Source organism: Vigna unguiculata, chromosome 11 (genome assembly GCF_037176805.1).
Source record: "Vigna unguiculata cultivar grain cowpea cultivar isolate G323 ecotype 2 chromosome 11, ASM3717680v1, whole genome shotgun sequence".
Taxonomy (NCBI): domain Eukaryota; kingdom Viridiplantae; phylum Streptophyta; class Magnoliopsida; order Fabales; family Fabaceae; genus Vigna; species Vigna unguiculata.
The window spans coordinates 14,062,100-14,134,188 of NC_140802.1; the positions used below are offsets into that span (position 1 = coordinate 14,062,100).

At 32.7% G+C, this 72,089-nt stretch overlaps 3 long non-coding RNA genes and 1 pseudogene across 7 annotated transcripts; all 4 read left to right on the forward strand.

The window, feature by feature from the left end:
• The first annotated feature begins 844 nt into the window (after positions 1-844).
• LOC146881534 (uncharacterized) lies at positions 845-2,679 on the forward strand. The gene is made up of 2 exons (XR_014986210.1): positions 845-1,006; positions 2,439-2,679. It is a non-coding gene; the product is annotated as an uncharacterized LOC146881534 (long non-coding RNA).
• A 6,461-nt stretch (positions 2,680-9,140) lies between these two features.
• Positions 9,141-11,886, forward strand: LOC146881535 (uncharacterized). Its single transcript, XR_014986273.1, has 2 exons — positions 9,141-9,312; positions 11,643-11,886. It is a non-coding gene; the product is annotated as an uncharacterized LOC146881535 (long non-coding RNA).
• A 1,203-nt stretch (positions 11,887-13,089) lies between these two features.
• On the forward strand, positions 13,090-18,375 carry LOC114170455 (uncharacterized). 4 transcript variants are annotated; one of them, XR_014986205.1, is made up of 6 exons: positions 13,092-13,380; positions 13,497-13,825; positions 14,965-15,036; positions 15,138-15,238; positions 15,322-15,452; positions 18,357-18,375. It is a non-coding gene; the product is annotated as an uncharacterized LOC114170455 (long non-coding RNA). The 4 variants fall into 4 exon arrangements; XR_014986204.1 differs by lacking the exon at positions 18,357-18,375 and adding an exon at positions 16,144-16,697; XR_003601066.2 differs by lacking the exon at positions 18,357-18,375 and having other exon boundaries at positions 13,090-13,380; positions 15,118-15,238; positions 15,322-15,704.
• Positions 18,376-63,858: 45,483 nt separating this feature from the next.
• Positions 63,859-69,549, forward strand: LOC146881536 (uncharacterized; annotated as a pseudogene). Its single transcript, XR_014986602.1, has 9 exons — positions 63,859-67,113; positions 67,191-67,442; positions 67,518-68,120; positions 68,171-68,490; positions 68,577-68,745; positions 68,813-68,917; positions 68,990-69,065; positions 69,149-69,244; positions 69,321-69,549. The product of XR_014986602.1 is annotated as an uncharacterized LOC146881536 (transcript).
• The last annotated feature ends 2,540 nt before the right edge of the window (positions 69,550-72,089 follow it).

Consider the following 72,089-nt stretch of genomic DNA (forward strand, 5'->3'; position numbering starts at 1 on the left):
ATTTATCTGACGTTTCAAGTGCATTTCATGATAGTATTTGAATTGTTTACACCGTTTGACACAATTTCGCTTTAATGTTAACTCAAATATTATCATAAAATGCGTTTAAAATATCAAATAAACTTAACAAAATTTGGTAAAAAAATGACTAAATCCACGCATTTCTAAAGATGAAAGACTAAATTGGTATAAAGTTTTGAAGAGGGACTAATTCCAAAATTTACTAGAACTTGAGGGACAAAAAACATATTTAATCCAAGAAATTTGCTAGAGAAAGCTTGGGGAAGGTTTTTCTACAAATGTGATTTTGAAAACATAACCTCGTGACTTCAAAGTTAGCGTCATCTACAACAAAATTTAAAACGACAAAGAAACCAAGTTTTTATACGCGTGTTGCAATAATAGAATGGGTAATAAATGAAAGTTAAAAACGAAATGGACAGGTGTCATAAATTTAAGTAAGGGTACTTAGGTATGTTTGGACACATGACAACCATTTAAGTACGGTCATTGTTGTAATTTTACTTATACATTCTATTTCTATATTTATAATAGATTACAAATGTCAAGTAACTATCTGAAGTTGAATGGTAAAGATTATACATCAAATATATGTTTTCAAAAGTAAACTTTTAGTTTTGTTGTATTGAGTTAAACTATTTTTTTCTTTGTGCTAAATTGTTACGTTTTTATTAAATCATTGCAGGAACATTTATTGCATGGTTATAGTTTGTAACAACCTAGAAATAGTATTTTAGAATTGGTATTATGTTTAAAATAATGGAACCAATCATTTTAATAATAAAATACTTAAATATAAATAGAAATTTCATAAATGAGTTTCATTACATAAAGCATCTCATCTCTCTAAAAACTTGTTCTCTAGAGCTCTCTTTTGTCTCTCTACAATATCTGATTGTGTGGTCATCTCTTTGAAGATTGGAGACTGCCCATGTGATCCTTGTAGTGAGATCTTCAAGTTCATCCAATCAATTTCTCAAATTGAGTAAGTTGATTTGCAGCTCTTCCTTTGTAAAATTTTGTTAATCTTTGCATGCATTATTTCTCATTGAGGTCGCATGTGCTCCTTTAGTTTTTTGTTTGATTCTCTATTGATCAATGGTCATTAGGATATGATCTGATCATTTTTCTAGTATTTCTATGTATAGATAGAGTACCTTGTGGCTTAGGAAATGTTTGGTGTTTTTAGAGTCGGTTGAGCAATTTCACTAGGTAAGGGAAGCTAATTGTACTATTTTTAAGTTAAAAATATGTTGAAATCACTAACTTATGATTTTAATATGAATTGCCTGAATGATTAAACTGTATGATGGGTTTTACTTGTTGAATTGGGAGTAAGATCTTCAAATGTTGCATAATTTAGGTTATATGATGAAGTCTTGAAATGGTGTATGATATGAAATGCTAATGTAATAACTTAAGTTGATGAATGTTATAAATTGTAATTGACATGTAATTGACATGTACTAGTAGACTTCTTAAACTGGACTGAAAATGCAAGATTTTGCAAAATCATAATATGTATAATTATGTAGACTTACTGGTCGAGGGTGAACTCGCTCAATGAATCCAAACTCAAAGGCTCACTAATTTAGGAGTCTTTGAGCGAATCCAAAGTTAGGGACTTACTGACTTAGGAGTTGTTGGTCGAGTATCTACTTTCTCAACGAACCCAAAGTTAGAGAGCTTATGACTTTGTAGTCGATGGTTGAGAACACCCTCGTCGCGCGAATTTTGGAAAAAATTTCATCCTTGAGTTCTAGTGATTCACTCACTAGGCAAGCCATATGGTCATTGGACGAGTGAACATTTGTGAACTTTTCAGCTAGCGAGAAGATAGTTTCACTAAACGAGTGTATCAGAGTCTAGTAGTTATTCTATGATTAATTTTGGTGTTTTGTGGCTAATGTAAACTATTATTTATGAAATGATTTGTTTGTACAATAAAGTAAAGGTATATTTTGAGTTGTCATAAGGTATTTCCCAGGGAGGAATTCCCATCGGTAATGTGTTTCACTAAGGTGTGCCTTGATAGTAAATACCGTTCCATTTTGTGAGGCTATGTTGAACTCTACTATCTATTCGTACTCACGTAGAGGAGAATGGTTAGGTGGTAAGAGTAGCAGGAGGTCTTGTCATAAGGATGGTTCCATTATTCTTATGACTATGAAAAATGATTAACCATGTGTGGTAGCTCGGTAGAGCATGTTATATCACCATAGGTGCATGACTTCACTAGTTTGACACAAGTGCACATATTCGAATAATATTGAGTTTAGAAGAGTTGGTTTATAATATGACATGTTGTGTGGTGTTGTTATATTTTGAATTTGGAAATTTATGCATATGGACTTTTTATAAAGCATTTGTATTATTTTATTTAACTAGTTTACTTTGTTTATTTCTTGTTTGTCTAGTGTTATCTTCTTTTCTTTTGCTATGATCACCAATGTAGTGTGAGTAGGGAATGATGCATGCCTTGATGAATCAGTGGATGTGAAAAGTCTTCAGCATGAGGCTGAAGTTAGCTGAATAAGAGATGTGTATAGTTTTGATAGAAACTCTTATGGTTCAACCCTTAAGTTTCTTCTTATGTTTGTATAGTTAAATCCCTTTTGGATGACTGTATAAATATACTATATAAATTTGTGGACCTAACTAATTATCTTATTAATTATTGAATTCTTTATTTAGTAGTTTTCACTATTAAATGGGATCTTACATAATTCGTGTTATTTATGATGTATTTTTCTACATCACTACTTTCTCTAACAAATAAGAACATCCAATAAAAATAAAACACAACAAAACTTACCTTTTCTTTTGCATAACAAAGTTAAAAAAAAAATCATATAATATTGTGAAGTAAAGATATATATATATATATATATATATATATATATATATATATATATATATGTGTGTGTGTGTGTGTGTGTGTGTGTGTGTTTTAAATAATAATATATAGTTAAATAATTCTATTGGTCCCCATTTTTGTAGAAAAATCTTAACTCTGTCTCTTGTTTTTGTCTTAATTTGTTTCCTATTTTAGTAAATTTGTTACGATCAGGTCCCTTTCGTTAATAATGTAATAATAGGGTTAACTTATGTGTCACATGTTAGCTTGTGATTTTTTTGATTTTTTAAATTTTTTAAATCTTTTTAAATTTTTAAAAAAATAAAAGATTGTAATGTGTCAAATTTAGATCATGCCTCGTGGCAGTGGTAGTGTGACGTGGCAATGTAAGTGGCATGTGTCATTGTTGATGTAAAAAAACTCGATTTAATCCTTGTATCTATTATGGTGTCTTAATTCAATCAATTTTTTTTTAACTGGAGCAATTTCATCTATTCCAAATTCAGACCAAATTTAACTTTTATATAAATGTTACAATGATATTTTTAATCAAATTAAGTTTATTTAAATTTATATTTTGCATTGAACTTTATTTAAATTTTGTTTTAAATATTATATATCAATAATTTATAAACAAAATGTTTGAGTTGGTTTAGAAATAACAACTTTATAAATTCAAATATAAAGTTTTAAAATTGTTTTATAATAATTTAAAATAAATATATTTATTTATACTTTTATTTAACAATTTATAACATCTTAAATTGTTATAAAATTATTTTTAAAATAATATATTTAACAATTTGTAACATTTTAAATTGTTATAAAATTGTTTTTAAATTTTACATTTCAATTTATAAAGTTGTTATTTTTAAACCAACTTTAACATTTGTCCAGAAATTATTGATATATAAATATTTGAAACAAAATTTAAGTAATGTTCAATGTAAAGTATAAATTTAAATAAACTTAATCTTGGTAAAAATATCACTGTAACATTTACATAGTTAAATTTGGTTTATAAATGGATAGGGATGAAATTGCTCCGGTTTAAAAAAAAATAGGACCAAATTGAGACAAAATAACAAATATAGAGATTTAAATTGAGATTTAAGGTACATAATGTAAGGCCCACTTAATTCTTTTTCCCTTTTTCTGCCCTAACCAAAAAGGGCTGCCCTAGTGTAATGGGCCTAAGGGCTGGCCCAGGGGATAAAACCAAACCCTAATCTGTCCTAACAGAATTACTCTCGCTCAATCGCAGAACGTAGCCGTCTTCCTCCACTGATCTAGAGAGCTTTGCTAGGGTTTACGCAATCTCGATCAAACCAAACCCGGTTTCGTTTCTACTTTCCAAGTAAGTATTTTGTTAGCTAATGACTAATCTTTCCTAGCTGCGGTTCAATTATTCCAGTTAGGGTTTTCGTAGTAACCTTACTCTGTTTCATGTTCCATCGTGTTTCAGTCTTGGGGCTACTTGTAGAGCTGTGGTGTTTACGTCTACGTATTGAAGTTTCTGTTAGCTTTTCCAGCTAAGGGAAGCTAGACCTTACCATATCTCTTTCGGTGGAATATGCCTGTTTGATGAGTATGTGATGGTGGGACGGTCTGTGTGTGTACTTAATCGGTTGAAAATGCTTGTTGGACTGTGTGGATGCATATGTGTGGTTGTCGCTCGAAGGAACAATGGCGGGCACTGGTTTTCTCGCCCAGGCGAGCTTGCCTCGCCCAGGCGAGTTTAGTAGAGGCTCGCCCAGGACCTGCTGCTCGATCTCGCTTAGACGAGAGGTTTTTATTTTTCAGCGAGAAGTGGTCTCGCCTAGGCGAGAAGGGACTCGCCTGAGCGAGACCTCGGAGAGTCCGCTCTTTCCCTTTTCGCGATCTCGCCTAGGCGAGAGGGGTTTCGCCTGAGCGAGAGGGCCCCCTCACCTGAGCGAGCCCTGCTTGCTTGAGCGAGGCAGTGGGTAGGGTTGGATGTTATTATTGAATGGTGCACTGATGTGTGATTGCTTGTTGATTTAAATGCTTTACTTTGTGTGTCGAGGGATGATGCCATGATTTATATGTGAGTTCGAGATGGAAATGGTATGTTGCTTTATTGGGTATGAATTGGAAGGCATGAGTTGCATGAATTGTTGCTTATGCATGATGTTAATATTATGGAAATTATTGTTTGGTGGGTGGGACATGTATAAAGTATGAGTAGGGTATAATTCCATGACTCTTGTAGTGAGAGATCTTGGTGGCGCCTCATTTGTTGGACGTAATTCCATGGGCCCTCTCAAGGGGAGTTTCATGGTGGTGCCTCGACGAAAGGACGTAATTCCACGGGGGGTCGTGGTGGTGCCTCAAGGTCAGGACATAATTCCACGTAGGCCACATGGTGGTGCCTCTTGTAAGGGTGTATTTCCGCGAAGGCCTCGCGGTGATGCCTCACTGTTAGGACATAATTCCACTGCCACGTGGTGGTGCCTCGATATGCGTATCTGGATAGTCAAGTCTTGGAGTCTTATATATTTTGATAGTTTGGTATAATGCTTATTATTTATGCTTGGCCTTGAAATTATTTGTGAACTGTTGTAAAATGGGATTCCTTTACACTAGCTTACCCTTTGCTTGCTTGTATGTTGTGTGTGGTCTTCTCTATTGTGATGATCATCAACCTTGTTGGTGTGAGCAGATGTGAGAACCCCTGGCAGTGGTAATGTCGAAAGGGATGCTGCAGCTTGATGGTTTGGACAGGGTCGAGCCCACTGTGGGGGCCCACAACTGGAAGATTTTATGTTATTTATGCTCTTATTGTGGAACAAGGCCTCGTGCTTTTTAGTTATTTATTTATTTCAGTACATGTCTGGTTGGGCCATGTGGGGCCCTTTTGTTGTAATCTGGGTATGTCCAATGTATTGTATACTTTCATACCTAATGAGGTTTTAATTATCGAGGTTATTCAGTTTTTGGGTTGTTACACATAATTGTAAAAAAATAACTCAGGAGAATTAATTGTTATTTTTGATACTAATGAAGCGAACTGTTATTACAATGTGCCACAAAGCGATCATTAATTAAGATTTATTTTAAGAAAATTTGTTTATGTGTGAATTGAATTAACGGCTCATAAGTTTGGATGCAAATAAAATTACTGTTAGTAAGCAAAACCGATGAAAAAACATTAAAGAAAATAGTATTGTTATAATTGAATAGGAGATGCGTTTTGATAGAAATTAATGGTTCACTCTTAAGTTTTTTCTTCTTATGTTTGCATAATTAAATTCCTTTTGGATATAAATATATTATGTAAATTTGTCGATTTATCAGATTATGTTATTATTTATTAAATTTTTTCTTTAATAGTTTTCACTATTAGTGGAAAATATTTCGTGTTATCTGTGAAATATTTTTTCTAAATCACTACATTCTATAACGTCTCATTTAATTATTACGCGAAATTAAAGGAAACATCACACAAAATAGTATTGTAGCGTAGTCCTGGGGTCCTTAACACAACCCCTACAACCTGGGCACACCACGATGCCAACGGAACCCAAAATACAAGTCTAGCAAAGAGAAAAGAGTAGCAAGGCGTAAAACAATACATGGGCCATAGCCCTAACGAAAACCATGAAGAAAAGAAATATAAAGTCCAACCCAGATGACTAAGTAGCAGAATCGCCATTTCCTTGCTGACCGCAGGAACCTCGCCCATCTGCTCCCATCAATTAAATTGATGATCATCGCAAGAAACAATAGCCATATACAAGACAACCATACAACAAACAGGGTAAGCTAGAGCCAACAATACTCTCATCATACAGTCAAATATATTTTCACCATTCAATATCCATACAATAACCAAGCATGTTATGACTTTCAATCGATACACTACGACTCGACTCGACTCATCCGGATATGTATAACTTGGTCGGATTCGGCAGATGCTCGCGCTTGTAGTGGATACCTCTGCTCACCCCCGAGCTGCTCACCCCTGAACTATGTGTTACAAGTGTTTCAATGAATCAATTTCCCTTACTACAAGGTTAGCCCTTAATGAATTTCAGGCCTCCTGCTACTCTCACCACAGGAGTCAGTCCGCTCTAAGTGAGACTAACTGACTCCTTAGAGCGTCAGGATGCAACCTTACCTTGAATCCTTACCTAGTTATACAGATGGGACACCACCATAGACACCCACTAACAGGGGCCATGGAATTACGTCCTGACCACTAAAGCGCGACCCTGAAAGTCTCACCTAGAGACCCCAAGGAATTATGCACTGACACAGACAAAAATATGATCATACAGTCAAATACTATTCACCATGCAAGGATACATTCATTATGTCAACCTTTAAAGCCGTTACCTTTCACATTTCCAGGTCCAACCCATTCCAACTCATCATAATCCATTCATGTACATAGAATCCAGCTCATCTCATTATCATGCCACTTTAATAACACCAATCTCATTTAGTTCACATGCCAATACTCATACCAAACCCATCATTTATAATTCATGAATCATGCTACGTATACATCATACTCCATTATATACATGTCCCTCATCATAACATCCATACCCAAACCAAAACAGATCATCCAAAAATAAACAAACGTCCAAATACAGCACTGTCTCCCCCAACACCTCACTCAGGCTTAGGGGTCTCACTCAGGCGAGTCCCCCTCCGCCTAGGCGAGGGCTCAAAACAAGAACAGGAAGCAACATGGGATCTCGCTTAGGCGAGACCCCTCTCGCCTAGGTGAGTTGTCTGCTCGCTCAAAATTAAAGAGTTGGTCGCCTGGGCGACCTTTGGCGAAAAAGGCTTGGGCGAGCCTCCGCCAGACTCGCTTAGGCGAGTCCGACTCGGCTAGGCGAGATTATCAGTCCTCGCCATAGCCTCACCTGCAACAGATGCATCATTCAACCCAACCATAAAAACGATTATTCCATACATTGAAGAACAGGCTCAATTTGACCTGCAAAAGCATCTTACATACCAAGAACAACGATTATTCCATACAAACGATTCGCAAGCTCAAGAACAGGCATAAAACACAACTTAGACTCGTATCCTAACTTCCCGTACCTGGAAAAAGGGTTAATAGAACCTTGACAGCACGACCACGGACGCAACAGCTCTAAGGATGGATTATGGGCTGAAATAGGGGTGGAACAGAACCAGACAAATGACGTTAACAGAGGCTTTCAACCGAAATCACGAAAAGATGGTAAAAAGGAAACCAGTACGGCTAGAAGAGATACTTACATGGAGCACGAGTTCTCTTATCTCAATGTGACAGTGGAAACAAAACCCTAGCGGAGGGGGTTGATGGTTGCACTTTAAGTTCTCTGAAATGAAATGAAAATGTGACTTAGGACAACTGAGAAGGGTTTTATCTACTAGGTCAGCCCTTAGGCCCACTTACAAGGATAGCCCTTTAGTTTAGGGCAGGACAAAAAAAGGAATAATATTAACGGGCCTTACACATTCTTTAACAATTAAACACAACAAAAGTTATTTTTTCTTTTGCTAAACAAAGTTTAAAAAACTCATAATATTATAAAGTAAAGATATAAACTTCAAATAATCATATATAAATAATTTTATATAAATTTTTATTATTAAATATTAAACATTATTAGAATAATATTCGTACATTGTGCATATATAAATTGCGAATATACAGACTAATTATAAGTATATACAACGATTTTTTTTTTTGTTTTAATTTATCTTTAGATTTTAATATTTTTTCAGAGACTTTAAAATTTAATTTATTCTGATTGATTGTGAAAGTTTAGTTCTTTTAATAAAATATTTTCAATTTTGCTAAAGTTAAGTTATGTATCTTAACATATAATAAAATTACTTTAAACTAGCAAGCTTTAAAAGATTAATTAAAATAAATTAAAATTATACAAACATTGAAAAAAAAATCAGGAGAGTTAATTGTTCTTTCTCATGGAAACTAATGAAGCGAACTTTTATTATAACTATCAAAACGATCATTAACTAAGATTTATTTTAAGAAGAATTGTTTATGTGCCAATTGAATTAACAGCTCATCAGTTTCGATGCAAATAAAATTATCGTTAGTAAGCAATACCGATGAAAAAACGTTAAAGAAAAAATCTTAATTGGATTTTTCATTCTACTAGTAACTCAGTACCACGTGAACGTTTTCCTCCCTCTCTCTCCTACTAGAATCCTTCAAATGTCTCTTTGTCTTCATACTTCATACTAATTGTAACTTGTATAATTACTTTTTTTTACCTTGGTAAGCAAATGTTGAAAAATAGTGAGTGGTGGTGACATTAGAGGTTGTCTTTCAAAACCGAAGAAAATGTGAAGAATCTTTACGGTGGAGCTAGAGGATAGATGTCCTATGGTTGAAACTCCTTCAAAACCCCTTGGCCCTTGCCGATGATCTCATCTCTCCGGTACAATTTTCTCTCTTTCTAACTTTACTTAATGTTAAATAATGTTTTATCTAATATTGTTGTTTGAGATGGGTTTGTGAGATGAAACGAGCATAAAAGAACAACTATTTTTTCTTGATTTAAAGAAAAATATGTCTTTTCATTTCATTTTTCTTATGTCGGTATATTAAAATATTGTGTCTTTTTCTATTGGGTTTGTAAGATTTGATACTTGTCATTATGTGCTAGAAGAATTTCCTTGATTGCTAGAAATCAAGCTTTGATGAATCGATTATTTATGTTGCGTTGGCTATGAAGCCTTTACAATTGTAGGGTTTTGTTTACTACAATTGCAAAGAACAATGTTTGATCCTTGCAATCGGTTTAGTCTACCCAAGATTGTAAATTGTGGTTATGTAGTGATGAATTTGTTGGTATCCTTGATATTGTGTAAAATTGTGAACAAGTACGGTTGATGGGACTACAAGTATGATATGGAGATCTGAAAAACCCAAACATTGCAGCTGAAATTGTGATTGCAAACTTATTTTTCTAAAATCTGTGGATCCATCATTGGGAATGAGCAAAAAATTGACCTTTTGGATGTTAAAATCATCCCTTAATTTTTCACCCAATCTTTCTATGATGGACCAAACGGGTTATTAACCTAGAGTCACATAAGATTGGACCTTGACGGCTGCCTTCAAATTTCTAATTTGAATATTGCGTCATTCCAAATGAAATCTGAATGACAGGGTTATTGATTTAAAAACCCAATGATACGTTACACCTTGCATTTAATGTCTAAATCTATATCAAAGGATTTTATTGAGTAAGATTGTTGCTAATCTAACAATCCTCTAGTTTCTTGGAAAATAGATTGATCTTATTCTACTAAATAAGTTGGAGAACCTAAAGTATTTTGAGGTCTGTTCAATGGCAACCAAAGCTTCTTCAATCTAATCGAGTGATCATATAGGACAGTTGATGGTTATATTTCTCATTAAGTTGGCAAAGTTTACTTAATAGGTATTTAAATTGCAGAAATATAAAAAATAGAAATTAAACAATGAAATCACTAATGTTGTTTGATTGAAAATACGAAATACAGAAGGATAGAAATATCCAACTGCCCAGAGCCAAGCTCCTAAGAAGCAACCACAAGGTCCTCCTCCAAAATGATCATCCCCCGAATCCTACCTCCATGATTCTTTTTAACTGCCACTATCCCTCCTACTTCTCTCTCTCTTCTAACTAACTTATTCTTCCCAATGTGTCACGACATTCTTCCTAAGTCTTTTCCTGTCATATATCCTGCCCCACCTATTCTTTCCATTCTCTTCTCTGATTAAGGGCTCCCTAAACCCAATCGCATTTGGGTTTGTATCATTACTCTTATATGTAGAACTCAGAACATCATCAGTGGCAGTATCATATATTCATCTCTTAAGTTATCTTGTCCAAACTCCTTGTGGAAGTATGATATTCTCATTAATATTTCTATTGCAACTTCTACCATTATTGAAAATGAGAACTTTGGCTAATCTGGTGAGAAAAAAAAAGGCTTATATCCTACAATTGTCTCCTTGGAGAGTGGGGATTACCTACGATATAATAACTCATGGGGTTATCTGTTCTTACAATGAAGGATACCTATATTGGCAACAAATCATATTGGGAAATACTGGTTTGCTGCATGAGTTGCCCTTCTGATTGTTGATGACATGACTATCTCATTGCTTCTTTTAGTGAAAATTAGACTAATACCTAATGTGGTTTCTTGAGAGTTTACATGATACCCTGCCAAGAGGTAATTGCCTGATAGGGTTTCACAAGGTTGTTTCACATAGGAAAGAGAGAGATTAAGCTAAAACTTTATGTTTCTAAGAGAACATAGATGCTTTACTTATATTGAGAACATGGAATCAATACAACAGACAATGATGACTTGATGTCCTCCAATAAAAAACATATGACGCAGGAAAAAATGAAATTGTTTCTAATAATGCATATATAAATTAGAGACTTTGTATTAGAATGCATCTGCTCCTTATTTCTATAATTATAAAACATAATATTTGTTTCTCATCCATCTTATTATGGTGTTTATTTTTCAATATTATCATGTACTATATGAGTAGCTATTTTAATTAAAATATAAGTATTTAGATGACATATAAACTGTAAAGGGGAAATGGAAAAATTAACCCTTTCTGCTTCTAAGTTCTAATTGAATGCATAATCTTTGTCTTCTATCTAGGTTTTGCTTAGTTTCTACCAGTACGTTACTGTAATTGTTGTGCTGGATTAAATTACTTCACATCTTAATATCTGGTTCCTATTCTTCTCAGGCATTTTATTGGCAATGAGGAAAAGCACATCTCTTCAATAATGTGTGAGTATTTTTTCAATTGTAATCCATTTGTGTTTAGAAGTAATGGTTGCAATATATAGTAACATAACAATCTTGTGAGTTATGTTATTTAATGTTTTCAAAATACTAGTTAAGACTTTCATTAAAGCATAGTTTGATACTACTGGGAGTCTGAAACTTATAATGGTCATATTTTGCTAAATTAAACTTCTTGACAAAATTATCTATTTTGCATTTGGGAATGCTTATTGTTGGAGTATTAGATAATGTTATCAAACTCGAGGATTGTAAAGGAATGAGAAAGAAAATAAAAACTCGTAATTTGAGATTGTAAGCCGACTTGTAAGAGTTATGAATAGATAAAAAATTAAATTTATAAATAGTATATCATTAAAACTAATATAAATGATAAAAATAACTCATCAATGATTCATCATAAAATATGTTCATAACAATTAAAATAGGTTAATAACAATTAAAATAGGTTAATAAGAGTGTTTTTCCAGAAAAAGGTAGATTTGACTGTCAAGGTTGTCAAGCTCAAGAGTTTATGTAAATTCGTGAGAGCTCTGCAAATTAGGATTGTAAATTCGAATTGTAAACTCGTAAGAGTTTATTTCATATACAAAAAAATCAAAAATATTTATAAATAACATAATAATTTAATAATGTATGGTGTTAAAAATAATTTTTTATATTTTTTTATCTGTATTATTGTTATTATTATTATTAATTTATGATATTATTATATATTACTTTTAGATATTTTTCTAATATTATTACACTTTAATTACTACTTTATGTAATGTTTTATAAGAAAAAAAATCTTAGTAATAAGAGATGAAAAAATTCCTAAATTCCTAATATGATCCAACCCATAAGCCCAACATAATAGGAGAGGGAAAAAAAATCCCTAATATGACCCAACCCGTAGATGCTTTGTGATAGAACCCTCTGTGCAGAACGACAACGATCTTCTTCAATTTTTCACACGTGATGAAGTGATGATCAAAACACGAACAAGCAATGAGCTACGAGTTTCGAGCAACTACCAACCTTACACTGAGCTTTCTTCACTTTCGCACACCAAACAATTAAGATGGCTACCGTTTTGGGGTTTACAAATCTTTTCATTCAAACTCGTTGACTCAGTGCAAGCTCGCAAGTTTGAACCAATCCATTGATTTCACTACTAATTCTACTGAGTTTAGACAAAAAACAAGTTTACAACAAGTTTACAACGAGTTAAGTCGAAAGTCGAAAGAGCTATATAAAAATACAGACTCAAACAAGTTAACTTACTAGTTTGATAACCATTTTAAAACTTCCATCTATTATTAAAATGACCCGGTCAATATTTTATTAAGTAAAAAGGTCCGGCCCAACTCAAAACCTCCTTTTTTTTTTTATTAGGTTAACTTTCGCACCTCACAAGCAGAAGACTCACTATACACACACAACTTCAGTAGTCTTTGCAATCAACACCCTCTTTGTCGTGTCACTGTCCTCGTCTTCGACGCTCGTCGCTGTCCTCGTCAAGGACGCTTGTCGCTGTCCTCGTCAAGGACGCTTGTCGCCGTCCTTGCAGTGACCCTCCCCTGCAACTCTGTTCTTCTACTTGTTTTCTCACTGAATTTGTTCTGCTCTCTTTTTTCCCTCCTCACGTCAAACCCTAACATCGCAAAACGATGGAAGATCGACTTGGTGATAGATAGGTTTTCTTCTTCTCCTTCAAATTCCTTGTTCATTTCTTCAATTTCCCCATCTCCAATTTGACCGAGAAAATAATTTTTCCTCTACTCCTACTCATTTTTTATTCACGACGACCTAGCCATTTCCGACAAGTTTCTCGCTCTCGCTCAACCTTCATGCATCACCAGATTCGTCGCCGAATTGACTTCTCGCTGGCAAAGGTCGGTACGTGGCGCCGGAAACCCCTGACTTCCCAGCCATCTCAAGGGAAGGCACGAAGCTACGAAGTCGCCTCGCCGAAGAGGTCACTGTTGTTGGCGTCAGCAAATCAAAACTCCAGCAGCGGTCTCAACGAGAACTGCCCCGCGTCAGCCGCCGACCGTCCCCGAAGACGGCAATGTCCTCTGTTCGTTTCTCAGTGTCAAACCCTCACTGTCACCGGTGTCGGCGATCTGAGCTTGTTCTCTAGTAAGTTTGATTTTCTTCGAGCCTTTTCCCTTGTTCTATATTTTGGTTCATTCATTTCCCCCATTAATGAATTCATGTCTTCAAGAGAGAAAATATCTTGCTCTCGTTTCTCACCCATTTGGCTGGTGGTTTCAATTTTGAATACATTTTGGTCGTTGATGGAAGTTCGAGTTTATAATTTATTTTGGGAGAGATGATTTTGTTTGGCTTCAACGGGTATTGAGGATAAAACTAAAGTTCAACCGGAAGTTTGAAAAATTATTGAATGATTTGATTATTTGTTTTAATGATCATTTTGATTCTTGTTTCGTGAATTCATTGAAGTTTGGTACGAGCTGCTACTTTAATCTGATTCGATATTAGTGAATGGTCTCCATAAATCAGTGAATTATTAATCAACCCTTCATCATGTTTTTGCACATGTTTTCTGCTGAATCAAGTGAATTAAGTGGTATATATAAACATAACGAGATTGAATAACTAATTAGACTGAAATGATCTATATTTACCAAAGTGTGGATAAAGTTAAAATAATATTTTTCAAACATATACTTTTAAAAAAAAAGCGTTTTTAATTATATGGTATGAGCATAGATATGATATCCTTTTTTGAATGTGAATTTGTTTCATTGGTTAGGGGAATCCATTTTTGAATGTGAATTTAAGATAGGTTTAATTTCTTGTAATTTCCCTCTTCTCTCACATTACGAATTTATCATTCTCCTTAATGAAATCCATCATTTAAATGAGTTATACAAATGAAATCTATGATGTTATCTTGCTGTCAATCTTTGTGTGTTTCATTTTCCCATGACAATGGCTTGCGAGGTAAAAAGGTGTGATATTCACTTTGTCCAGACATATGCCAGTTAATTGGATTGTGGTATTTGTAAGTTATCACACTGATAATAATATTTTTCAAATATTTAACGTACTTTTTTATTTTTTTCATTCAATGTTTTATCAATTATTAAATTAGTAACGCGATTAACTTGTTTTACGAGACAGTATTGTAGCTCAATTTTCGGTGTCATAAGCCGACATCTATGTAATATTTTTCTGTTATTGCAAAATCTTTTGTTCATACTCATAAACATTATATATTTGCTCACTAGTCCTCTCTGTATTTTTGCTTGCAGACTGAGAAGCTTAGTGACATACGGTGTCAGCCTGAGTCACAGCTTAAGTTTATTACTTAGGCCTGTCTTCAAGTAATTTATTGTTTTTTTAGTGTTTTTGGGGTGAAATAGATGGCTTCCTTCCTAGTAATTGTTTCATGTTTTCAGATATAGTAATTGTTTCATGTTTTCAGATAATCGAGTCTAGAAAAGTACTGCAATGGACATACACATATGGGTTCTACTTACCCGAGCATAAACATGGGAAAAAAACAGTTCTTTGAGTACTTGCAAGGTTCTATTTTTCAACTTGAATTTAATTATAAATGTTTGTTCTGATTCCTCCGTAAAAAATACTCAACTATAATTTATTTTCAGGTGAAGCAGAATCTGGTATGGAGAGACTTCATCAATGTGTGGAAAAGGAACTTCTTCCATTCCTATGTCTGATGAGCCCATCTAATCTAGAGAGTTCAATGATTTTCGCACTAAACTAGCTGGATTGACGGGTATATATTACATATGTTTTGTTAAGTATTTGCCTAGACGGGGTAGAAGAGTTATTTAAATATGACCTGTAATGACTATGTGGTAAAAGAGTAATTTAAAGCTGACCTATAATGACTAGGCAAGCTACATATGCAATATTTTTATTTTGTTTTATTTCCTATAACTTAAGTTACCTACGAAGTTATCTAAGAAATACTTCGCAGGTTACTTATGAAAATCTTCATAGATAATTCAAATGCGTTTCCCACAAATGCATATTTTGTAGGTAAGTTACTCAGTAGCGGTTTATTTACAATTTTTTTTTCGTAGATAATTATAGATAACATCAGATTACTTACAAAACTCACTACCTACGAATTTTTGGCATAGATTATAACCATATTTCTTGTAGTCAAAACAAAGACATAGTTTGATATTGGTATTATATATATATATATATATATATATATATATATATATATATTGTGATATTGTTTGTAACAATATCTTCTATTTACTAAATTTATGTTTGGTTGCCATATATACTTGTATCACTTTTTATTGTAAATATATTCATCTTATGTGTATTATAGACACAAAGGAGATCCCTGTACAATTTTTTTCTATATTTAACACGATATCTCAAGCTTAAAGGTTTTGTTTTTTTGGCATACCCTTCCACTACAATCACTATCGGGCCATCCACACTAGAGGAAAAAAAGATATCAAAATTGGAAGAGGTAGTTAATGACATCAAGGAGGAAGAGAGAGAAAAAAAATCCTAAAATACCAAAGAGTTCCAATGTTGGCGTAGGTGATCGTTGTCAGAGAAGATTGGTGTTGATCCACCACACGTAGGGTGAAGCAAGAGGACGCTTAATTTTAAATGACGTGTGAAGGAGTGTGGTTTCTTCAATGGATGTGATTCTTACTGTGTGGAGATCACCTGGCTAAGATGATAAAAATGGTGTGGTCCTCGATCAGAATTATCACTGGAATCGATGACGGTGATGGCTGACAATGGTCACAACGACAACGATTGCGGTGGCAAGGGCAACAAAAAAATGCCAAAAAAGCTCTAAATGCAATGTTAAATATAGAGAAAAATTATTTAGGGTTAATTTCTCTTCTGTCTACATATAGTGTGTTAAGAAGTCGACTTTAAACCTAACCTAACCTTACAAAATTGGCTTGTAAAGTAAGATTTGCACTCACATATGTACTATAAATTTGTTTTATCTATAGTTGATGTGAGACTTCCCACATATCCTAAGGTATGTAGATATCGAGTGTGAGACTAAACATTAATGGATGGACAGAAAATTAAACAATATGTCCAATAAATCTTGACAAGATATGATCTAACAATGGCTTTGGTACCATCACATTTAGATAATCTTAAGTAGTCTATTTAGCTTCCTTCTCAACTTTTTTGAGCCAGGGTAACCATAAAAAAAGGTCTCCCTATCCTCCTCAATTACATAAACATGAATTTTAATAGTTGGATGCTCTAGTGTTAGCAACATTCTCTATTTTCCAGAAGTAGTGGAGCATAAACTCTCAACTTGGCATTTTGTTCTTGCTACCACCTGAACAACACAACTGAATATAGCCATCAACTTCAAATGAGTGAGGACACTTATTAAAGTAACAAGTGTTAAATGATCATGATGGTTAACTAAAATTTTCTGGTTTCAGGGAAGCTAAAATAAGGCATTCTTTATGAGTTAAAGATCACCTTTTATGAAACAACTTTTGGCGTTCTATAATGAGTTGATCTTCGTTTTGTATATATCGGAGTTTTGTAGTAAGTGTAAAAACACCATGTTACATTCCAACATATAACTTAAGATGTATATTCGTAATCGTAACCCATTTTTCAATGCTTAGAAGGTGAAAGTGACTCTTTTGAACATCTTTCTCAAAAGTTATTCTAGAGATGAATTCAATAGTCTGAGAAATACATAAATTCTCTCTTGGTAAAGATGAAAGTTAGAGTTATAAAAGAAGTGACTACTTAAGTTCATCTTTTAGGTATAAAGGTATGACATTTGGTTAGGTATCCATACCATCACAAAGAAAGATAAACCATTGCTCTTAGGCAATCTCATTCTGGTAGAGGATCTTGCATGCCAAATTAATGTAAGTTTCTTCCTTGATTTCTTTGAATATAGGAAATTTTTCAGAATTCTCATGAAGTTAGGAATTGTACAGTTATTTTATTTTCTCAAGCTTATTTATGAGCATCTTATCTTTATGTCAGTGTTGAAATTTAAAAGAAACTTGATACGGGTTCAAGTCATCACCATTTTTTCTTTAGACAAGGCAAATAAGGAACAATTTTTTTTTTTTAAAACAACATTTACTTCCTCATTGTATATGTTTACCAAAACATAACAAAGTTGAACTACATCCATAATAACATCAAGGGAAAGACCTTTTGTATTTTCTAGAAAAGATGTTTGACAGAAAATCTGACATCCTAATCAATAACAGTGTAGAATGTAGTTCCTACTGCTGGGAAATGTAGAATGCGATTAACACTAATGCATTCAACGACTAAAATTCATGCTTATGTAATTGGTAAGAATGGGGAGACTTTTAGTATTTCAAGCAAAAATATTGACAGATATGCTAACTTCGTGATGTGTGCCATCAATTATTCTAAGATAAATGACCATACTCCAAATAATATATTTTGTTTCATTCTTAACTTTTTAGCGCTAGGATAACCATAAAACAGTCTCCCCATTATTACCAATTACATAAGCATGGATTCTAGTCGTTGAATGCATTAGTGTTAATCGCATTTAATATTTCACAGTAGTAGGAGCTAAATTCTACACTGTTATTGATTAGCATGTAAGATTTTCTGTCAACATATTTTCTAAAAAATACTAAAAGTCTTCCCCTTGTTGTTGCAGAGAAGATGCAGTTCAACTTTGTTATGTTTCGGTAAACATATACAATGAGGAAGTAAATATTTTAAAAAAAAATTGTTCCTTATTTGTCTTGTATAAAGACAAAGATGTTGATGACTTGAGCCCTTATCAAGTTTCTTTTAACTTTCAATCCGCACACAGAGACAAGATATCCATAAGAAGATGGCTAGTTAATTTTTAGCTTCATGAAGATTCTAGTAAATTTCCTATGTTTCGAGAAATGAAGAAAGAAACTTACATTAATATGGAATGCAAGATTCTTTACCATACTGAGACTGCGAAAGATTGTTGGTTTATCTTTGCTTGTGAATGTACTAATATCCAACCAAATGTCATACATTCAAATCTAGAAGGTAAACATAAGCGGTCACTTTCTTTACAACTTGAACCTTTGCCTTTTCTAAGAGAGATTTTATGCACCTTCCTAATTGTAGGATCCATTCATAAAATAGCTATTGAGAAAGGTGTTCTAAAGCGTCAATTTCACCTTCTGAATATTGGTAAATGAGTCAAGGCATGTTTTTATCCTTAAAACTTTGATATATACAATGAAAATCAACTCATTGTAGAACGTCAAATTCCAAGGAAGCAAAAACAAGGCAATGCTTCTGAGTTAAGGATAACCTTTTATGAAAGAACTTTTTGCGTTCTATAATGAGTTCATCTTCGTTTTGTTTATATCGAAGTTTTGTAGTAAGGGTAAAAACACCATGTTACATTCCAACATATAACTGAAGATGTATATTCGTAATCGTAACCCATTTTTCAATGCTTAAAAGGTGAAAGTGACTCTTTTGAACATCTTTCTCAAAAGTTATTCTAGAGATGAATCGAATAGTCTGAGAAATACATAAATTCTCTCTTGGTAAAGATGAAAGTTAAAGTTATAAAAGAAGTGACTACTTATGTTCATCTTTTAGGTATAAAGGTATGACATTTGGTTAGGTATCCATACCATCACAAAGAAAGATAAACCATTGCTCTTAGGCAGTCTCATTCTGGTAGAGGATCTTGCATGCCAAATTAATGTAAGTTTCTTCCTTGATTTCTTTGAATATAGGAAATTTTTCAGAATTCTCATGAAGTTAGGAATTGTACAGTTATTTTCTCAAGCTTATTTATGAGCATCTTATCTTTATGTCAGTGTTGAAATTTAGAAGAAACTTGATACGGGTTCAAGTCATCACCATTTTTTCTTTAGACAAGGCAAATAAGGAACAATTTTTTTTTTAAAACAACATTTACTTCCTCATTGTATATGTTTACCAAAACATAACAAAGTTGAACTACATCCATAATAACATCAAGGGGAAGACTTTTTGTATTTTCCAGAAAAGATGTTGACAGAAAATCTGACATCCTAATCAATAACAGTGTAGAATGTAGTTCCTACTGCTGGGAAATGTAGAATACGATTAACACTAATGCATTCAACGACTAAAATTCATGCTTATGTAATTGGTAAGAATGGGGAGACTTTTAGTATTTCAAGCAAAAATATTGACAGATATGCTAACTTCGTGATGTGTGCCATCAATTATTCTAAGATAAATGACCATACTCCAAATAATCTATTTTGTTTCATTCTTAACTTTTTAGCGCTAGGATAACCATAAAACAGTCTCCCCATTATTACCAATTACATAAGCATGGATTCTAGTCGTTGAATGCATTAGTGTTAATCGCATTTAATATTTCACAGTAGTAGGAGCTAAATTCTACACTGTTATTGATTAGCATGTAAGATTTTCTGTCAACATATTTTCTAAAAAATACTAAAAGTCTTCCCCTTGTTGTTGCAGAGAAGATGCAGTTGAACTTTGTTATGTTTCGGTAAACATATACAATGAGGAAGTAAATGTTTTAAAAAAAAATTGTTCCTTATTTGCCTTGTATAAAGACAAAAATGGTGATGACTTGAGCCCTTATCAAGTTTCTTTTAACTTTCAATCCGCACACAGAGACAAGATATCCATAAGAAGATAGCTAGTTAATTTTCAGCTTCATGAAGATTCTAGTAAATTTCCTATGTTTCGAGAAATGAAGAAAGAAACTTACATTAATATGGAATGCAAGATTCTTTACCATACTGAGACTGCGAAAGATTGTTGGTTTATCTTTGCTTGTGAATGTACTAATATCCAACCAAATGTCATACATTCAAATCTAGAAGGTAAACATAAGCGGTCACTTTCTTTACAACTTGAACCTTTGCCTTTTCTAAGAGAGATTTTTTGCACCTTCCTAATTGTAGGATCCATTCATAAAATAGCTATTGAGAAAGGTGTTCTAAAGCGTCAATTTCACCTTCTGAATATTGGTAAATGAGTCAAGGCATGTTTTTATCCTTAAAACTTTGATATATACAATGAAAATCAACTCATTGTAGAACGTCAAATGCCTTGTTTCAAGGAAGCTAAAACAAGGCACTGCTTCTGAGTTAAGGATAACCTTTTATGAAAGAACTTTTGGCGTTCTATAATGAGTTGATCTTCGTTTTGTATATATCGAAGTTTTGTAGTAAGGGTAAAAACACCATGTTACATTCCAACATATAACTGAAGATGTATATTCGTAATCGTAACCCATTTTTCAATGCTTAGAAGGTGAAAGTGACTCTTTTGAACATCTTTCTCAAGAGATGAATCGAATAGTCTGAGAAATACATAAATTCTCTCTTGGTAAAGATGAAAGTTAAAGTTATAAAAGAAGTGACTACTTATGTTCATCTTTTAAGTATAAAGGTATGACATTTGGTTAGGTATCCATACCATCACAAAGAAAGATAAACCATTGCTCTTAGGCAGTCTCATTCTGGTAGAGGATCTTGCATGCCAAATTAATGTAAGTTTCTTCCTTGATTTCTTTGAATATAGGAAATTTTTCAGAATTCTCATGAAGTTAGGAATTGTACAGTTATTTTCTCAAGCTTATTTATGAGCATCTTATCTTTATGTCAGTGTTGAAATTTAGAAGAAACTTGATACGGGTTCAAGTCATCACCATTTTTTCTTTAGACAAGGCAAATAAGGAACAATTTTTTTTTTAAAACAACATTTACTTCCTCATTGTATATGTTTACCAAAACATAACAAAGTTGAACTACATCCATAATAACATCAAGGGGAAGACTTTTTGTATTTTCCAGAAAAGATGTTGACAGAAAATCTGACATCCTAATCAATAACAGTGTAGAATGTAGTTCCTACTGCTGGGAAATGTAGAATACGATTAACACTAATGCATTCAACGACTAAAATTCATGCTTATGTAATTGGTAAGAATGGGGAGACTTTTAGTATTTCAAGCAAAAATATTGACAGATATGCTAACTTCGTGATGTGTGCCATCAATTATTCTAAGATAAATGACCATACTCCAAATAATCTATTTTGTTTCATTCTTAACTTTTTAGCGCTAGGATAACCATAAAACAGTCTCCCCATTATTACCAATTACATAAGCATGGATTCTAGTCGTTGAATGCATTAGTGTTAATCGCATTTAATATTTCACAGTAGTAGGAGCTAAATTCTACACTGTTATTGATTAGCATGTAAGATTTTCTGTCAACATATTTTCTAAAAAATACTAAAAGTCTTCCCCTTGTTGTTGCAGAGAAGATGCAGTTGAACTTTGTTATGTTTCGGTAAACATATACAATGAGGAAGTAAATGTTTTAAAAAAAAATTGTTCCTTATTTGCCTTGTATAAAGACAAAAATGGTGATGACTTGAGCCCTTATCAAGTTTCTTTTAACTTTCAATCCGCACACAGAGACAAGATATCCATAAGAAGATAGCTAGTTAATTTTCAGCTTCATGAAGATTCTAGTAAATTTCCTATGTTTCGAGAAATGAAGAAAGAAACTTACATTAATATGGAATGCAAGATTCTTTACCATACTGAGACTGCGAAAGATTGTTGGTTTATCTTTGCTTGTGAATGTACTAATATCCAACCAAATGTCATACATTCAAATCTAGAAGGTAAACATAAGCGGTCACTTTCTTTACAACTTGAACCTTTGCCTTTTCTAAGAGAGATTTTTTGCACCTTCCTAATTGTAGGATCCATTCATAAAATAGCTATTGAGAAAGGTGTTCTAAAGCGTCAATTTCACCTTCTGAATATTGGTAAATGAGTCAAGGCATGTTTTTATCCTTAAAACTTTGATATATACAATGAAAATCAACTCATTGTAGAACGTCAAATGCCTTGTTTCAAGGAAGCTAAAACAAGGCACTGCTTCTGAGTTAAGGATAACCTTTTATGAAAGAACTTTTGGCGTTCTATAATGAGTTGATCTTCGTTTTGTATATATCGAAGTTTTGTAGTAAGGGTAAAAACACCATGTTACATTCCAACATATAACTGAAGATGTATATTCGTAATCGTAACCCATTTTTCAATGCTTAGAAGGTGAAAGTGACTCTTTTGAACATCTTTCTCAAGAGATGAATCGAATAGTCTGAGAAATACATAAATTCTCTCTTGGTAAAGATGAAAGTTAAAGTTATAAAAGAAGTGACTACTTATGTTCATCTTTTAAGTATAAAGGTATGACATTTGGTTAGGTATCCATACCATCACAAAGAAAGATAAACCATTGCTCTTAGGCAGTCTCATTCTGGTAGAGGATCTTGCATGCCAAATTAATGTAAGTTTCTTCCTTGATTTCTTTGAATATAGGAAATTTTTCAGAATTCTCATGAAGTTAGGAATTGTACAGTTATTTTCTCAAGCTTATTTATGAGCATCTTATCTTTATGTCAGTGTTGAAATTTAGAAGAAACTTGATACGGGTTCAAGTCATCACCATTTTTTCTTTAGACAAGGCAAATAAGGAACAATTTTTTTTTTAAAACAACATTTACTTCCTCATTGTATATGTTTACCAAAACATAACAAAGTTGAACTACATCCATAATAACATCAAGGGGAAGACTTTTTGTATTTTCCAGAAAAGATGTTGACAGAAAATCTGACATCCTAATCAATAACAGTGTAGAATGTAGTTCCTACTGCTGGGAAATGTAGAATACGATTAACACTAATGCATTCAACGACTAAAATTCATGCTTATGTAATTGGTAAGAATGGGGAGACTTTTAGTATTTCAAGCAAAAATATTGACAGATATGCTAACTTCGTGATGTGTGCCATCAATTATTCTAAGATAAATGACCATACTCCAAATAATCTATTTTGTTTCATTCTTAACTTTTTAGCGCTAGGATAACCATAAAACAGTCTCCCCATTATTACCAATTACATAAGCATGGATTCTAGTCGTTGAATGCATTAGTGTTAATCGCATTTAATATTTCACAGTAGTAGGAGCTAAATTCTACACTGTTATTGATTAGCATGTAAGATTTTCTGTCAACATCTTTTCTAAAAAATACTAACAGTCTTCCCCTTGTTGTTGTAGAGAAGATGCAGTTGAACTTTGTTATGTTTCGGTAAACATATACAATGAGGAAGTAAATGTTTTAAAAAAAATTGTTACTTATTTGTCTTGTATAAACACAAAGATGGTGATGACTTGAGCCCTTATCAAGTTTCTTTTAACCTTCAATTCGCACACAAAGACAAGATGTCCATAAGAAGATGACTAGTTAATTTTCAGCTTCATGAAGATTCTAATATATTTCGTATGTTTCGAGAAATGAAGAAAGAAACTTAAATTAATATGGAATGCAAGATCCTTTACCATACCGAGACTGCGAAAGACTGTTGGTTTATCTTTGCTTGTGAATGTACTAGTATCCAACCAAATGTCATACATTGGAATCTAGAAGGTAAACATAAACGGTCACTTTCTTTACAACTTGAACCTTTGCCTTTTCTAAGAGAGATTTTATGCACCTTCCTAATTGTTGGATCCATTCTTAAAATAGCTATTGAGAAAGGTGTTCTAAAGAGTCACTTTCACCTTCTGAATATTGGTAAAAGAGTCAAGGCACGTTTTTATCCTTAAAACTTTGATATATACAACGAAAATCAACTCATTGTAGAACGTCAAATGCCTTATTTCAAGAAAGCTAAAACAAGGCACTGCTTCTGAGTTAAGGATAACCTTTTATGAAAGAACTTTTGGCATTCTATAATGAGTTGATCTTCGTTTTGTATATATCGAAGTTTTGTAGTAAGGGTAAAAACACCATGTTACATTCCAACATATAACTTAAGATGTATATTCGTAATCGTAACCCATTTTTCAATGCTTAGAAGGTGAAAGTGACTCTTTTGAACATCTTACTCAAAAGTTATTCTAGAGATGAATCCAATAGTCTGGGAAATACATAAGTTCTCTCTTGGTAAAGATGAAAGTTAATGTTATAAAAGAAGGGACTATTTAAGTTCATCTTTTAGGTATAAAGGTATGACATTTGGTTAGGTATCCATACCATCACAAAGAAAGATAAACCATTGCTCTTAGGCAGTCCCATTGTGGTAAGGGATCTTGCATGCCAAATTAATGTAAGTTTCTTCCTTGAGTTCTTTGAATATAGGAAATTTTTCAGAATATTCATGAAGCTAGAAATTGAACAATTATTTTCTCAAGCTTATTTATGAGCATCTTATCTTTATGTCAGTGTTGAAATTTAAAAGAAACTTGGTACGGGTTCAAGTCATCACCATTTTTTTCTTTAGACAAGGCAAATAAGGAACAACTTTTTTTTAAAACAACATTTACTTCCTCATTGTATATGTTTACCGAAACATAACAAAGTCGAAGTACATTCAAAATAACATCAAGGGGAAGACTTTTTGTATTTTCCAGAAAAGATGATGACAAAAAATCTGACATCCTAATCAATAACAGTGTACAATGTAATTCCTACTGTTGGGAAATGTAGAATGCGATTAACACTAATGCATTCAACGACTAAAATTCATGCTTATGTAATTGGTAAGAATGAGGAGACTTTTAGTATTTCAAGCAAAAATATTGACAGATATGCTAACTTCGTGATGTGTGCCATCAATTATTCTAAGATAAATGACCATACTTCAAATAATCTATTTTGTTTCATTCTTAACTTTTTAGCACTAGGATAACCATAAAACAGTCTCCCCATGATTACCAATTACATAAGCATGGATTCTAGTCGTTGAATGCATTAGTGTTAATCGCATTCTATATTTCACAGTAGTAGGAGCTAAATTCTACACTGTTATTGATTAGCATGTAAGATTTTCTGTCAACATCTTTTCTAAAAAATACTAAAAGTCTTCCCCTTGTTGTTGTAGAGAAGATGCAGTTCAACTTTGTTATGTTTCGGTAAACATATACAATGAGGAAGTAAATGTTTTAAAAAAAAATTGTTACTTTTTTGCCTTGTATAAACACAAAGATGGTGATGACTTGAGCCCTTATCAAGTTTCTTTTAACCTTCAATTCGCACACAAAGACAAGATGTCCATAAGAAGATGACTAGTTAATTTTCAGCTTCATGAAGATTCTAATATATTTCGTATGTTTCGAGAAATGAAGAAAGAAACTTAGATTAATATGGAATGCAAGATCCTTTACCATACCGAGACTGCGAAAGACTGTTGGTTTATCTTTGCTTGTGAATGTACTAGTATCCAACCAAATGTCATACACTGGAATCTAGAAGGTAAACATAAACGGTCACTTTCTTTACAACTTGAACCTTTGCCTTTTCTAAGAGAGATTTTATGCACCTTCCTAATTGTTGGATCCATTCTTAAAATAGCTATTGAGAAAGGTGTTCTAAAGAGTCACTTTCACCTTCTGAATATTCGTAAAAGAGTCAAGGCACGTTTTTATCCTTAAAACTTTGATATATACAACGAAAATCAACTCATTGTAGAACGTCAAATGCCTTATTTCAAGAAAGCTAAAACAAGGCACTGCTTCTGAGTTAAGGATAACCTTTTATGAAAGAACTTTTGGCATTCTATAATGAGTTGATCTTCGTTTTGTATATATCGAAGTTTTATAGTAAGGGTAAAAACACCATGTTACATTCCAACATATAACTTAAGATGTATATTCGTAATCGTAACCCATTTTTCAATGCTTAGAAGGTGAAAGTGACTCTTTTGAACATCTTTCTCAAAAGTTATTCTAGAAATGAATCCAATAGTCCGAGAAATACATAAATTCTCTCTTGGTAAAGATGAAAGTTAAAGTTATAAAAGAAGTGACTACTTAAGTTCATCTTTTAGGTATAAAGGTATGACATTTGGTTAGGTATCCATACCATCACAAAGAAAGATAAACCATTGCTCTTAGGCAGTCTCATTCTGGTAGAGGATCTTGCATTCCAAATTGATGTAAGTTTCTTCCTTGATTTCTTTGAATATAGGAAATTTTTCAGAATATTCATGAAGCTAGAAATTGAACAATTATTTTCTCAAGCTTATTTACGAGCATCTTATCTTTATGTCAGTGTTGAAATTTAAAAGAAACTTGATACGGGTTCAAGTCATCACCATTTTTTCTTTAGACAAGGCAAATAAGGAACATTTTTTTTAAAACAACATTTACTTCCTCATTGTATATGTTTACCAAAACATAACAAAGTTGAACTACATCCATAATAACATCAAGGGGAAGACCTTTTGTATTTTCCAGAAAAGATGTTGACAGAAAATCTGACATCCTAATCAATAACAGTGTAGAATGTAGTTCCTACTGCTGGGAAATATAGAATGCGATTAACACTAATGCATTCAACGACTAAAATTCATGCTTATGTAATTGGTAAGAATGGGGAGACTTTTAGTATTTCAAGCAAAAATATTGACAGATATGCTAACTTCGTGATGTGTGCCATCAATTATTCTAAGATAAATGACCATACTCCAAATAATCTATTTTGTTTCATTCTTAACTTTTTAGCGCTAGGATAACCATAAAACAGTCTCCCCATTATTACCAATTACATAAGCATGGATTCTAGTCGTTGAATGCATTAGTGTTAATCGCATTCTATATTTCACAGTAGTAGGGGCTAAATTCTACACTGTTATTGATTAGCATGTAAGATTTTCTGTCAACATATTTTCTAAAAAATACTAAAAGTCTTCCCCTTGTTGTTGTAGAGAAGATGCAGTTGAACTTTGTTATGTTTCGGTAAACATATACAATGAGGAAGTAAATGTTTTAAAAAAAAATTGTTCCTTATTTGCCTTGTATAAAGACAAAGATGTTGATGACTTGAGCCCTTATCAAGTTTCTTTTAACTTTCAGTCCGCACACAGAGACAAGATGTCCATAAGAAGATGGCTAGTTAATTTTCAGCTTGATGAAGATTCTAGTAAATTTCCTATGTTTCGAGAAATGAAGAAAGAAACTTACATTAATATGGAATGCAAGATTCTTTACCATACCGGGACTGCGAAAGATTGGTTGTTTATCTTTGCTTGTGAATGTACTAGTATCCAACACAATGTCATACATTCAAATCTAGAAGGTGAACATGATCGGTCACTTTCTTTACAACTTGAACCTTTGCCTTTTCTAAGAGAGATTTTATGCACCTTCCTAATTGTAGGAGCCATTCATAAAATAGCTATTGAGAAAGGTGTTCTAAAGCGTCAATTTCACCTTCTAGATATTGGTAAATGAGTCAAGGCATGTTTTTATCCTTCAAACTTTGATATATACAATGAAATCAACTCATTCTAGAACGTCAAATGCCTTGTTTCAAGGAAGCTAAAACAAGGCACTGCTTCTGAGTTAAGGATAACCTTTTATGAAAGAACTTTTGGCGTTCTATAATGAGTTAATCTTCGTTTTGTATATATCGAAGTTTTGTAGTAAGGGTAAAAACACCATGTTACATTCCAACATATAACTTAAGATGTATATTCGTAATCGTAACCCATTTTTCAATGCTTAGAAGGTGAAAGTGACTCTTTTGAACATCTTACTCAAAAGTTATTCTAGAGATGAATCCAATAGTCTGAGAAATACATAAGTTCTCTCTTGGTAAAGATGAAAGTTAATGTTATAAAAGAAGGGACTATTTAAGTTCATCTTTTAGGTATAAAGGTATGACATTTGGTTAGGTATCCATACCATCACAAAGAAAGATAAACCATTGCTCTTAGGCAGTCCCATTGTGGTAAGGGATCTTGCATGCCAAATTAATGTAAGTTTCTTCCTTGAGTTCTTTGAATATAGGAAATTTTTCAGAATATTCATGAAGCTAGAAATTGAACAATTATTTTCTCAAGCTTATTTATGAGCATCTTATCTTTATGTCAGTGTTGAAATTTAAAAGAAACTTGGTACGGGTTCAAGTCATCACCATTTTTTTCTTTAGACAAGGCAAATAAGGAACAACTTTTTTTTAAAACAACATTTACTTCCTCATTGTATATGTTTACCGAAACATAACAAAGTCGAAGTACATTCAAAATAACATCAAGGGGAAGACTTTTTGTATTTTCCAGAAAAGATGATGACAAAAAATCTGACATCCTAATCAATAACAGTGTACAATGTAATTCCTACTGTTGGGAAATGTAGAATGCGATTAACACTAATGCATTCAACGACTAAAATTCATGCTTATGTAATTGGTAAGAATGAGGAGACTTTTAGTATTTCAAGCAAAAATATTGACAGATATGCTAACTTCGTGATGTGTGCCATCAATTATTCTAAGATAAATGACCATACTTCAAATAATCTATTTTGTTTCATTCTTAACTTTTTAGCACTAGGATAACCATAAAACAGTCTCCCCATGATTACCAATTACATAAGCATGGATTCTAGTCGTTGAATGCATTAGTGTTAATCGCATTCTATATTTCACAGTAGTAGGAGCTAAATTCTACACTGTTATTGATTAGCATGTAAGATTTTCTGTCAACATCTTTTCTAAAAAATACTAAAAGTCTTCCCCTTGTTGTTGTAGAGAAGATGCAGTTCAACTTTGTTATGTTTCGGTAAACATATACAATGAGGAAGTAAATGTTTTAAAAAAAAATTGTTACTTTTTTGCCTTGTATAAACACAAAGATGGTGATGACTTGAGCCCTTATCAAGTTTCTTTTAACCTTCAATTCGCACACAAAGACAAGATGTCCATAAGAAGATGACTAGTTAATTTTCAGCTTCATGAAGATTCTAATATATTTCGTATGTTTCGAGAAATGAAGAAAGAAACTTAGATTAATATGGAATGCAAGATCCTTTACCATACCGAGACTGCGAAAGACTGTTGGTTTATCTTTGCTTGTGAATGTACTAGTATCCAACCAAATGTCATACACTGGAATCTAGAAGGTAAACATAAACGGTCACTTTCTTTACAACTTGAACCTTTGCCTTTTCTAAGAGAGATTTTATGCACCTTCCTAATTGTTGGATCCATTCTTAAAATAGCTATTGAGAAAGGTGTTCTAAAGAGTCACTTTCACCTTCTGAATATTCGTAAAAGAGTCAAGGCACGTTTTTATCCTTAAAACTTTGATATATACAACGAAAATCAACTCATTGTAGAACGTCAAATGCCTTATTTCAAGAAAGCTAAAACAAGGCACTGCTTCTGAGTTAAGGATAACCTTTTATGAAAGAACTTTTGGCATTCTATAATGAGTTGATCTTCGTTTTGTATATATCGAAGTTTTATAGTAAGGGTAAAAACACCATGTTACATTCCAACATATAACTTAAGATGTATATTCGTAATCGTAACCCATTTTTCAATGCTTAGAAGGTGAAAGTGACTCTTTTGAACATCTTTCTCAAAAGTTATTCTAGAGATGAATCCAATAGTCCGAGAAATACATAAATTCTCTCTTGGTAAAGATGAAAGTTAAAGTTATAAAAGAAGTGACTACTTAAGTTCATCTTTTAGGTATAAAGGTATGACATTTGGTTAGGTATCCATACCATCACAAAGAAAGATAAACCATTGCTCTTAGGCAGTCTCATTCTGGTAGAGGATCTTGCATTCCAAATTGATGTAAGTTTCTTCCTTGATTTCTTTGAATATAGGAAATTTTTCAGAATATTCATGAAGCTAGAAATTGAACAATTATTTTCTCAAGCTTATTTACGAGCATCTTATCTTTATGTCAGTGTTGAAATTTAAAAGAAACTTGATACGGGTTCAAGTCATCACCATTTTTTCTTTAGACAAGGCAAATAAGGAACATTTTTTTTAAAACAACATTTACTTCCTCATTGTATATGTTTACCAAAACATAACAAAGTTGAACTACATCCATAATAACATCAAGGGGAAGACCTTTTGTATTTTCCAGAAAAGATGTTGACAGAAAATCTGACATCCTAATCAATAACAGTGTAGAATGTAGTTCCTACTGCTGGGAAATATAGAATGCGATTAACACTAATGCATTCAACGACTAAAATTCATGCTTATGTAATTGGTAAGAATGGGGAGACTTTTAGTATTTCAAGCAAAAATATTGACAGATATGCTAACTTCGTGATGTGTGCCATCAATTATTCTAAGATAAATGACCATACTCCAAATAATCTATTTTGTTTCATTCTTAACTTTTTAGCGCTAGGACAACTATAAAACAGTCTCCCCATTATTACCAATTACATAAGCATGGATTCTAGTCGTTGAATGCATTAGTGTTAATCGCATTCTATATTTCACAGTAGTAGGAGCTAAATTCTACACTGTTATTGATTAACATGTAAGATTTTCTATCAACATATTTTCTAAAAAATACTAAAAGTCTTCCCCTTGTTGTTGCAGAGAAGATGCAATTCAACTTTGTTATGTTTCGGTAAACATATACAATGAGGAAGTAAATGTTTTAAAAAAAAATTGTTCCTTATTTGCCTTGTATAAAGACAAAGATGTTGATGACTTGAGCCCTTATCAAGTTTCTTTTAACTTTCAATCCACACATAGAGACAAGATGTCCATAAGAAGATGGCTAGTTAATTTTCAGCTTGATGAAGATTCTAGTAAATTTCCTATGTTTCGAGAAATGAAGAAAGAAACTTACATTAATATGGAATGCAAGATTCTTTACCATACCGGGACTGCGACAGATTGGTTGTTTATCTTTGCTTGTGAATGTACTAGTATCCAACCAAATGTCATACACTGGAATCTAGAAGGTAAACATAAACGGTCACTTTCTTTACAACTTGAACCTTTGCCTTTTCTAAGAGAGATTTTATGCACCTTCCTAATTGTTGGATCCATTCTTAAAATAGCTATTGAGAAAGGTGTTCTAAAGAGTCACTTTCACCTTCTGAATATTCGTAAAAGAGTCAAGGCACGTTTTTATCCTTAAAACTTTGATATATACAACGAAAATCAACTCATTGTAGAACGTCAAATGCCTTATTTCAAGAAAGCTAAAACAAGGCACTGCTTCTGAGTTAAGGATAACCTTTTATGAAAGAACTTTTGGCATTCTATAATGAGTTGATCTTCGTTTTGTATATATCGAAGTTTTATAGTAAGGGTAAAAACACCATGTTACATTCCAACATATAACTTAAGATGTATATTCGTAATCGTAACCCATTTTTCAATGCTTAGAAGGTGAAAGTGACTCTTTTGAACATCTTTCTCAAAAGTTATTCTAGAGATGAATCCAATAGTCCGAGAAATACATAAATTCTCTCTTGGTAAAGATGAAAGTTAAAGTTATAAAAGAAGTGACTACTTAAGTTCATCTTTTAGGTATAAAGGTATGACATTTGGTTAGGTATCCATACCATCACAAAGAAAGATAAACCATTGCTCTTAGGCAGTCTCATTCTGGTAGAGGATCTTGCATTCCAAATTGATGTAAGTTTCTTCCTTGATTTCTTTGAATATAGGAAATTTTTCAGAATATTCATGAAGCTAGAAATTGAACAATTATTTTCTCAAGCTTATTTACGAGCATCTTATCTTTATGTCAGTGTTGAAATTTAAAAGAAACTTGATACGGGTTCAAGTCATCACCATTTTTTCTTTAGACAAGGCAAATAAGGAACATTTTTTTTAAAACAACATTTACTGCCTCATTGTATATGTTTACCAAAACATAACAAAGTTGAACTACATCCATAATAACATCAAGGGGAAGACCTTTTGTATTTTCCAGAAAAGATGTTGACAGAAAATCTGACATCCTAATCAATAACAGTGTAGAATGTAGTTCCTACTGCTGGGAAATATAGAATGCGATTAACACTAATGCATTCAACGACTAAAATTCATGCTTATGTAATTGGTAAGAATGGGGAGACTTTTAGTATTTCAAGCAAAAATATTGACAGATATGCTAACTTCGTGATGTGTGCCATCAATTATTCTAAGATAAATGACCATACTCCAAATAATCTATTTTGTTTCATTCTTAACTTTTTAGCGCTAGGATAACCATAAAACAGTCTCCCCATTATTACCAATTACATAAGCATGGATTCTAGTCGTTGAATGCATTAGTGTTAATCGCATTCTATATTTCACAGTAGTAGGAGCTAAATTCTACACTGTTATTGATTAGCATGTAAGATTTTCTGTCAACATATTTTCTAAAAAATACTAAAAGTCTTCCCCTTGTTGTTGCAAAGAAGATGCAGTTCAACTTTGTTATGTTTCGGTAAACATATACAATGAGGAAGTATATGTTTTAAAAAAAAATTGTTCCTTATTTGCCTTGTATAAAGACAAAGATGGTGATGACTTGAGTCCTTATCAAGTTTCTTTTAACTTTCAATCCGCACACAGAGACAAGATATCCATAAGAAGATGACTAGTTAATTTTCAGCTTCATGAAGATTCTAGTAAATTTCCTATGTTTCGAGAAATGAAGAAAGAAACTTACATTAATATGGAATGCAAGATTCTTTACCATACTGAGACTGCGAAAGATTGTTGGTTTATCATTGCTTGTGAATGTACTAATATCCAACCAAATGTCATACATTCAAATCTAGAAGGTAAACATAAGCGGTCACTTTCTTTACAACTTGAACCTTTGCCTTTTCTAAGAGAGATTTTATGCACCTTCCTAATTGTAGGATCCATTCATAAAATAGCTATTGAGAAAGGTGTTCTAAAGCGTCAATTTCACCTTCTGAATATTGGTAAATGAGTCAAGGCATGTTTTTATCCTTAAAACTTTGATATATACAATGAAAATCAACTCATTGTAGAACGTCAAATGCCTTGTTTCAAGGAAGCTAAAACAAGGCACTGCTTCTGAGTTAAGGATAACCTTTTATGAAAGAACTTTTGGCGTTCTATAATGAGTTGATCTTCGTTTTGTATATATCGAAGTTTTGTAGTAAGGGTAAAAACACCATGTTACATTCCAACATATAACTTAAGATGTATATTCGTAATCGTAACCCATTTTTCAATGCTTAGAAGGTGAAAGTGACTCTTTTGAACATCTTACTCAAAAGTTATTCTAGAGATGAATCCAATAGTCTGAGAAATACATAAGTTCTCTCTTGGTAAAGATGAAAGTTAATGTTATAAAAGAAGGGACTATTTAAGTTCATCTTTTAGGTATAAAGGTATGACATTTGGTTAGGTATCCATACCATCACAAAGAAAGATAAACCATTGCTCTTAGGCAGTCCCATTGTGGTAAAGGATCTTGCATGCCAAATTAATGTAAGTTTCTTCCTTGAGTTCTTTGAATATAGGAAATTTTTCAGAATATTCATGAAGCTAGAAATTGAACAATTATTTTCTCAAGCTTATTTATGAGCATCTTATCTTTATGTCAGTGTTGAAATTTAGAAGAAACTTGATACGGGTTCAAGTCATCACCATTTTTTCTTTAGACAAGGCAAATAAGGAACAATTTTTTTTTAAAACAACATTTACTTCCTCATTGTATATGTTTACCAAAACATAACAAAGTTGAACTACATCCATAATAACATCAAGGGGAAGACTTTTTGTATTTTCCAGAAAAGATGTTGACAGAAAATCTGACATCCTAATCAATAACAGTGTAGAATGTAGTTCCTACTGCTGGGAAATGTAGAATGCGATTAACACTAATGCATTCAACGACTAAAATTCATGCTTATGTAATTGGTAAGAATGGGGAGACTTTTAGTATTTCAAGCAAAAATATTGACAGATATGCTAACTTCGTGATGTGTGCCATCAATTATTCTAAGATAAATGACCATACTCCAAATAATCTATTTTGTTTCATTCTTAACTTTTTAGCGCTAGGATAACCATAAAACAGTCTCCCCATTATTACCAATTACATAAGCATGGATTCTAGTCGTTGAATGCATTAGTGTTAATCGCATTCTATATTTCACAGTAGTAGGAGCTAAATTCTACACTGTTATTGATTAGCATGTAAGATTTTCTGTCAACATATTTTCTAAAAAATACTAAAAGTCTTCCCCTTGTTGTTGCAGAGAAGATGCAGTTGAACTTTGTTATGTTTCGGTAAACATATACAATGAGGAAGTAAATGTTTTAAAAAAAAATTGTTCCTTATTTGCCTTGTATAAAGACAAAGATGGTGATGACTTGAGCCCTTATCAAGTTTCTTTTAACTTTCAATCCGCACACAGAGACAAGATATCCATAAGAAGATGGCTAGTTAATTTTCAGCTTCATGAAGATTCTAGTAAATTTCCTATGTTTCGAGAAATGAAGAAAGAAACTTACATTAATATGGAATGCAAGATTCTTTACCATACTGAGACTGCGAAAGATTGTTGGTTTATCTTTGCTTGTGAATGTACTAATATCCAACCAAATGTCATACATTCAAATCTAGAAGGTGAACATAAGCGGTCACTTTCTTTACAACTTGAACCTTTGCCTTTTCTAAGAGAGATTTTATGCACCTTCCTAATTGTTGGATCCATTCTTAAAATAGCTATTGAGAAAGGTGTTCTAAAGCGTCAATTTCACCTTCTGAATATTGGTAAATGAGTCAAGGCATGTTTTTATCCTTAAAACTTTGATATATACAATGAAAATCAACTCATTGTAGAACGTCAAATGCCTTGTTCCAAGGAAGCAAAAACAAGGCACTGCTTCTGAGTTAAGGATAACCTTTTATGAAAGAACTTTTGGCGTTCTATAATGAGTTGATCTTCGTTTTGTATATATCGAAGTTTTGTAGTAAGGGTAAAAACACCATGTTACATTCCAACATATAACTGAAGATGTATATTCGTAATCGTAACCCATTTTTCAATGCTTAGAAGGTGAAAGTGACTCTTTTGAACATCTTTTTCAAAAGTTATTCTAGAGATGAATCGAATAGTTTGAGAAATACATAAATTCTCTCTTGGTAAAGATGAAAGTTAAAGTTATAAAAGAAGTGACTACTTATGTTCATCTTTTAGGTATAAAGGTATGACATTTGGTTAGGTATCCATACCATCACAAAGAAAGATAAACCATTGCTCTTAGGCAGTCTCATTCTGGTAGAGGATCTTGCATGCCAAATTAATGTAAGTTTCTTCCTTGAGTTCTTTGAATATAGAAAATTTTTCAGAATATTCATGAAGCTAGAAATTGAACAATTATTTTCTCAAGCTTATTTATGAGCATCTTATCTTTATGTCAGTGTTGAAATTTAGAAGAAACTTGATACGGGTTCAAGTCATCACCATTTTTTCTTTAGACAAGGCAAATAAGGAACAATTTTTTTTTTAAAACAACATTTACTTCCTCATTGTATATGTTTACCAAAACATAACAAAGTTGAACTACATCCATAATAACATCAAGGGGAAGACTTTTTGTATTTTCCAGAAAAGATGTTGACAGAAAATCTGACATCCTAATCAATAACAGTGTAGAATGTAGTTCCTACTGCTGGGAAATGTAGAATGCGATTAACACTAATGCATTCAACGACTAAAATTCATGCTTATGTAATTGGTAAGAATGGGGAGACTTTTAGTATTTCAAGCAAAAATATTGACAGATATGCTAACTTCGTGATGTGTGCCATCAATTATTCTAAGATAAATGACCATACTCCAAATAATCTATTTTGTTTCATTCTTAACTTTTTAGCGCTAGGATAACCATAAAACAGTCTCCCCATTATTACCAATTACATAAGCATGGATTCTAGTCGTTGAATGCATTAGTGTTAATCGCATTCTATATTTCACAGTAGTAGGAGCTAAATTCTACACTGTTATTGATTAGCATGTAAGATTTTCTGTCAACATATTTTCTAAAAAATACTAAAAGTCTTCCCCTTGTTGTTGCAGAGAAGATGCAGTTGAACTTTGTTATGTTTCGGTAAACATATACAATGAGGAAGTAAATGTTTTAAAAAAAAATTGTTTCTTATTTGCCTTGTATAAAGACAAAGATGGTGATGACTTGAGCCCTTATCAAGTTTCTTTTAACTTTCAATCCGCACACAGAGACAAGATATCCATAAGAAGATGGCTAGTTAATTTTCAGCTTCATGAAGATTCTAGTAAATTTCCTATGTTTCGAGAAATGAAGAAAGAAACTTACATTAATATGGAATGCAAGATTCTTTACCATACTGAGACTGCGAAAGATTGTTGGTTTATCTTTGCTTGTGAATGTACTAATATCCAACCAAATGTCATACATTCAAATCTAGAAGGTGAACATAAGCGGTCACTTTCTTTACAACTTGAACCTTTGCCTTTTCTAAGAGAGATTTTATGCACCTTCCTAATTGTTGGATCCATTCTTAAAATAGCTATTGAGAAAGGTGTTCTAAAGCGTCAATTTCACCTTCTGAATATTGGTAAATGAGTCAAGGCATGTTTTTATCCTTAAAACTTTGATATATACAATGAAAATCAACTCATTGTAGAACGTCAAATGCCTTGTTCCAAGGAAGCAAAAACAAGGCACTGCTTCTGAGTTAAGGATAACCTTTTATGAAAGAACTTTTGGCGTTCTATAATGAGTTGATCTTCGTTTTGTATATATCGAAGTTTTGTAGTAAGGGTAAAAACACCATGTTACATTCCAACATATAACTGAAGATGTATATTCGTAATCGTAACCCATTTTTCAATGCTTAGAAGGTGAAAGTGACTCTTTTGAACATCTTTCTCAAAAGTTATTCTAGAGATGAATCGAATAGTTTGAGAAATACATAAATTCTCTCTTGGTAAAGATGAAAGTTAAAGTTATAAAAGAAGTGACTACTTATGTTCATCTTTTAGGTATAAAGGTATGACATTTGGTTAGGTATCCATACCATCACAAAGAAAGATAAACCATTGCTCTTAGGCAGTCTCATTCTGGTAGAGGATCTTGCATGCCAAATTAATGTAAGTTTCTTCCTTGATTTCTTTGAATATAGGAAATTTTTCAGAATTCTCAGAAGTTAGGAATTGTACAGTTATTTTCTCAAGCTTATTTATGAGTATCTTATCTTTATGTCAGTGTTGAAATTTAGAAGAAACTTCATACGGGTTCAAGTCATCACCATTTTTTCTTTAGACAAGGCAAATAAGGAACATTTATTTTAAAACAACATTTACATCCTCATTGTATATGTTTACCAAAACATAACAAAGTTGAACTACATCCATAATAACATCAAGGGGAAGACTTTTTGTATTTTCCAGAAAAGATGTTGACAGAAAATCTGACATCCTAATCAATAACAGTGTAGAATGTAGTTCCTACTGCTGGGAAATGTAGAATGCGATTAACACTAATGCATTCAACGACTAAAATTCATGCTTATGTAATTGGTAAGAATGGGGAGACTTTTAGTATTTCAAGCAAAAATATTAACAGATATGCTAACTTCGTGATGTGTGCCATCAATTATTCTAATATAAATGACCATACTCCAAATAATCTATTTTGTTTCATTCTTAACTTTTTAGTGCTAGGATAACCATAAAACAGTCTCCCCATTATTACCAATTACATAAGCATGGATTCTAGTCGTTGAATGCATTAGTGTTAATCGCATTCTATATTTCACAGTAGTAGGAGCTAAATTCTACACTGTTATTGATTAGCATGTAAGATTTTCTGTCAACATATTTTCTAAAAAATACTAAAAGTCTTCCCCTTGTTGTTGCAGAGAAGATGCAGTTGAACTTTGTTATGTTTCGGTAAACATATACAATGAGGAAGTAAATGTTTTAAAAAAAAATTGTTCCTTATTTGCCTTGTATAAAGACAAAGATGGTGATGACTTGAGTCCTTATCAAGTTTCTTTTAACTTTCAATCCACACACAGAGATAAGATATCCATAAGAAGATGGCTAGTTAATTTTCAGCTTCATGAAGATTCTAGTAAATTTCCTATGTTTCGAGAAATGAAGAAAGAAACTTACATTAATATAGAATGCAAGATTCTTTACCATACCGAGATAGCTATTGAGAAAGGTGTTCTAAAGCGTCAATTTCACCTTCTGAATATTGGTAAATGAGTCAAGGCATTTTTTTATCCTTAAAACTTTGATATATACAATGAAAATCAACTCATTGTAGAACGTCAAATGCCTTGTTTCAAGGAAGCTAAAACAAGGCACTGCTTTCGAGTTAAAGATAACCTTTTATGAAACAACTTTTGGCGTTCTATAATGAGTTGATCTTCGTTTTGTATATATCGAAGTTTTGTAGTAAGGGTAAAAACACCATGTTACATTCCAACATATAACTTAAGATGTATATTCGTAATCGTAACCCATTTTTCAATGCTTAGAATGTGAAAGTGACTCTTTTGAACATCTTTCTCAAAAGTTATTCTAGAGATGAATCGAATAGTCTGAGAAATACATAAATTCTCTCTTGGTAAAGATGAAAGTTAAAGTTATAAAAGATGTGACTACTTATGTTCATCTTTTAGGTATAAAGGTATGACATTTGGTTAGGTATCCATACCATCACAAAGAAAGATAAACCATTGCTCTTAGGCAGTCTCATTTTGGTAGAGGATCTTGCATGCCAAATTAATGTAAGTTTCTTCCTTGATTTCTTTGAATATAGGAAATTTTTCAGAATTCTCATGAAGTTAGGAATTGTACAGTTATTTTCTCAAGCTTATTTATGAGCATCTTATCTTTATGTCAGTGTTGAAATTTAGAAGAAACTTCATACGGGTTCAAGTCATCACCATTTTTTCTTTAGACAAGGCAAATAAGGAACATTTATTTTAAAACAACATTTACATCCTCATTGTATATGTTTACCAAAACATAACAAAGTTGAACTACATCCATAATAACATCAAGGGGAAGACTTTTTGTATTTTCCAGAAAAGATGTTGACAGAAAATCTGACATCCTAATCAATAACAGTGTAGAATGTAGTTCCTACTGCTGGGAAATGTAGAATGCGATTAACACTAATGCATTCAACGACTAAAATTCATGCTTATGTAATTGGTAAGAATGGGGAGACTTTTAGTATTTCAAGCAAAAATATTAACAGATATGCTAACTTCGTGATGTGTGCCATCAATTATTCTAATATAAATGACCATACTCCAAATAATCTATTTTGTTTCATTCTTAACTTTTTAGTGCTAGGATAACCATAAAACAGTCTCCCCATTATTACCAATTACATAAGCATGGATTCTAGTCGTTGAATGCATTAGTGTTAATCGCATTCTATATTTCACAGTAGTAGGAGCTAAATTCTACACTGTTATTGATTAACATGTAAGATTTTCTATCAACATATTTTCTAAAAAATACTAAAAGTCTTCCCCTTGTTGTTGCAGAGAAGATGCAATTCAACTTTGTTATGTTTCGGTAAACATATACAATGAGGAAGTAAATGTTTTAAAAAAAAATTGTTCCTTATTTGCCTTGTATAAAGACAAAGATGTTGATGACTTGAGCCCTTATCAAGTTTCTTTTAACTTTCAATCCACACACAGAGACAAGATGTCCATAAGAAGATGGCTAGTTAATTTTCAGCTTGATGAAGATTCTAGTAAATTTCCTATGTTTCGAGAAATGAAGAAAGAAACTTACATTAATATGGAATGCAAGATTCTTTACCATACCGGGACTGCGACAGATTGGTTGTTTATCTTTGCTTGTGAATGTACTAGTATCCAACCAAATGTCATACATTCAAATCTAGAAGGTGAACATGATCGGTCACTTTCTTTACAACTTGAACCTTTGCCTTTTCTAAGAGAGATTTTATGCACCTTCCTAATTGTAGGATCCATTCATAAAATAGCTATTGAGAAAGGTGTTCTAAAGCGTCAATTTCACCTTCTAGATATTGGTAAATGAGTCAAGGCATGTTTTTATCCTTAAAACTTTGATATATACAATGAAAATCAACTCATTGTAGAACGTCAAATGCCTTGTTTCAAGGAAGCTAAAACAAGGCACTGCTTCTGAGTTAAGGATAACCTTTTATGAAAGAACTTTTGGCATTCTATAATGAGTTGATCTACGTTTTGTATATATCGAAGTTTTGTAGTAAGGGTAAAAACACCATGTTACATTCCAACATATAACTTAAGATGTATATTCGTAATCGTAACCCATTTTTCAATGCTTAGAAGGTGAAAGTGACTCTTTTGAACATCTTTCTCAAAAGTTATTCTAGAGATGAATCCAATAGTCTGAGAAATACATAATTTCTCTCTTGGTAAAGATGAAAATTATTGTTATAAAAGAAGGGACTATTTAAGTTCATCTTTTAGGTATAAAGGTATGACATTTGGTTAGGTATCCATACCATCACAAAGAAAGATAAACCATTGCTCTTAGGCAGTCCCATTGTGGTAAAGGATCTTGCATGCCAAAATAATGTAAGTTTCTTCCTTGAGTTCTTTGAATATAGGAAATTTTTCAGAATATTCATGAAGCTAGAAATTGAACAATTATTTTCTCAAGCTTATTTACGAGCATCTTATCTTTATGTCAGTGTTGAAATTTAAAAGAAACTTTATACGGGTTCAAGTCATCACCATTTTTTCTTTAGACAAGGAAAATAAGGAACATTTTTTTTAAAACAACATTTACTTCCTCATTGTATATGTTTACCAAAACATAACAAAGTTGAACTACATCCATAATAACATCAAGGGGAAGACCTTTTGTATTTTCCAGAAAAGATGTTGACAGAAAATCTGACATCCTAATCAATAACAGTGTAGAATGTAGTTCCTACTGCTGGGAAATATAGAATGCGATTAACACTAATGCATTCAACGACTAAAATTCATGCTTATGTAATTGGTAAGAATGGGGAGACTTTTAGTATTTCAAGCAAAAATATTGACAGATATGCTAACTTCGTGATGTGTGCCATCAATTATTCTAAGATAAATGACCATACTCCAAATAATCTATTTTGTTTCATTCTTAACTTTTTAGCGCTAGGACAACCATAAAACAGTCTCCCCATTATTACCAATTACATAAGCATGGATTCTAGTCGTTGAATGCATTAGTGTTAATCGCATTCTATATTTCACAGTAGTAGGAGCTAAATTCTACACTGTTATTGATTAACATGTAAGATTTTCTATCAACATATTTTCTAAAAAATACTAAAAGTCTTCCCCTTGTTGTTGCAGAGAAGATGCAATTCAACTTTGTTATGTTTCGGTAAACATATACAATGAGGAAGTAAATGTTTTAAAAAAAAATTGTTCCTTATTTGCCTTGTATAAAGACAAAGATGTTGATGACTTGAGCCCTTATCAAGTTTCTTTTAACTTTCAATCCACACACAGAGACAAGATGTCCATAAGAAGATGGCTAGTTAATTTTCAGCTTGATGAAGATTCTAGTAAATTTCCTATGTTTCGAGAAATGAAGAAAGAAACTTACATTAATATGGAATGCAAGATTCTTTACCATACCGGGACTGCGACAGATTGGTTGTTTATCTTTGCTTGTGAATGTACTAGTATCCAACCAAATGTCATACATTCAAATCTAGAAGGTGAACATGATCGGTCACTTTCTTTACAACTTGAACCTTTGCCTTTTCTAAGAGAGATTTTATGCACCTTCCTAATTGTAGGATCCATTCATAAAATAGCTATTGAGAAAGGTGTTCTAAAGCGTCAATTTCACCTTCTAGATATTGGTAAATGAGTCAAGGCATGTTTTTATCCTTAAAACTTTGATATATACAATGAAAATCAACTCATTGTAGAACGTCAAATGCCTTGTTTCAAGGAAGCTAAAACAAGGCACTGCTTCTGAGTTAAGGATAACCTTTTATGAAAGAACTTTTGGCATTCTATAATGAGTTGATCTACGTTTTGTATATATCGAAGTTTTGTAGTAAGGGTAAAAACACCATGTTACATTCCAACATATAACTTAAGATGTATATTCGTAATCGTAACCCATTTTTCAATGCTTAGAAGGTGAAAGTGACTCTTTTGAACATCTTTCTCAAAAGTTATTCTAGAGATGAATCGAATAGTTTGAGAAATACATAAATTCTCTCTTGGTAAAGATGAAAGTTAATGTTATAAAAGAAGGGACTATTTAAGTTCATCTTTTAGGTATAAAGGTATGACATTTGGTTAGGTATCCATACCATCACAAAGAAAGATAAACCATTGCTCTTAGGCAGTCCCATTGTGGTAAAGGATCTTGCATGCCAAATTAATGTAAGTTTCTTCCTTGAGTTCTTTGAATATAGGAAATTTTTCAGAATATTCATGAAGCTAGAAATTGAACAATTATTTTCTCAAGCTTATTTATGAGCATCTTATCTTTATGTCAGTGTTGAAATTTAAAAGAAACTTGATACGGGTTCAAGTCATCACCATTTTTTTCTTTAGACAAGGCAAATAAGGAACAACTTTTTTTTAAAACAACATTTACTTCCTCATTGTATATGTTTACCGAAACATAACAAAGTCGAAGTACATTCAAAATAACATCAAGGGGAAGACTTTTTGTATTTTCCAGAAAAGATGTTGACAAAAAATCTGACATCCTAATCAATAACAGTGTACAATGTAATTCCTACTGTTGGGAAATGTAGAATGCGATTAACACTAATGCATTCAACGACTAAAATTCATGCTTATGTAATTGGTAAGAATGAGGAGACTTTTAGTATTTCAAGCAAAAATATTGACAGATATGCTAACTTCGTGATGTGTGCCATCAATTATTCTAAGATAAATGACCATACTTCAAATAATCTATTTTGTTTCATTCTTAACTTTTTAGCACTAGGATAACCATAAAACAGTCTCCCCATTATTACCAATTACATAAGCATGGATTCTAGTCGTTGAATGCATTAGTGTTAATCGCATTCTATATTTCACAGTAGTAGGAGCTAAATTCTACACTGTTATTGATTAGCATGTAAGATTTTCTGTCAACATCTTTTCTAAAAAATACTAAAAGTCTTCCCCTTGTTGTTGTAGAGAAGATGCAGTTCAACTTTGTTATGTTTCGGTAAACATATACAATGAGGAAGTAAATGTTTTAAAAAAAAATTGTTACTTATTTGCCTTGTATAAACACAAAGATGGTGATGACTTGAGCCCTTATCAAGTTTCTTTTAACCTTCAATTCGCACACAAAGACAAGATGTCCATAAGAAGATGACTAGTTAATTTTCAGCTTCATGAAGATTCTAATATATTTCGTATGTTTCGAGAAATGAAGAAAGAAACTTAGATTAATATGGAATGCAAGATCCTTTACCATACCGAGACTGCGAAAGAGTGTTGGTTTATCTTTGCTTGTGAATGTACTAGTATCCAACCAAATGTCATACATTGGAATCTAGAAGGTAAACATAAACGGTCACTTTCTTTACAACTTGAACCTTTGCCTTTTCTAAGAGAGATTTTATGCACCTTCCTAATTGTTGGATCCATTCTTAAAATAACTATTGAGAAAGGTGTTCTAAAGAGTCACTTTCACCTTCTGAATATTGGTAAAAGAGTCAAGGCACGTTTTTATCCTTAAAACTTTGATATATACAACGAAAATCAACTCATTGTAGAACGTCAAATGCCTTATTTCAAGAAAGCTAAAACAAGGCACTGCTTCTGAGTTAAGGATAACCTTTTATGAAAGAACTTTTGGCATTCTATAATGAGTTGATCTTCGTTTTGTATATATCGAAGTTTTATAGTAAGGGTAAAAACACCATGTTACATTCCAACATATAACTTAAGATGTATATTCGTAATCATAACCCATTTTTCAATGCTTAGAAGGTGAAAGTGACTCTTTTGAACATCTTTCTCAAAAGTTATTCTACAGATGAATCCAATAGTCTGAGAAATACATAAATTCTCTCTTGGTAAAGATGAAAGTTAAAGTTATAAAAGAAGTGACTACTTAAGTTCATCTTTTAGGTATAAAGGTATGACATTTGGTTAGGTATCCATACCATCACAAAGAAAGATAAACCATTGCTCTTAGGCAGTCTCATTCTGGTAGAGGATCTTGCATTCCAAATTGATGTAAGTTTCTTCCTTGATTTCTTTGAATATAGGAAATTTTTCAGAATATTCATGAAGCTAAAAATTGAACAATTATTTTCTCAAGCTTATTTACGAGCATCTTATCTTTATGTCAGTGTTGAAATTTAAAAGAAACTTGATACGGGTTCAAGTCATCACCATTTTTTCTTTAGACAAGGCAAATAAGGAACATTTTTTTTAAAACAACATTTACTTCCTCATTGTATATGTTTACCAAAACATAACAAAGTTGAACTACATCCATAATAACATCAAGGGGAAGACCTTTTGTATTTTCCAGAAAAGATGTTGACAGAAAATCTGACATCCTAATCAATAACAGTGTAGAATGTAGTTCCTACTGCTGGGAAATATAGAATGCGATTAACACTAATGCATTCAACGACTAAAATTCATGCTTATGTAATTGGTAAGAATGGGGAGACTTTTAGTATTTCAAGCTAAAATATTGACAGATATGCTAACTTCGTGATGTGTGCCATCAATTATTCTAAGATAAATGACCATACTCCAAATAATCTATTTTGTTTCATTCTTAACTTTTTAGCGCTAGGATAACCATAAAACAGTCTCCCCATTATTACCAATTACATAAGCATGGATTCTAGTCGTTGAATGCATTAGTGTTAATCGCATTCTATATTTCACAGTAGTAGGAGCTAAATTCTACACTGTTATTGATTAGCATGTAAGATTTTCTGTCAACATATTTTCTAAAAAATACTAAAAGTCTTCCCCTTGTTGTTGCAGAGAAGATGCAGTTGAACTTTGTTATGTTTCGGTAAACATATACAATGAGGAAGTAAATGTTTTAAAAAAAAATTGTTTCTTATTTGCCTTGTATAAAGACAAAGATGGTGATGACTTGAGCCCTTATCAAGTTTCTTTTAACTTTCAATCCGCACACAGAGACAAGATATCCATAAGAAGATGGCTAGTTAATTTTCAGCTTCATGAAGATTCTAGTAAATTTCCTATGTTTCGAGAAATGAAGAAAGAAACTTACATTAATATGGAATGCAAGATTCTTTACCATACTGAGACTGCGAAAGATTGTTGGTTTATCTTTGCTTGTGAATGTACTAATATCCAACCAAATGTCATACATTCAAATCTAGAAGGTGAACATAAGCGGTCACTTTCTTTACAACTTGAACCTTTGCCTTTTCTAAGAGAGATTTTATGCACCTTCCTAATTGTTGGATCCATTCTTAAAATAGCTATTGAGAAAGGTGTTCTAAAGCGTCAATTTCACCTTCTGAATATTGGTAAATGAGTCAAGGCATGTTTTTATCCTTAAAACTTTGATATATACAATGAAAATCAACTCATTGTAGAACGTCAAATGCCTTGTTCCAAGGAAACAAAAACAAGGCATTGCTTCTGAGTTAAGGATAACCTTTTATGAAAGAACTTTTGGCGTTCTATAATGAGTTGATCTTCGTTTTGTATATATCGAAGTTTTGTAGTAAGGGTAAAAACACCATGTTACATTCCAACATATAACTGAAGATGTATATTCGTAATCGTAACCCATTTTTCAATGCTTAGAAGGTGAAAGTGACTCTTTTGAACATCTTTCTCAAAAGTTATTCTAGAGATGAATCGAATAGTTTGAGAAATACATAAATTCTCTCTTGGTAAAGATGAAAGTTAAAGTTATAAAAGAAGTGACTACTTATGTTCATCTTTTAGGTATAAAGGTATGACATTTGGTTAGGTATCCATACCATCACAAAGAAAGATAAACCATTGCTCTTAGGCAGTCTCATTCTGGTAGAGGATCTTGCATGCCAAATTAATGTAAGTTTCTTCCTTGATTTCTTTGAATATAAGTAATTTTTCAGAATTCTCATGAAGTTAGGAATTGTACAGTTATTTTCTCAAGCTTATTTATGAGCATCTTATCTTTATGTCAGTGTTGAAATTTAGAAGAAACTTCATACGGGTTCAAGTCATCACCATTTTTTCTTTAGACAAGGCAAATAAGGAACATTTATTTTAAAACAACATTTACATCCTCATTCTATATGTTTACCAAAACATAACAAAGTTGAACTACATCCATAATAACATCAAGGGGAAGACTTTTTGTATTTTCCAGAAAAGATGTTGACAGAAAATCTGACATCCTAATCAATAACAGTGTAGAATGTAGTTCTACTGCTGGGAAATGTAGAATGCGATTAACACTAATGCATTCAACGACTAAAATTCATGCTTATGTAATTGGTAAGAATGGGGAGACTTTTAGTATTTCAAGCAAAAATATTGACAGATATGCTAACTTCGTGATGTGTGCCATCAATTATTCTAATATAAATGACCATACTCCAAATAATCTATTTTGTTTCATTCTTAACTTTTTAGTGCTACGATAACCATAAAACAGTCTCCCCATTATTACCAATTACATAAGCATGGATTCTAGTCGTTGAATGCATTAGTGTTAATCGCATTCTATATTTCACAATAGTAGGAGCTAAATTCTACACTGTTATTGATTAGCATGTAAGATTTTCTGTCAACATATTTTCTAAAAAATACTAAAAGTCTTCCCCTTGTTGTTGCAGAGAAGATGCAGTTGAACTTTGTTATGTTTCGGTAAACATATACAATGAGGAAGTAAATGTTTTAAAAAAAAATTGTTTCTTATTTGCCTTGTATAAAGACAAAGATGGTGATGACTTGAGCCCTTATCAAGTTTCTTTTAACTTTCAATCCGCACACAGAGACAAGATATCCATAAGAAGATGGCTAGTTAATTTTCAGCTTCATGAAGATTCTAGTAAATTTCCTATGTTTCGAGAAATGAAGAAAGAAACTTACATTAATATGGAATGCAAGATTCTTTACCATACTGAGACTGCGAAAGATTGTTGGTTTATCTTTGCTTGTGAATGTACTAATATCCAACCAAATGTCATACATTCAAATCTAGAAGGTGAACATAAGCGGTCACTTTCTTTACAACTTGAACCTTTGCCTTTTCTAAGAGAGATTTTATGCACCTTCCTAATTGTTGGATCCATTCTTAAAATAGCTATTGAGAAAGGTGTTCTAAAGCGTCAATTTCACCTTCTGAATATTGGTAAATGAGTCAAGGCATGTTTTTATCCTTAAAACTTTGATATATACAATGAAAATCAACTCATTGTAGAACGTCAAATGCCTTGTTCCAAGGAAACAAAAACAAGGCACTGCTTCTGAGTTAAGGATAACCTTTTATGAAAGAACTTTTGGCGTTCTATAATGAGTTGATCTTCGTTTTGTATATATCGAAGTTTTGTAGTAAGGGTAAAAACACCATGTTACATTCCAACATATAACTGAAGATGTATATTCGTAATCGTAACCCATTTTTCAATGCTTAGAAGGTGAAAGTGACTCTTTTGAACATCTTTCTCAAAAGTTATTCTAGAGATGAATCGAATAGTTTGAGAAATACATAAATTCTCTCTTGGTAAAGATGAAAGTTAAAGTTATAAAAGAAGTGACTACTTATGTTCATCTTTTAGGTATAAAGGTATGACATTTGGTTAGGTATCCATACCATCACAAAGAAAGATAAACCATTGCTCTTAGGCAGTCTCATTCTGGTAGAGGATCTTGCATGCCAAATTAATGTAAGTTTCTTCCTTGATTTCTTTGAATATAGGAAATTTTTCAGAATTCTCATGAAGTTAGGAATTGTACAGTTATTTTCTCAAGCTTATTTATGAGCATCTTATCTTTATGTCAGTGTTGAAATTTAGAAGAAACTTCATACGGGTTCAAGTCATCACCATTTTTTCTTTAGACAAGGCAAATAAGGAACATTTATTTTAAAACAACATTTACATCCTCATTGTATATGTTTACCAAAACATAACAAAGTTGAACTACATCCATAATAACATCAAGGGGAAGACTTTTTGTATTTTCCAGAAAAGATGTTGACAGAAAATCTGACATCCTAATCAATAACAGTGTAGAATGTAGTTCCTACTGCTGGGAAATGTAGAATGCGATTAACACTAATGCATTCAACGACTAAAATTCATGCTTATGTAATTGGTAAGAATGGGGAGACTTTTAGTATTTCAAGCAAAAATATTAACAGATATGCTAACTTCGTGATGTGTGCCATCAATTATTCTAATATAAATGACCATACTCCAAATAATCTATTTTGTTTCATTCTTAACTTTTTAGTGCTAGGATAACCATAAAACAGTCTCCCCATTATTACCAATTACATAAGCATGGATTCTAGTCGTTGAATGCATTAGTGTTAATCGCATTCTATATTTCACAGTAGTATTCTACACTGTTATTGATTAGCATGTAAGATTTTCTGTCAACATATTTTCTAAAAAATACTAAAAGTCTTCCCCTTGTTGTTGCAGAGAAGATGCAGTTGAACTTTGTTATGTTTCGGTAAACATATACAATGAGGAAGTAAATGTTTTAAAAAAAAATTGTTCCTTATTTGCCTTGTATAAAGACAAAGATGGTGATGACTTGAGTCCTTATCAAGTTTCTTTTAACTTTCAATCCACACACAGAGATAAGATATCCATAAGAAGATGGCTAGTTAATTTTCAGCTTCATGAAGATTCTAGTAAATTTCCTATGTTTCGAGAAATGAAGAAAGAAACTTACATTAATATAGAATGCAAGATTCTGTACCATACCGAGATAGCTATTGAGAAAGGTGTTCTAAAGCGTCAATTTCACCTTCTGAATATTGGTAAATGAGTCAAGGCATTTTTTTATCCTTAAAACTTTGATATATACAATGAAAATCAACTCATTGTAGAACGTCAAATGCCTTGTTTCAAGGAAGCTAAAACAAGGCACTGCTTCTGAGTTAAGGATAACCTTTTATGAAAGAACTTTTGGCGTTCTATAATGAGTTGATCTTCGTTTTGTATATATCGAAGTTTTGTAGTAAGGGTAAAAACACCATGTTACATTCCAACATATAACCTAAGATGTATATTCGTAATCGTAACCCATTTTTCAATGCTTAGAAGGTGAAAGTGACTCTTTTGAACATCTTTCTCAAAAGTTATTCTAGAGATGAATCCAATAGTCTGAGAAATACATAAATTCTCTCTTGGTAAAGATGAAAGTTAATGTTATAAAAGAAGGGACTATTTAAGTTCATCTTTTAGGTATAAAGGTATGACATTTGGTTAGGTATCCATACCATCACAAAGAAAGATAAACCATTGCTCTTAGGCAGTCTCATTTTGGTAGAGGATCTTGCATGCCAAATTAATGTAAGTTTCTTCCTTGATTTCTTTGAATATAGGAAATTTTTCAGAATTCTCATGAAGTTAGGAATTGTACAGTTATTTTCTCAAGCTTATTTATGAGCATCTTATCTTTATGTCAGTGTTGAAATTTAGAAGAAACTTCATACGGGTTCAAGTCATCACCATTTTTTCTTTAGACAAGGCAAATAAGGAACATTTATTTTAAAACAACATTTACATCCTCATTCTATATGTTTACCAAAACAAAACAAAGTTGAACTACATCCATAATAACATCAAGGGGAAGACTTTTTGTATTTTCCAGAAAAGATGTTGACAGAAAATCTGACATCCTAATCAACAACAGTGTAGAATGTAGTTCTACTGCTGGGAAATGTAGAATGCGATTAACACTAATGCATTCAACGACTAAAATTCATGCTTATGTAATTGGTAAGAATGGGGAGACTTTTAGTATTTCAAGCAAAAATATTGACAGATATGCTAACTTCGTGATGTGTGCCATTAATTATTCTAATATAAATGACCATACTCCAAATAATCTATTTTGTTTCATTCTTAACTTTTTAGCGCTAGGATAACCATAAAACAGTCTCCCCATTATTACCAATTACATAAGCATGGATTCTAGTCGTTGAATGCATTAGTGTTAATCGCATTCTATATTTCACAGTAGTAGGAGCTAAATTCTACACTTATATTGATTAGCATGTAAGATTTTCTGTCAACATATTTTCTAAAAAATACTAAAAGTCTTCCCCTTGTTGTTGCAGAGAAGATGCAATTCAACTTTGTTATGTTTCGGTAAACATATACAATGAGGAAGTAAATGTTTTAAAAAAAAATTGTTCCTTATTTGCCTTGTATAAAGACAAAGATGTTGATGACTTGAGCCCTTATCAAGTTTCTTTTAACTTTCAATCCACACACAGAGACAAGATGTCCATAAGAAGATGGCTAGTTAATTTTCAGCTTGATGAAGATTCTAGTAAATTTCCTATGTTTCGAGAAATGAAGAAAGAAACTTACATTAATATGGAATGCAAGATTCTTTACCATACCGGGACTGCGACAGATTGGTTGTTTATCTTTGCTTGTGAATGTACTAGTATCCAACCAAATGTCATACATTCAAATCTAGAAGGTGAACATGATCGGTCACTTTCTTTACAACTTGAACCTTTGCCTTTTCTAAGAGAGATTTTATGCACCTTCCTAATTGTAGGATCCATTCATAAAATAGCTATTGAGAAAGGTGTTCTAAAGCGTCAATTTCACCTTCTAGATATTGGTAAATGAGTCAAGGCATGTTTTTATCCTTAAAACTTTGATATATACAATGAAAATCAACTCATTGTAGAACGTCAAATGCCTTGTTTCAAGGAAGCTAAAACAAGGCACTGCTTCTGAGTTAAGGATAACCTTTTATGAAAGAACTTTTGGCGTTCTATAATGAGTTGATCTTCGTTTTGTATATATCGAAGTTTTGTAGTAAGGGTAAAAACACCATGTTACATTCCAACATATAACCTAAGATGTATATTCGTAATCGTAACCCATTTTTCAATGCTTAGAAGGTGAAAGTGACTCTTTTGAACATCTTTCTCAAAAGTTATTCTAGAGATGAATCCAATAGTCTGAGAAATACATAAATTCTCTCTTGGTAAAGATGAAAGTTAATGTTATAAAAGAAGGGACTATTTAAGTTCATCTTTTAGGTATAAAGGTATGACATTTGGTTAGGTATCCATACCATCACAAAGAAAGATAAACCATTGCTCTTAGGCAGTCTCATTTTGGTAGAGAATCTTGCATGCCAAATTAATGTAAGTTTCTTCCTTGATTTCTTTGAATATAAGTAATTTTTCAGAATTCTCATGAAGTTAGGAATTGTACAGTTATTTTCTCAAGCTTATTTATGAGCATCTTATCTTTATGTCAGTGTTGAAATTTAGAAGAAACTTCATACGGGTTCAAGTCATCACCATTTTTTCTTTAGACAAGGCAAATAAGGAACATTTATTTTAAAACAACATTTACATCCTCATTCTATATGTTTACCAAAACAAAACAAAGTTGAACTACATCCATAATAACATCAAGGGGAAGACTTTTTGTATTTTCCAGAAAAGATGTTGACAGAAAATCTGACATCCTAATCAACAACAGTGTAGAATGTAGTTCTACTGCTGGGAAATGTAGAATGCGATTAACACTAATGCATTCAACGACTAAAATTCATGCTTATGTAATTGGTAAGAATGGGGAGACTTTTAGTATTTCAAGCAAAAATATTGACAGATATGCTAACTTCGTGATGTGTGCCATTAATTATTCTAATATAAATGACCATACTCCAAATAATCTATTTTGTTTCATTCTTAACTTTTTAGCGCTAGGATAACCATAAAACAGTCTCCCCATTATTACCAATTACATAAGCATGGATTCTAGTCGTTGAATGCATTAGTGTTAATCGCATTCTATATTTCACAGTAGTAGGAGCTAAATTCTACACTTATATTGATTAGCATGTAAGATTTTCTGTCAACATATTTTCTAAAAAATACTAAAAGTCTTCCCCTTGTTGTTGCAGAGAAGATGCAATTCAACTTTGTTATGTTTCGGTAAACATATACAATGAGGAAGTAAATGTTTTAAAAAAAAATTGTTCCTTATTTGCCTTGTATAAAGACAAAGATGTTGATGACTTGAGCCCTTATCAAGTTTCTTTTAACTTTCAATCCACACACAGAGACAAGATGTCCATAAGAAGATGGCTAGTTAATTTTCAGCTTGATGAAGATTCTAGTAAATTTCCTATGTTTCGAGAAATGAAGAAAGAAACTTACATTAATATGGAATGCAAGATTCTTTACCATACCGGGACTGCGACAGATTGGTTGTTTATCTTTGCTTGTGAATGTACTAGTATCCAACCAAATGTCATACATTCAAATCTAGAAGGTGAACATGATCGGTCACTTTCTTTACAACTTGAACCTTTGCCTTTTCTAAGAGAGATTTTATGCACCTTCCTAATTGTAGGATCCATTCATAAAATAGCTATTGAGAAAGGTGTTCTAAAGCGTCAATTTCACCTTCTAGATATTGGTAAATGAGTCAAGGCATGTTTTTATCCTTAAAACTTTGATATATACAATGAAAATCAACTCATTGTAGAACGTCAAATGCCTTGTTTCAAGGAAGCTAAAACAAGGCACTACTTCTGAGTTAAGGATAACCTTTTATGAAAGAACTTTTGGTGTTCTATAATGAGTTGATCTACGTTTTGTATATATCGAAGTTTTGTAGTAAGGGTAAAAACACCATGTTACATTCCAACATATAACTTAAGATGTATATTCGTAATCGTAACCCATTTTTCAATGCTTAGAAGGTGAAAGTGACTCTTTTGAACATCTTTCTCAAAAGTTATTCTAGAGATGAATCCAATAGTCTGAGAAATACATAAATTCTCTCTTGGTAAAGATGAAAGTTAATGTTATAAAAGAAGGGACTATTTAAGTTCATCTTTTAGGTATAAAGGTATGACATTTGGTTAGGTATCCATACCATCACAAAGGAAGATAAACCATTGCTCTTAGGCAGTCCCATTGTGGTAAAGGATCTTGCATGCCAAAATAATGTAAGTTTCTTCCTTGAGTTCTTTGAATATAGGAAATTTTTCAGAATATTCATGAAGCTAGAAATTGAACAATTATTTTCTCAAGCTTATTTACGAGCATCTTATCTTTATGTCAGTGTTGAAATTTAAAAGAAACTTGATACGGGTTCAAGTCATCACCATTTTTTCTTTAGACAAGGCAAATAAGGAACATTTTTTTTAAAACAACATTTACTTCCTCATTGTATATGTTTACCAAAACATAACAAAGTTGAACTACATCCATAATAACATCAAGGGGAAGACCTTTTGTATTTTCCAGAAAAGATGTTGACAGAAAATCTGACATCCTAATAAATAACAGTGTAGAATGTAGTTCCTACTGCTGGGAAATATAGAATGCGATTAACACTAATGCATTCAACGACTAAAATTCATGCTTATGTAATTGGTAACAACGGGGAGACTTTTAGTATTTCAAGCAAAAATATTGACAGATATGCTAACTTCGTGATGTGTGCCATCAATTATTCTAAGATAAATGACCATACTCCAAATAATCTATTTTGTTTCATTCTTAACTTTTTAGCGCTAGGACAACCATAAAACAGTCTCCCCATTATTACCAATTACATAAGCATGGATTCTAGTCGTTGAATGCATTAGTGTTAATCGCATTCTATATTTCACAGTAGTAGGAGCTAAATTCTACACTGTTATTGATTAACATGTAACATTTTCTGTCAACATATTTTCTAAAAAATACTAAAAGTCTTCCCCTTGTTGTTGCAGAGAAGATGCAATTCAACTTTGTTATGTTTCGGTAAACATATACAATGAGGAAGTAAATGTTTTAAAAAAAAATTGTTCCTTATTTGCCTTGTATAAAGACAAAGATGTTGATGACTTGAGCCCTTATCAAGTTTCTTTTAACTTTCAATCCACACACGGAGACAAGATGTCCATAAGAAGATGGCTAGTTAATTTTCAGCTTGATGAAGATTCTAGTAAATTTCCTATGTTTCGAGAAATGAAGAAAGAAACTTACATTAATATGGAATGCAAGATTCTTTACCATACCGGGACTGCGACAGATTGGTTGTTTATCTTTGCTTGTGAATGTACTAGTATCCAACCAAATGTCATACATTCAAATCTAGAAGGTGAACATGATCGGTCACTTTCTTTACAACTTGAACCTTTGCCTTTTCTAAGAGAGATTTTATGCACCTTCCTAATTGTAGGATCCATTCATAAAATAGCTATTGAGAAAGGTGTTCTAAAGCGTCAATTTCACCTTCTAGATATTGGTAAATGAGTCAAGGCATGTTTTTATCCTTAAAACTTTGATATATACAATGAAAATCAACTCATTGTAGAACGTCAAATGCCTTGTTTCAAGGAAGCTAAAACAAGGCACTGCTTCTGAGTTAAGGATAACCTTTTATGAAAGAACTTTTGGCGTTCTATAATGAGTTGATCTTCGTTTTGTATATATCGATGTTTTGTAGTAAGGGTAAAAACACCATGTTACATTCCAACATATAACCTAAGATGTATATTCGTAATCGTAACCCATTTTTCAATGCTTAGAAGGTGAAAGTGACTCTTTTGAACATCTTTCTCAAAAGTTATTCTAGAGATGAATCCAATAGTCTGAGAAATACATAAATTCTGTCTTGGTAAAAATGAAAGTTAATGTTATAAAAGAAGGGACTATTTAAGTTCATCTTTTAGGTATAAAGGTATGACATTTGGTTAGGTATCCATACCATCACAAAGAAAGATAAACCATTGCTCTTAGGCAGTCCCATTGTGGTAAAGGATCTTGCATGCCAAATTAATGTAAGTTTCTTCCTTGAGTTCTTTGAATATAGGAAATTTTTCAGAATATTCATGAAGCTAGAAATTGAACAATTATTTTCTCAAGCTTATTTATGAGCATCTTATCTTTATGTCAGTGTTGAAATTTAAAAGAAACTTGATACGGGTTCAAGTCATCACCATTTTTTTCTTTAGACAAGGCAAATAAGGAACAACTTTTTTTTAAAACAACATTTACTTCCTCATTGTATATGTTTACCGAAACATCACAAAGTCGAAGTACATTCAAAATAACATCAAGGGGAAGACTTTTTGTATTTTCCAGAAAAGATGTTGACAAAAAATCTGACATCCTAATCAATAACAGTGTACAATGTAATTCCTACTGTTGGGAAATGTAGAATGCGATTAACACTAATGCATTCAACGACTAAAATTCATGCTTATGTAATTGGTAAGAATGAGGAGACTTTTAGTATTTCAAGCAAAAATATTGACAGATATGCTAACTTCGTGATGTGTGCCATCAATTATTCTAAGATAAATGACCATACTTCAAATAATCTATTTTGTTTCATTCTTAACTTTTTAGCACTAGGATAACCATAAAACAGTCTCCCCATTATTACCAATTACATAAGCATGGATTCTAGTCGTTGAATGCATTAGTGTTAATCGCATTCTATATTTCACAGTAGTAGGAGCTAAATTCTACACTGTTATTGATTAGCATGTAAGATTTTCTGTCAACATCTTTTCTAAAAAATACTAAAAGTCTTCCCCTTGTTGTTGTAGAGAAGATGCAGTTCAACTTTGTTATGTTTCGGTAAACATATACAATGAGGAAGTAAATGTTTTAAAAAAAAATTGTTACTTATTTGCCTTGTATAAACACAAAGATGGTGATGACTTGAGCCCTTATCAAGTTTCTTTTAACCTTCAATTCGCACACAAAGACAAGATGTCCATAAGAAGATGACTAGTTAATTTTCAGCTTGATGAAGATTCTAATATATTTCGTATGTTTCGAGAAATGAAGAAAGAAACTTAGATTAATATGGAATGCAAGATCCTTTACCATACCGAGACTGCGAAAGACTGTTGGTTTATCTTTGCTTGTGAATGTACTAGTATCCAACCAAATGTCATACATTGGAATCTAGAAGGTAAACATAAACGGTCACTTTCTTTACAACTTGAACCTTTGCCTTTTCTAAGAGAGATTTTATGCACCTTCCTAATTGTTGGATCCATTCTTAAAATAGCTATTGAGAAAGGTGTTCTAAAGCGTCAATTTCACCTTCTAGATATTGGTAAATGAGTCAAGGCATGTTTTTATCCTTAAAACTTTGATATATACAATGAAAATCAACTCATTGTAGAACGTCAAATGCCTTGTTTCAAGGAAGCTAAAACAAGGCACTGCTTCTGAGTTAAGGATAACCTTTTATGAAAGAACTTTTGGCGTTCTATAATGAGTTGATCTTCGTTTTGTATATATCGAAGTTTTGTAGTAAGGGTAAAAACACCATGTTACATTCCAACATATAACTTAAGATGTATATTCGTAATCGTAACCCATTTTTCAATGCTTAGAAGGTGAAAGTGACTCTTTTGAACATCTTTCTCAAAAGTTATTCTAGAGATGAATCCAATAGTCTGAGAAATACATAAATTCTCTCTTGGTAAAGATGAAAGTTAAAGTTATAAAAGAAGTGACTACTTAAGTTCATCTTTTAGGTATAAAGGTATGACATTTGGTTAGGTATCCATACCATCACAAAGAAAGATAAACCATTGCTCTTAGGCAGTCTCATTCTGGTAGAGGATCTTGCATTCCAAATTGATGTAAGTTTCTTCCTTGATTTCTTTGAATATAGGAAATTTTTCAGAATATTCATGAAGCTAGAAATTGAACAATTATTTTCTCAAGCTTATTTACGAGCATCTTATCTTTATGTCAGTGTTGAAATTTAAAAGAAACTTGATACGGGTTCAAGTCATCACCATTTTTTTCTTTAGACAAGGCAAATAAGGAACAACTTTTTTTTAAAACAACATTTACTTCCTCATTGTATATGTTTACCGAAACATAACAAAGTCGAAATACATTCAAAATAACATCAAGGGGAAGACTTTTTGTATTTTCCAGAAAAGATGATGACAAAAAATCTGACATCCTAATCAATAACAGTGTACAATGTAATTCCTACTGTTGGGAAATGTAGAATGCGATTAACACTAATGCATTCAACGACTAAAATTCATGCTTATGTAATTGGTAAGAATGAGGAGACTTTTAGTATTTCAAGCAAAAATATTGACAGATATGCTAACTTCGTGATGTGTGCCATCAATTATTCTAAGATAAATGACCATACTTCAAATAATCTATTTTGTTTCATTCTTAACTTTTTAGCACTAGGATAACCATAAAACAGTCCCCCCATTATTACCAATTACATAAGCATGGATTCTAGTCGTTGAATGCATTAGTGTTAATCGCATTCTATATTTCATAGTAGTAGGAGCTAAATTCTACACTGTTATTGATTAGCATGTAAGATTTTCTGTCAACATATTTTCTAAAAAATACTAAAAGTCTTCCCCTTGTTGTTGCAGAGAAGATGCAATTCAACTTTGTTATGTTTCGGTAAACATATACAATGAGGAAGTAAATGTTTTAAAAAAAAATTGTTACTTATTTGCCTTGTATAAACACAAAGATGGTGATGACTTGAGCCCTTATCAAGTTTCTTTTAACCTTCAATTCGCACACAAAGACAAGATGTCCATAAGAAGATGACTAGTTAATTTTCAGCTTCATGAAGATTCTAATATATTTCGTATGTTTCGAGAAATGAAGAAAGAAACTTAGATTAATATGGAATGCAAGATCCTTTACCATACCGAGACTGCGAAAGACTGTTGGTTTATCTTTGCTTGTGAATGTACTAGTATCCAACCAAATGTCATACATTGGAATCTAGAAGGTAAACATAAACGGTCACTTTCTTTACAACTTGAACCTTTGCCTTTTCTAAGAGAGATTTTATGCACCTTCCTAATTGTTGGATCCATTCTTAAAATAGCTATTGAGAAAGGTGTTCTAAAGAGTCACTTTCACCTTCTGAATATTGGTAAAAGAGTCAAGGCACGTTTTTATCCTTAAAACTTTGATATATACAACGAAAATCAACTCATTGTAGAACGTCAAATGCCTTATTTCAAGAAAGCTAAAACAAGGCACTGCTTCTGAGTTAAGGATAACCTTTTATGAAAGAACTTTTGGCATTCTATAATGAGTTGATCTTCGTTTTGTATATATCGAAGTTTTATAGTAAGGGTAAAGACACCATGTTACATTCCAACATATAACTTAAGATGTATATTCGTAATCGTAACCCATTTTTCAATGCTTAGAAGGTGAAAGTGACTCTTTTGAACATCTTTCTCAAAAGTTATTCTAGAGATGAATCCAATAGTCTGAGAAATACATAAATTCTCTCTTGGTAAAGATGAAAGTTAAAGTTATAAAAGAAGTGACTACTTAAGTTCATCTTTTAGGTATAAAGGTATGACATTTGGTTAGGTATCCATACCATCACAAAGAAAGATAAACCATTGCTCTTAGGCAGTCTCATTCTGGTAGAGGATCTTGCATTCCAAATTGATGTAAGTGTTTTCCTTGATTTCTTTGAATATAGGAAATTTTTAAGAATTGTCATGAAGCTAGAAATTGAACAGTTATTTTTTCAAGCTTATTTATGCGCATCTTATCTTTATGTCAGTGTTGAAATTTAAAAGAAACTTGACACGGGTTCAAGTCATCACCATTTTTGTCTTTAGACAAGGCAAATAAGGAACAACTTTTTTTTTTAAAACAACATTTACTTCCTCATTGTATATGTTTACCGAAACATCACAAAGTTGAACTACATCCATAATTACATCAAGGGGAAGACTTTTTGTATTTTCCAGAAAAGATGTTGACAGAAAATGTGACATCCTAATCAATAACAGTGTAGAATGTAGTTCCTACTGCTGGAAAATGTAGAATGCGATTAACACTAATGCATTCAACGACTAAAATTCATGCTTATGTAATTGGTAAGAATCGGAAGACTTTTAGTATTTCAAGCAAAAAAATTGACAGAGATGCTAACTTCGTGATGTGTGCCATCAATTATTCTAAGATAAATGACCATACTCCAAATAATCTATTTTGTTTCATTCTTAACTTTTTAGCGCTAGGATAACCATAAAACAGTCTCCCCATTATTACCAATTACATAAGCATGGATTCTAGTGGTTGAATGCATTAGTGTTAATCGCATTCTACATTTCACAGTAGTAGGAGCTAAATTCTACACTGTTAATGATTAGGATGTCAAATTTTCTGTCAACATCTTTTTTGAAAATTACTAAAAGTCTTCCCCTTGTTCTTGCAGAGGAGATGTAGTTCAACTTTGTTATCTTTCGGTAAACATATAGAATGAGGAAGTTAATGTTTTAAAAAAAATTGTTCCTTATTTGCCTTGTATAAATATAAAGATGGTGATGACTTGAACCCTGATCAAGTTTCTTTTAAATTTCAATCCGCACACAGAGACAAGATGTCCATAAGAAGATGGCTAGTTAATTTTCATCTTCATGAAGATTCTAGTAAATTTCCTATGTTTCGAGAAATGAAGAAAGAAACTTACATTAATATGGAATGCAAGATCCTTTACCGTACCGAGACTGCGAAAGACTGTTGGTATATCTTTGCTTGTGAATGTACTAATATCCAACCAAATGTCATACATTCTAATCTAAAAGGTAAACATAAGCGGTCACTTTCTTTACAACTTGAACCTTTGCCTTTTCTAAGAGAGATTTTATGCACCTTCCTAATTGTTGGATCCATTCTTAAAATGGATATTGAGAAAGGTGTTCTAAAGAGTCACTTTCACCTTCTGAATATTGGTAAATGAGTCAAGGCATGTTTTTATCCTTAATACTGTGATATATACAACGAAAATCAACTCATTGTAGAACGTCAAATGCCTTGTTTCAAGGAAGCTAAAACAAGGCACTGCTTCCGAGTTAAAGATAACCTTTTATGAAATAACTTTTGGCGTTCTATAATGAGTTGATCTTCGTTTTGTATATATCGAAGTTTTGTAGTAAGGGTAAAAACACCATGTTACATTCCAACATATAACTTAAGATGTATATTCGTAATCGTAACCCATTTTTCAATGCTTAGAAGGTGAAAGTGACTCTTTTGAACATCTTTCTCAAAAGTTATTCTAGAGATGAATCCAATAGTCTGAGAAATACATAAATTCTCTCTTGATAAAGATGAAAGTTAAAGTTATAAAAGAAGTGACTACTTAAGTTCATCTTTTAGGTTTAAAGGTATGACATTTGGTTAGGTATCAATACCATCACAAAGAAAGATAAACCATTGCTGTTAGGCAGTCTCATTGTGGTAGAGGATCTTGCATGTTATATTAATATAAGTTTTTTCCTTGATTTCTTTGAATATAGGAAATTTTTCAGAATTCTCATGAAGTTAGAAGTTGAACAGTTATTTTCTCAAGCTTATTTATGAGCATCTTATCTTTATGTCAGTGTTAAAATTTACAAGAAACTTGATACGGGTTCAAGTCATCACCATTTTTGTCTTTAGACAAGGCAAATAAGGAAAACTTTTTTTTTAAAACAACAATTACTTCCTCATTGTATATGTTTACCGAAATATAAAAAGTTGAACTACAACCATAATAACATCAAGGGGAAGACTTTTTGTATTTTCCAGAAAAGATGTTGACAGAAAATCTGACATCCTAATCAATAACAGTGTAGAATGTAGTTCTTATTGCTGGGAAATGTAGAATGCGATTAACACTAATGCATTCAACGACTAAAATTCATGCTTATGTAATTGGTAAGAATCGGGAGACTTTTAGTATTTCAAGCAAAAATATTGATAGATATGCTAACTTCGTGATGTATGCCATCAATTATTCTAAGATAAATGACCATACTCCAAATAATCTATTTTGTTTCATTCTTAACTTTTTAGCGCTAGGATAACCATAAAAATAGTATCCTCATTATTACCCATTACATAAGCATGGATTCGAGTTGTTGAATGCATTAGTGTTAAACGAATTCTATATTTCACAGTAGTAGGAGCTAAATTCTACACTGTTATTGATTAGGATGTCATATTTTCTGTCAACATCTTTTTTTAAAAATACTAAAAGTCTTCCCCTTGTTGTTGCAGAGGATATGTAGTTCAACTTTGTTATGTTTTGGTAAACATATACAATGAGGAAGTAAATGATTTAAAAAAAATTGTTCCTTATTTGTCTTATATAAAGACAAAGATGGTGATGACTTGAACCCTTATCAAGTTTCTTTTAAATTTCAATCCGCACACAGAGACAAGATGTCCATAAGAAGATGGCTAGTTAATTTTCAGCTTCATGAAGATTCTGGTAAATTTCCTATGTTTCGAGAAATGAAGAAAGAAACTTACATTAATATGGAATGCAAGATCCTTTACCATACCGAGACTGCGAAAGACTGTTGGTTTATCTTTGCTTGTGAATGTACTAGTATCCAACCAAATGTCATACATTGGAATCTAGAAGGTAAACATAAACGGTCACTTTCTTTACAACTTAAACCTTTGCCTTTTCTAAGAGAGATTTTATGCACCTTCCTAATTGTTGGATCCATTCTTAAAATAGCTATTGAGAAAGGTGTTCTAAAGAGTCACTTTCACCCTCTGAATATTGGTAAATGGGTCAAGGCATGTTTTTATCCTTAAAACGTTGATATATACAACGAAAATTAACTCATTGTAGAACGTCAAATGCCTTGTTTCAAGGAAGCTAAAACAAGGCACTGCTTCCGAGTTAAAGATAACCTTTTATAAAACAACTTTTGGCGTTCTATAATGAGTTGATCTTCGTTTTGTATATACCAAAGTTTTGTAGTAAGGGTAAAAACACCATGTTACATTCCAACATATAACTTAAGATGTATATTCGTAATCGTAACCCATTTTTCAATGCTTAGAAGGTGAAAGTGACTCTTTTGATCATCTTTCTCAAAAGTTATTCTAGAGATGAATCCAATAGTCTGAGAAATACATAAATTCTCTCTTGGTAAAGATGAAAGTTAAAGTTATAAAAGAAGTGACTACTTAAGTTCATCTTTTAGGTTTAAAGGTATGACATTTGGTTATGTTTCGGTAAACATATACAATGAGGAAGTAAATGTTTTAAAAAAATTGTTCCTTATTTGCCTTGTATAAAGACAAAGATGGTGATAACTTTAAAGTTAAAGTTAAAGGTATGACATTTGGTTAGGTATCAATACCATCACAAAGAAAGATAAATCATTGCTCTTAGGCAGTCTCATTGTGGTAGAGGATCTTGTATGCCAAATTAATGTAAGTTTCTTCCTTGATTTCTTTGAATATAGGAAATTTTTCAGAATTTTCATGAAGTTAGAAATTGAACAGTTATTTTCTCAAGCTTATTTATGAGCATCTTATCTTTATGTTAGTGTTGAAATTTAAAAGAAACTTGATACAGGTTCAAGTCATCACCATCTTTGTCTTTATACGAGGCAAATAAGGAACAATTTTTTTTAAAACAACATTTACTTCCTCATTGTATATGTTTACCGAAACATAACAAAGTTGAACTACATCCATAATAACATCAAGGGGAAGACTTTTTGTATTTCCAGAAAAGATGTTGACAGAAAATCTGACATCCTAATCAATAACAGTGTAGAATGTAGCTCCTACTACTGGGAAATGTAGAATGCGATTGACACAAATGCATTCAACGACTAAAATCCATGGTTATGTAATTGGTAAGAATGAGGAGACTTTTAATCAATAACAGTGTAGAATGTTGTTCCTACTACTGGGAAATGTAGAATGCGATTAACACTAATGCATTCAACGACTAAAATCCATGCTTATGTAATTGGTAAGAATGGCGAGACTTTTAGTATTTAAAGCAAAAATATTGACAAATATGCTAACATCGTGATGTGTGCCATCAATTATTCTAAGATAAATGACCATACCCCAAATAATCTATTTTGTTCCATTCTTAACTTCTTAGCGCTAGGATAACCATAAAACAGTCTCACCATTATTACCAATTACATAAGCATGGATTCTAGTCATTGAATGCAGTAGTGTTAATCGCATTCTACATTTCACAGTAGTAGGAGCTAAATTCTACACTGTTATTGATTAGGATGTCAGATTTTCTGTCAACATCTATTTTGAAAAATACTAAAAGTCTTCCCCCTTGTTGTTGTAGAGGAGATGTACACTAGTGCAGAAATGGTATATTACAACAAGATATTACAACATTTACACGCAAACCGATGTAGCACAGTGCGCGATGGCATTTTTGAAAATACTGAGACTATTATTACATCAGTTATAAAGAAAACCGATGTAACATTAATTTTTTTCGAGAAAAGAAATCAAAAAACCAAATTTTAAACACTACTACATCGATTCTCGCTAGTAACCGATGTAGTACCCGGATTAATTTCACAACACTTGCTGCTTTCCCCCTCATTTCTCGTTTTCTTCTTCGCGTGTGCTTCTTCTTCCTCTGCTCCGCTCCTCCGCTCCACCACTGTAATGCGAATGCGAACTGCTCCTCTGCCTCTCGTCGTCCAAGCAGCCGTTGCCACCGTCGTTCGTTCAATCACCGTAAACCCTTGCCCGCGCAACCCTTCGTTCGGCCACGCCGCTTCTCTGGTTTGGAACTCTGCTTCCACCGCACGGCCTCGCCACTGGAGCTTCGTCCGCCGTTAGTCGCCTCCGTAGTCAGACCAATCGCGCCTCCATCCGCCGCTTCTCTCAGGTTGGGGTTTGGTCAGAGCGTCGCGGCCGTTGCCGCTGTTGCTGGCCCTCGCGCTGCAGCTCTCCCGCCACCGCAGCACCGCATCGTCGAGGGGTCTCCGACGTCATTCGTGAAAAATGCCGCTGCCGCGACTGCCACTTGTTGCTGCCACCCTCTCCACGCCGCTGGTGCTCCATCCGCCGTTAGTCGCCTCCCGTAGTCAGACCAGTCGCGCCTCCATTCGCCGCTTCTCTGAGGTTGGGGTTTGGTCAGAGCGCCGCACCCGTTGCCGCCGCTGTTGGCCCTCATGCTGCAGCTCTCCCTCCACCTCGCCCGTTGCTGCCGCGGCTGCCATTTGTTGCTGCCACACTCTGTTGGTTGTTCAGGGCTGTGTAAGTGTTGTTTTACTTGCATTTGGTGGTCTGAAGGTTCAAACACTCTCACACTAGGAAAAAATTTTCATCTGCTATAACGGTTAGTTTTTTCAAATTTTATATAATTTTAATTCTTATATTTATTGGTATTAAATTTAAATCTTAATTGAATATCTAATTCAGATTATATTTGTTGATGTGTGCTTATAGTTATTATTGAACGTGTTGGTTAAGTCCGAAGGTGTCCGACCCTCGGCAATGTTTTTAGAAATTAGTTGAAGTATTTTTCAATCAATGATTTAAAGATGTTTTTCAATCATCAAGAAAATCATTTTTATAAACTTCAACTGTTCATTTGGACAGTTGGGGAATATTGAATGCCAGTATAAACAAGCTTTTTATGTTGTGTAGTAATGGATCGAAGTTGGGTGCATGCTAGTCGAATCACTGATGTGTATGAGAATGGCGTTGAAGAGTTTCTTCAATTTGCTCAGCGAAATGCAACACTCGTGAATGGAAAATATTACTGCCCTTGTGTTAATTGTTTGAATGTTAGACGACAATCAATTGAGTTGATACGAGAACATCTCCTTTGTGACGGTTTCTTAAAGAGTTATAGAACGTGGACCTGGCATGGTGAAGTTGTAAATCTCTCAAGCATACCTCAATCTGAATAGTCAAATGTATATCATGAAGATCGCATGGAGGATATGATTGATGATATTGGAGAAGACAATTTTAAAAACGCACAAGTGTATGATTCATTGAAAGATGATTCAGAAAAATCTTTATATCCCGGTTGTACAAGATTCACGCGTTTGTCAGCAATATTAAAATTATTTAACATCAAGGCAAGAAATGGGTGGATCGATAGAAGTTTCACTGAATTGCTTGAATTATTGCATGAAATGCTCCTAGAGGGGAATATGTTGCCGACCCGACACTATGAGGCAAAGAAGATACTATGTCCGATGGGTATGGAGTACCAGAAAATACATGCATGTCCAAATGATTGTATATTATATAGAAAAGAGTTTGAAACATTGACTAAGTGTCCAAGATGCGGGGTTTCACGATTCAAAGTGAAGGATGATGATATGGATGAAGATAACATGAAGAAGGGTCCTCCTGCAAAAGTGTTATGGTATCTTCCAATCATACCACGATTTAAACGTTTATTTGCCAATGTTAATGATGCAAAAAACCTTGTTTGGCATGCAAATGGAAGAAAGAGTGATGGATTGTTACGACACGCAGCTGACTCACCTCAATGGAAGAAAATTAATACTCTCTATCCACAATTTGGGAGTGATCCAAGAAATTTGAGGCTTGGTCTTGCAACAGATAGGATGAATCCTTACGGTAATTTAAGTAGCAAGCATAAATCGTGGCCTGTTTTGTTGATCATTTACAACTTGCCTTATTGGTTGTCTATGAAGAGAAAATACATGATGTTATCCATGATGATATTAGGACCAAAGCAACCAGGAAATGATATTGATGTTTACCTAACTCCATTGATAGAAGATTTGAGATTGTTGTGGGATGAAGGAGTAGAGGTGTTTGATGCACATGGAAATGAGAATTTCAATCTGCGAGCTTTGTTATTTTGCACAATCAATGACTTTCCGGCATATGGAAACTTGAGCGGTTATAGTGTGAAGGGACATTATGCTTGTCCGATATGTGAAGAAAACACAAGTTATCATCAACTAAAACATGGCAGGAAGACATGTTACATTGGTCATCGAAAATTTCTAAGACGTAATCACCCATATCGTAGGTTGAAAAAGGCTTTCAATGGATGCCAATAGGATAAAATTGCACCTTCACCCTTAACTGGAGAAGAAGTTTATGAGCGAGTGTGTCAAGTCAATGTCACATTTGGAAAAATACTAAAGAAACCTATCATGAAAAACATATGGAAGAAAAACTCAATATTCGTGTAGCAATTATGATTTTGTTAGTTATTTGGGTGTCTTAGCTCGACCAAAGGTGTCCATTTTAGAACCTAACTGGGATCATGTGACAGAAGCAGATAAAAACATGATTTGGCAGGATATTCGTGTAAGTTATTTGCTCAACTTATATATATTAACTCATTAATTATGATTTTGAATATTAATTACTTATGACCAATCTCTTATTTTGTAGTCAAACTTTCAGTTTGAAACTTCCAATTCCTTAAGGAGTAAGATAATGTCACCAGTAGCCTCAAAATGGAGATAATTCAAGACTAATTTGACTAGCTTTTACGTCTTTGGAAAATATAAAGACAAAAGCCCTTGTGAAATGTATGGCATAGATGAGGAGACATGGCAATTGTTTGTTCAGACTCAATTAGATCCTTCTTGGCAGGTATATTTTTTGTTGATGTTACATTTTGATAAAGTCATAGTGCCATTCACTATTTATGAATATTGTTTCTTTAATAGGTAAAGAGAAAGAAAGGTCAAGCTATCCAACAAAAAAATGCTACTCCTCACAGACTTTCTTGAGGAGGATATGACTTATTGGAAGAGAGAATGATGGAAGAGAAGTTAAAGAAACAAATGGACATAGCTGCTGCTGAAGAAGTTCCTTCTCCTCCATCTCCTCCTAGCCGACATGAGAAATGGAAGATGGCTCGTACAAAACCATGAGGGCAAATGACATCTGAGAAATCAATGATGATTGCTAAAAGAATTGTAAGTTAATGGAGATGATGTAGCAATTATTTATTGTAATTTGTATTATAAGTGACAATGTATTCTTTGTTACAGGATGAACTTGTAGAACAAAGTTCACAAGGTAATTTTGTCTCTCAGGGTCGTCATGACATATTGACCACTGCTATTGGTACTGAAGAACACCCTGGTTGTGTGCGTACTGCTGGTTTTGGTGTGGGTGTGAGACAATATTTTGGATCATGTCCTCGACCCAACACTTCTGCGGCACCTATGACTCAAGAGATGATGGAGCAATTTTCTCAGCAAATAAGGAGACAAGTTACTGAAGATTTAAGGCGTGAGTGGGAGCAACTATGGGAGTCCATGTCCACCAACCATAATGTGTTGAATCCAAATGAAGATGAGGACATAGAGACTGATATCTCCTATCGTTGTAAGTTGTTTGTTGGAGGTGTTCCTCATTTTGTGGCCATTGGGAGAGTCTATCCAGGTGGGTCCACCATGCACACTGTGCCAATGCCAGATGATTTGGTTAGAGTGGTGGTTGAAGACATTAGAGATGCCACTGCTCCAGTACCAGTGCCCACAGAGGAGGTGCAAGTAGTAGGAGATGCAATTGGAACATTTATCTCATGGCCAAAAGAATTAATCAAGAAATTTCAACAAAAAATGTATGTTTTTCTTAATTACATTTGTATATAACTTTTAACACACCTCATATTTAAGTTTGTTAGTATGTTTTACAGGATCCTAGGATTAGACAAAAGTCCCCAATTGTATCTCATGCAAGCCCTGAGCCTGATTATGAGCCCGAGGATGACCCCAAGGATGACCCCGAGGATGAGCCTAAGCTCCAGCCCCTATCTCACCAGAATGATAATCCAATTCAGGGGTTGATTGTGGCTTCTTCTGATTTGTATCAAGAACCTTTTCCCATTCCTTGGGATGCAACACTATTTGGCGTTGACAATGGCAATATACCTTTATATGTGAGCATGTCAGATTTGTGGGAAATAATACAGGGTAATCAGATGTTGAACATTGCAGTCATTCAACTTTGGATTATGTAAGTGCACTCTAAATTTAGATTTTGCATTTATCTTATGTTTTTTGTGAAATCAACCTTAGCCTTCTAAAATTGTGTGAATGTAGGTATCTAAATGAATTAATTGTCAATGCGGGGCACAATGATATTTATGGTTTCCTTGAGCCTCAAATTATACAAAAGTCTGGGAATAGATCAATGCACATTCAAAGATATATTCAACGATGGATTCATGAATCCTAAGAAAAGAATTTACATCGCCCCTTATATTGAAGGGTAAGTTGAACTCTTACTTTAGTTATTATCTAACTAATTTCATATCACTAAAATTCTTATTTACTAGGTCTCATTGGCAATTGATTATTATTTGCCCCATAAACCGTGTTATCGTCTGGTTTTGTTCATTGCACAAGAAGCCAAGCAAAGAAATGAAAACTTTAGTACAAAGGTATGTGTTCATTACAAATGTAATGTGTTTTATCATGATTATATTGTAAATTACTAATGACTTTTATTTTAGTGCTATTAATGTAAGTGGTGTCTTGGATGGTAAATCCACTGCATCTTCATCTCATCTGCATTGGATTTATCCTAAGGTATATTTTGCATTGAATCTACATATTATCAACTAAAATGTCTTAGTTCTTCATATATTAATTACATAAATTTCATATATTAGTGCAATAGGCAACGTGGAAGCTTTGAGTGTGGATACTATGTTATGCATTGGATGTGGACTATAGCTTGTGCTACCATTGTTGATTCATGGGCCGATGTAAGAGTTGATTCAATTATTGATGATTAACTTTGCATCCTATGATACACCATAATTAATATATTCTATATTTCAGGTTTTTGATGGAGTCGAGCCATTGGGTAAAGATAAAATTGAAGATATTCGCAAGGAATGGGCAAGATATTTTTTGAGGCTAAAACATTAGTTTTGATAGCCATTAGAAATGTTTTATTTTGGATATGTAAGGTATTTTGTAGCCTTAACATTTAGCCTAATAGTTTTGATAGGATTTAGTAAATGATTGTATCTTAGGAAACGAAAATTTGAATTGTCTGGAATCTGGCTTTTTGTGACTTTTACATGTTATTGGATAGTTCCCAAAACAAGCTGACTTTTGAAAAAAAAAACATCTCTTTATTACATCGGTTGTGACCATAACCGATGTAATACACCCCACCTATTACATCGGTTCCTACCTTAACCGATGTAATATGTTCTGGTCGTGATTTCTCCACTTTAAATCTCTTGCAGCGGTTAAAGTTGACCGAGGTAATATGTTATAGCTATTACAGCGGGTCGAGCAACCGATCTAATATGTCAAACACTTATTACATTGGCAAATATTACATCGGTGGTATGACCGATGTAATAGGCTTTTTCTGCACTAGTGGTAGTTCAACTTTTTTATGTTTCGATAAACACATACAATGAGGAAGTAAATGTTGTTTTAAAAAAAAATTGTTCCTTATTTGCCTTGTATAAAGACAAAGATGGTGATGACTTGAACCCTTATCAAGTTTCTTTTAAATTTCAATCCACACACAAAGGCAAGATGTCCATAAGAAGATGGCTAATTAATTTTTCAGCTACATGAAGATTCTAGTAAATTTCATATGTTCCGAGAAATGAAGAAAGTAACTTACATTAATATGGAATGAAAGATCCTTTACCATACCGAGACAGCGAAAGATTGATGGTTTATCTTTGCTTGTAAATGTACTAATATCCAACCAAATGTCATACATTCAAATCTAGAAGGTAAACTTAAGCGGACACTTTCTTTACAACTTGAACATTTGCCTTTTCTAAGAGAGATTTTATGCCCCTTCCTAATTGTTGGATCCATTCTTAAAATAGCTATTGAGAAAGGTGTTTTAAAGAGTCACTTTCACCTTCTGAACATTGGTAAATGATGCAAAATTAACAATATGTATCTTAAGTTGCATGTTTTTATCCTTAAAACTTCGATATATACAACGAAAATCATCTCATTGTAGAACGTCAAATGCCTTGTTTCAAGGAAGCTAAAACAAGGCACTCCTTCCGAGTTAAAGATAACCTTTTATGAAACAACTTTTGGCGTTCTAGAATGAGTTGATCTTCGTTTTGTATATATCGAAGTTTTGTAGTAAGGGTAAAAACACCATGTTACATTCCAACATATAACTTAAGATGTATATTCGTAATCGTAACCCATTTATCAATGCTTAGAAGGTGAAAATGACTCTTTTGAACACCTTTCTCAAAAGTTATTCTAGAGATGCATCCAATAGTCTGAGAAATACAGAAATTCTCTCTTGGTAAAGATGAAAGTTAATGTTATAAAAGAAGTGACTACTTAAGTTCATCCATAATAACATCAAGGGGAAGACTTTTTGTATTTTCCAGAAAAGATGTTGACAGAAAATCTGACATCCTAATCAATAACAGTGTAGAATGTAGCTCCTACTACTGGGAAATGTAGAATGCGATTAATAGTAATGCATTCAACGACTAAAATCCATGGTTATGTAATTGGTAGGAATGAGGAGACTTTTAATCAATAATAGTGTAGAATGTAGTTCCTACTACTGGGAAATGTAGAATTCGATTAACACTATTGCATTCAACGACTAAAATCCATGCTTATGTAATTTGTAAGAATGGGGAGACTTTTAGTATTTAAAGCAAAAATATTGACAGATATGCTAACATCGTGATGTGTACCATCAATTATTCTAAGATAAATTACCGTACTCCAAATAATCTATTTTGTTCCATTCTTAACTTTTTAGCGCTAGGATAACCATAAAACAGTCTCCCCATTATTACCGATTACATAAGCATGGATTTTAATCGTTGAATGCATTAGTGTTAATCACATTCTACATTTACCAGTCGTAGGAGCTAAATTCTACATTGTTATTGATTAGGATGTCAGATTTTCTGTCAACATCTTTTTTGGAATATACTAAAAGTTTTCCCCTTGTTGTTTTAGAGGATATGTAGTTCAACTTTGTTATGTTTAAGTAAACATATACAATGAGGAAGTAAATGTTTTAAAAAAAAGTTGTTCCTTATTTGCCTTCTATAAAGACAAAGATGGTGATGACTTGAACCCTTATCAAGTTTCTTTTAAATTTCAATCCGCACACAGAGGCAAGATGTCCATAAGAAGATGGCTAGTTAATTTTCAGCTTCATGAAGATTCTAGAAAAGTCCCTATGTTCCGAGAAATGAAGAAAGAAACTTACATTAATATGGAATGCAAGATCCTTTACCATACCGACACTGCGAAAGATTGATGGTTTATCTTTGCTTGTGAATATATTAATATCCAACCAAATGTCACACATTCAAATCTAGAAGGTAAACTTAAGCGGACACTTTCTTTACAACTTGAACCTTTACCATTTCTAAGAGAGATTTTATGCACCTTCCTAATTGTTGGATCCATTCTTAAACTAGCTATTGAGGAAGGTGTTTTCAAGAGTCACTTTCACCTTCTAAACATTGGTAAATGAGTCAAAATTAACAATATCTATCTTAAGTTGCATGTTTTTATCCTTAAAACTTCAATATATACAACGAAAATCAACTCATTGTAGAATGTCAAATGCCTTGT